The sequence below is a fragment of the Sciurus carolinensis genome, chromosome X (genome assembly GCF_902686445.1).
Source record: "Sciurus carolinensis chromosome X, mSciCar1.2, whole genome shotgun sequence".
NCBI classification, from domain to species: domain Eukaryota; kingdom Metazoa; phylum Chordata; class Mammalia; order Rodentia; family Sciuridae; genus Sciurus; species Sciurus carolinensis.
The window spans coordinates 45,229,177-45,301,265 of NC_062232.1; the positions used below are offsets into that span (position 1 = coordinate 45,229,177).

A 72,089-nucleotide genomic window follows, 5' to 3' on the forward strand; every position below is an offset into this window, starting at 1 on the left:
TCTCCCAAAGAATTCTACCTTCTCTCAGGTATCCCTTGCCACATCCAGCCACCACTTTCTGAGTGATGGTGGCAGGAGGATACAGCTCCCCTAGGAGATCAGCAGGACTTGGCTCAGGAAGGTCTAAGGCCTGTACCCTCCCACAGTGCACTTCATATCATAGTGAGAAGGACTGAAGCATCATTAGGGGTGAGGACGGCCCGGACGTGATCCAGAGAGACACAGGAAGACCATCTCCTAAAAAGTGGACAGGTGAGTGTGAGTCTCTCCACAAGACCTTGCACACCCTTGATCTTTCAAGCTAACTTGTGGGGATTCCCGTGGGAGGAACCGTATTCCCCATAGAGCCCAATTGTCAGTCTCACAGCTGCCATTTCACACCCCGGGTCTGGAACGTTTGGTCTTTACCTGGTTGGGAATACAGACAGGATCTTTGGTCTGTGTGTGGCACTCAGTAGCTAATTGGTCTTGAAACAGTGTCAGAAAACATTGTCTCCTTGGTGTCTGCCACAGGACTCACAACATCCCTTGGAAAGTATAAAATAATTGAAGGGTTTCCGTGTGGGGTAGACAGAAGGGTATGCCCCCAAGACTCCCATACCCTGGATATTCTGCCAGACACATATCCCGGTAGTGCCGGCAGGGATGCCAACAAAAGTGTGAATCAGTTTGTGACCTTAGGACAGGGAAATTATGCTGAATTATCAGAACGGGAGGTGGGAGGAGGCCACAGGGAGAGCAGAAGGAGGAATTGGGGAGCCTCTGGGAGGAAACATTGCCGTCATGGGACAGGCATCCAGGGAACAGGAACCTTACTTCTAGGGCTGCAAGGGACTAAACTCCATCCTCAGCCTGGGTGAGCCTGGGAGCACGTTCTACCTCAGAGCCTCCACTGCGGAATACAGGCCTGGGGGCATCTCCAGGTGGGTGTTGTGAGACCCCAAACCAGGATTACCACCAACCCCACCTGGCCTTCGGACAGGCAGATGCCAGGAGATGGTAAATTTCTGTCATCTGACGCCAGGGCTTTTGTGGTCGATCTATATGACAGCCGGGGAAAGTAATTCAGTGTGGAAAGGCACATTTCCCCTCTGGAAGACATCCAAGAATCTCATTGTGGAAATGCAAGGTGTTATTAGGCAGGTTTAACAGCGATGTTCTGGGCTCCTGCATTCAATCATACTTATTTAAACAAGTTTGTCAAGAATCTCTAGTGAGGGCATCACTATAAGAAGAACAAGTCTCCTGGCATGGTTTGGATAGCAGGCATTAGAATTGCCCCGTGATCAAAAATTGGACATAGAAGAGATAGGTCAGAAAGATCAAGCATTCATGGCCTGGCTTGGCTTCACCACTCAGTTATTAGTGATGGAGACAGAGAAACTAAGAAAGGCCACTGTGGTCACAGGCTGTATTTCTAACAAGGCCTAGTAACCGGCATGCATGAATATGGAAAATCTTAGAGGTATCATCTCATGCACGGGAACTCCTGGCATTTGATGAACGTCTTTCTTGTAGGATGTTCTGACTAGCTTTAGAGAGGAGGGGCGGCTTTCCAGTTGGCAACTGCATGTGGATAGAGCCTTGGGGGTGTGTTTGATGCTCATTGTGGCCATATTGTGGTGTAGGGCAAGGTACCCATCCACTCTAGAAAGGCCCCAATGGACTCAAAAGTGGTCTCAGATAGAGAGCAGTTCCAAAGAATGAAAGAGCTGAAGCAGAAGAAGGGAAGGTATGGATGGGTGGCGAATGTGAATAAAGACAGATGGCAGAATCGAGCTGGGGAGACTGGAACATTCACAGAGGGAAGATTTGCATTTCAACAGTCGTAGTTTGAAAATGGGTTCCACCATTCCGTTCCTGTCAATTGCTTCACCTCTCTGACCTTCGGTTTTCTCATCTGAAAGTGGGGGAAAGAGAAGGTCAGGGGTCAGATGCTTTTTCTCACGTGCAGAAGCTAGAGAGGAAAAAGTAATAAAACGGGGTCCTCAGGGAAATAGAAGCAGAAGAGTAGAGGAAGAGGATGGAGGGGGAGACAGGAGGTGAGGGAAAGGGGCGGTCCTAGGGAGTGAAATCAACCAAAATGTGCTATGTACATGTAGGAACCTATCACGGTGAATCTCATGCTCATGTATAGTTATGATACACCAACTGAGACAAAAGAGAAGGGAGAACAACGGAGTAAAGCAAAGGGTTCCGGCGCAAGAAGGAGGTGATGCAAAGTGTAAGTCCTGGGGAATGAAATTGATCAAATCATGTTTTGTGATTGATCAAAGATGTCACAATGGACCCCACTGTCGTGTATGATTATACCGCACCAACAAAAACATTTTAAAATTATCTATCAGACCAGGCCCTGGAGAATCTTCCCTGACCACCGGGGCCCCGGGGCCCTCTCCCGTGTTCCCAGCCACCCTTGCCGAGGGCCTGCCATGGCTCTCACGGCTGCTTTCAGTTGCATACTGGGTACAGCTCGTGGCTGTACTGAGCAGTTCCAGTAAGCCTTCCCATCTGCAAGGGATTGATGTAGCAGAGTGGGCCTCAGGGAATACTTATTGGAAGAACATAGCCTTACCCGGCAGGTTGGTTTATGGGATACGTGGGGGACATAGATGCCATTTGGCTCTATCTCTTCAAGGAGGTGAGCCTGGGACATCCAGATTTACCTCTCTCAATTCCACAACAAGGTCTCTCTCCTTGTTCCACTCCCGTTCCTTAAGTGACTCTTTGTTTCACCAGCTTCTCTTCCTGTCCTTAGGTTCCCGTGACATGGACTGTGGCAGTAATCCCTAGAGGTCTTCCTGCCCAGTGTGGCAATGGAGTAGTGCCATCATCAGGGATAGCAAAAATTCCCAAGGCCGACTTGCTCACTGAAGCCAAGATTTTCAGAAAGCCCCTGTCCCCATCTTACCTGGATATGTTACCCATATGGTGGCCATTTCGCTCCAGCCAACATTCTCAGAATCATATCACAGAATAGCAAAGCGTCTTTGGCTCATACCTATACTGGAAAATAAGAAAGAAGGGCCCCATGCCTGAGAACACGTGGGGAATCCACAAAAGAATCAAATTGTTGTGACATTGGTCAAATGATGTTATGTGCATGTACAAATATGGAGAGATGAATCCCCAATATTTCCATAATCATAACATGCCAATGAAACATTGTAAAAATGAAATGAAATAAAGGGGTAAGGGGAGCAGATTTTTGAGAAAATCCCAAGCAATCGCTGAAGGGGCATAGCAGAGGAGAGCTGGGGAAAAGTACCCGAAGGCACAAGTGGGAGCTCTAAGCGTGAACAGGGTTCGCAGCCAGTTCAGAAGTGGGGGGAATGAAGTAGGAACAGCATGGGGGCAACCAGGCCATAAGACCCCACTCCCCACCTTGGTAAGCAGTTGGACGCAGAGGCTCCTGCCTGCAGGTATGAGCATCTTCCATCTTCGGGTGGGTGCTGTTGCCTCTTGTGTAGGGGTCCCTTGCTCGATCTGTTCTCCTCCAGTGCCTTCTCTACAAGGAACATGAATGGCACTGTCATGCCTCCAGCAGGGTACCCAGAGCATCGCTCTGTGATTTCCAAATGGTATCGAGGTTAAGATGTGGGTCCTTTCTTTCATGACCTGTAAAACATTAAATCTGCTTTCCCCACACAGCCCTCTGAAAACGACTCAACAGTCCCCACAATAGTCACCCAGTGAGAAAATACCACTCTGAGAACAACTGCTTGCTGTGACAAAACCAGAGCTCCATTGCAGCAAAAGACACTGACTTCTGCCTAGAGGGAAGGGACTTCTGACCAGGTAAGTCCATGTGAACTCGCTTCCTCCCCCTTGGATCTCAGCGGAGCTCTTGGGAATTAAAATGATCCATCCTGGATTGGCCCTCCCCTCATCTCCTGGAGGGAGCGGGGGATGCTGCAATTTTACTCCTGACTTGTGGCCCTAAGTTTGCATGCAGGACTCAGGTTGTGTGTATGTTGTTGTGGGGAGATATTATTGAACACGGTGATTGAGCTGAGGTGCAGTGGCTTTGTCCCATGTACCAGGCACTTTGCAGAGCGGTTGTGTCTCTTTTGATCATATCCAGTATCTCTATAAGACAGGAACAATCGTTGTGAGATTACAAGGTCTGCAGAGGTCACACAACTTGCCTAAGGGCACAAGGTGTAAATGGGTGAGCCGAGACACTGACCCAGGCTTGATGGCCCCAGAGTTGGCAGCGTGTCCTGGTGTCTTCCATCCACTCACTCTCAAAGGAATGGACATCAGTCCCCAAGTTGTGGTTACACCAGAGAACACTTGCATTGACATTCCTCCTCTCGTATAATCCTCAACTGGGCACTAGAGGTGTGAGTGTATAATTGCGGTCTCTTTTCCGAGAGGTCCAGGATAGAAAGTTGGGGGAGCTGAGGCGGAAGCTCTGGGTCCTGGGCGTGTTTTCCCCATTATCAGACAGCTCTGCAGGTTACCAGGGGTTGTCCTGGAAGCCACAAGTTGTCAGCCAGTCCACCTTCTTTTAGTCCTCCTCCTCCTCTGTGCACTCAAACATTCCTCAGCTTTTCTGCCACATATCTGTTGGGGCAATGCCAGACCCAGACCCAGAAGACAACACGTTCAATGGTCCCACAGATATTCAATTCCGAGGCAGAAGATGAGCACACGCAAGAATTAGGAAACACTTATTGGTCTCTTATGGGTTGCATACAGTGAATCCGAGAAGGCACGGGAGGTGCTCACAATAGCGCACACCGTCAGCTGTGCTATCCCTTCTGCAGTGGTGCTTTTTGACAGCTGTTGCTTAGCAACAACTTTCCCTTGGTACCATTCCGACCACATCACTGCTATCACCTCTGCCCTAAGAATAACTGAACGACTTATTTAAATACATATCTCCAGTACTGGTATCATCAGAATATCTTCCTTTTGTTATTTTCTGGAGTGTGTGAATATCTCTCTCTCTCTCTCTCTCTCTCTCGTCCTGCTCTCTCTCTCTCTCTTGTGTGGTGCATAAAAGAGAATATTCAATGTGAGGCTCATAATTCCATCCAATTTAGTACACCTCTTTTCTGCACTATTATGCATTCATCTACACAGATTTGCTAAAATATGCCAACAGCAGCAGTGGGTAGGTTATCTACAGAACTTATACATCCTTGGGGGACAATTTTATGTAACAGAGCCCAGACCAGTAGTGCAACCATACACTGACTAGAAATTAGGTCATGTTATCAATGGCTGATTTGTAGCCAGTAGCAGGATGGCTGGATTACCTGGTAGTTCTGGTTTCATTTTTTTTTGAGGGACCTCATCTCTTTTCCCTGATGGCTGTTCTAACTTCCTTTTCCACCAAGAGCATACCAGGGTTCTATTTTCTCCACATCCTTCCCACACCTGTTATCCAGGGTCCTTTAGATAATAGCCATGCCGACGGGTGTGAGCCGACTCTTTGGGGGTTTAATTGCGTTCTCTGATGATTGCTGAGGTAGAGCATTTTGTAGGAGACTTGTTGGCCATTTGTCCATCCTTTACCTTTGTGAGCCATCTACTCAGATCCTTTGCCCAATTTGTAGTCATGTTATTTGTTTCCTTACAATTGAGTCGAGTCCATTATGTACTTGGAAATGAACCCCTCATCACAGGTCAGCATTGCAAGTATTTTGTCGCATTCCGTCGGCTGTCCCTTCCAATCGCTGCTTGCTTCCACCTCCGTGCACAAGCTTTTAGCTTTGATGCATCCACCACATACATCTACTTTCTATGTTGTTACCAGCTTTCAGAGACACATCCGAGCAATCATTGCCCATACTGATGTCATGGAGCTTTACCCTTATGTTTTCTTTTAGTAGTTTTATATTTGGGTCCCATGTTTATGTCTTTTATCTGTTTTGAGTTGATTTTTTGCATAGGGTGTGAGATGAGGGTCTATCAGTGTAGTTGTTCGGACATTACATATTGGTGAGACTGTGCGGAAGTTTTATGTCATTAGTTTTGTTTATTATTACTACCAACAACTCATAAATCCTGCATTTGAAAACCATTCAATCATACACGTATATTAAACCTAAAGATTTAGACACTAGGAGGCTGTACCAGGAACTCATAGGCCGTGGAATGAGACTCCATCAGCACAGACTGGAATATCGTGTGGGCCAGAGTCATTACACACCTATAGATTTTCTCTCTTCTTTTTCAATGGGGGTATGGACATTGAACCCAGAGGCCCTTACCACTGAGCTCTATGCCCAGCTCTTTTTGGTTTTTATTTGAGACAGGGTTTCACTAACTTGATTTGGGCCTGGCTAAGTTGCTAAGGCTGGCCTTCAACTTGCAATCCTCCTGTCTCAGCCCCACCCCAGCAGCTGGGATTACAGGCACGTGCCAACACACCTGGCCACATACCTATACCTTTAATGTACAACATTCCTTCTCTCATTTGCTACCACTCTCCTCAGAGAAGATGGATTATAAATTCCAAATTAACGAGACGTTACTGTCCTTATGGACCGCCAAAGCTTAAAATCCTAATCCCTTCAGCCACTTGTTTCCTAGTCATACAGGGATGCGTAGGCAAGTCAGCTGTGTGGCTTTATCAATGAGGTTTAAATCGACAACGTTCTGTGACTGCCACACAACGTTGCTGTGCAGACATGTCCCGTGGCTCTGTTCTAAACACAGAGAGAGACCAGTTGATTTTCTGGCCCTCAACAGCACGGACAGGCGTCATCATGAATGGGAGAGAAACACGGGGAACTGAAGTCAAGGTGGTTACCTTTCTTATTTTGCTGAGGATGCCATTTAATTATAAACTGAGGAATTAATTGACCCGGTTTGAAAGATGACTTTAGAATCCCGTGTTCTGACCTTGTCACTCTTGGAGGGTGTCGAAGCATGGTTTGGAGATAACTTAGAGAGGAGCAACGACCCTCCCAGAGAGCCTGAAAATGAACTGATTGTCTGCCACCCCTCTGAATTGATCTTTCTGAATTCAGCGGTATCTAAACTGGCCTTCAGCGGAGGTGTGAAAGCTATCCAACCACCAGGAAACGGTAACCAAGCCCAAGAAGGTACTTCAGAGGGACTTGGAGTTTATTTTCAGCAATAGGAAAGCAATAGAGAGTCCCACTGAGCCCTGAAATCTGATAGAGTCCACTGAGTCCTGAAATCCGGCGTGGAAATGGGCTTGGTACACCAGCTGATCCTAGGACAGTGGTGCTAGAATGATTCTGCATTGTACTAGGGAGCATTAGCAAAAACGTTTGTCCAGTGGGGAAAATGATGGCTGTTCTCAGCTGATGACATCATTGCACACCCATCCTTTACTACAAGTACCAAAGAGGCATGAGGGCAGGAAGTACATTTTTACTCACCCAGCACCCACGGGTTACTTTTAAACGTCCTGCTTCTTCGACATTTCTTAAAAAAGAAAATCAGACACTCTCATTGAAGAGAAAGTGGAAATTATTGAAAATATGAGGGCTGGGTCCACGATGACTATATAGCCAAGGCAAGTTACATTGAAATCCAAATGTAAAATATAGTGAGAAGGGAAATTTCCCCAAAAGGAAGTCAGTGTTCATCGCTCCCCCCTTCCTAAAGGAGGAAATTTACCCTAAAGATTAGAATTCTACATGAACTGAGACACGTTTTCACTCAGATGTATGTAAATAAATATAGGACCCTTGTTGTCTAAATCTTGAGGTTAGAAATATACAGTTCTGCTTTCATGGACAGGTCAAGCACTTGAGAAAAGCTGGCAGGATCCTATGAACTGCTTGCCTGCACCCTCGGTGGGACCTTTTTCCTTCTCTTCACCTTCTTTGCACACGGGAAACACGTCGTTGGACGTCCTCATTGCCACGGACAACGCAATCAGGTTTAGGTGGATGGTGGAAAATCACAGAGTTCAATGGCATTACGAGGGAGACTGGGTTCCACACTCTCCTCTGTCTTGAGTGTCCTTCCCTCTCCAGCTCTTTGACAGCTTCTGGCTGCTGAAAGTGCATGGCTGAGAACAGTCCTCTCTCTCTAGGGCTCGGGAGGCTTCTCTGCTTCATCACCATTTCCCGCAAGACACGAGTCTTTCAGTAGTTCACTGTAGTCCATTTGCCATCGGCACAGCCAAGTCCTCTCGTGCTCGTGCTGTTTTCCTGTTTGGAGTTCTCAGGGCTTTGCCCTTTATCCTTCCCTTCACCCTCAGGAAGCAAGTTCTAATAGACGGCCCCGCATGTGTTGAAATGTGGTAGAAGGGGAGGAAATTCATTCCCATGGTCAGCTCAGGGGTTTTCAGGATCTTCTTCTAATGAATCTGCATTGCTCTCCCCTCCCTGAAACACAGTACCCTGAGGAACTCATCGTCCTTCATCTGCATTTCCCATCCTGGTTGGAATCCAGAGACTCCATTTTAGGTTCTGCATAAATTGATCTGAAGCTGAATCCTGATCTAACAAATTGCCCGCCCATTGGCCTAGGCCATCATCAAGATCCTGGATCTGGTGGAGTCTCTGTCCATTCGTGTCTCTCACAGCACACTGCTCTCTCTTATTACACCAGAGCCAGGCATTCCCCAAGGGAAATGGGTGAATATCACATTCGTGGTGCTTCTTTCTTGGTCAATGGCCAGAAAATGCTTGTGCATTTTCTTCTCTCTCACTAGTTGCTCTCCTTCTAGATGAACTGCAGGGACTAGGAAAGACATCTGAAGATGAAGCTTTCCCTTTCTGTTTTCTCGTACAGGGTCCTTTGTGTCACTTCCACCTTCAAGGCAAATCCTGTTCTCCCTCACACCTGTTCCTGAGTCTGATGGTTCCTGTAGATTTACCTCCCACCAAGTTTCTGTACGTCCTTCCGTATTATTTCCTGTGCTCTTTCAGAGAGGACCCTGGCACACCAAACAAATCCTCTAGAAGCTCAGTGGCATGAGGGAAATAAAATCATACACTGGTTTAGTCATGATAATTCTCTAAAGATGCAATGTGACCTCTTTCCCAAAATGTGAGTAAGGTTTGTTCCACTCATGAATCTCTAGTGCAGAAATTCTTACCCTGGATCTAGGAATGCCTGCAAAGATCCCTTTCCTAGTGTGTCTTCTTGGGTCATGACAGAATTGAACACCCTCAAAAGCAATGGTTTGGTCTAACCATGGTCTCTGTTGGGAATGTGTGAGGTGCTTCCAGCACCATCAGTAGACAGAGAGCAGTTGGTACTGTGCTTTTGCCACTGGCTCCCAGGCCAACATCTTCTCCTCAACGCGAGGGGATTTTCACTCTGGGAGCGGAAGAGACAGTCTCCGGAATCACTCCAGTTGCCATCACAGGGCACGTGGAAGCCCAACACCCTGGGGCTCAGCGACCCTTTCGTGCCCGTGGCCCAGGACACAGGGTGTCCGAAATGCAGACTGGAGAGGAAGGAGTCTCCTGGCCGCAAAAGAAGCAGGACCTAGGTCAGAGTGCCTAGGGCCACACCTTGGTCTGAGCTCTTGCTCCATCTTCCCTCCAGTCGCACCAGGCTACACAAGGCCCCAGAGGAGCTGAGCTCACTGAGGTTCCGTGATGTGCACCCAGCATTTTATTCAGGCATTATCAGTGCCCTTGCTTAGCTGTACTTCTCAGGGTAGTAGCAGTTAGAAAAAGTTGAAATGAAACTTCACGGCACCCACAAAACTTCACAATAAAATATCCCTCCCTAGATGGTGCCCAGTTGCATGTTGCTGGGTACTTGAGAGAGGCAGAATTCCATACAGTCCCTGGATTGAGGAAACCAAACCTGCTTTCAGAAAGAATATTATCACTGTTCAGTGAGTGTGAGAGTTCTGAGGAGTGCCATTTTGAGACAGAGATTGCAGGACCAGAGAAGAGAAAACAGCAGGTGATCAGGGACGGATGGACGTGATGAGGAGGAGACGGGACTTACTGTGCGCGGAGTTGATGGAGTATCGGTTACGAATTGGTCAGGCATAGTAGAAGGGACGTGCATGTTGGGAAATGACTCTCCTAATTGTCTGTTGCCCAGTGGATCTCAGCCTTATTTCTCCCTTCCAGCACTCTCTGCCTCCCCCATGCCTCTGATCCCAGTGCATGCTCTAAGGCCATGCATGTTAGGTCATGCCCCCCTTTCAGGTCTTCTCCGAGTCACAGAGCTGTGAAAGGTAGCACTTGGCTGTCACCTTCCTGTCCCCTCAACTCCCTGCACAGTCGCATGGTAGCTCTCAAGAGTTTGCTGACAAGAATGAACGCAACATTTAACCTGCTTCTCTGAGGTATCTTGACAAATTGAGGGCAAAAACGAACCAGCTTGCCAGGACTGAGGAAGTTGTGCAACACCTTCATGTCTTTCCTTTCTCTTTGACCTGGGAAACCGGGGTAGTGTTTGACCTCTCTGAACACTACTTCTACTGTGACACCAACTTCATTCCTTCTCTCCCCTTCTTTTTGACACTAGGAGAACAGTGGGGGAATGTTCAAATGATCCTTCAACACAAGTCATTGTCTCTGTTGATGCCCACCTTACGGCCCATGCAGATCGCAGAAACCCATGCCCTTGCAAGTTGTTCAATCTATTTTCTAATGGGAAACAACAGCAACAATAACAACAGAAAACCACCTGAGACGGTTAGCTATTCTTCCATCAGGACTTTTGAACATGAACATTGCAATCATTTTTTTCAAGTTCTGAAAAGGAAGTCGTTTGACATTTTGATTACAATTGTGTTGAATGTGGAAGTTAGAATGTCCTGGTTTGGATACAAGGCTACGTCTACCACTGCACTGGTGACTGGCCTGCAAAATATTCCCCCTTGCGTACGCTAATGCCATTTACCTTCCAGCACATACCACCTCCACCCCCACCACCACATTCAGTCTCCCTTTGCTGAGGCCCTGAGGTTAGAGGGCCATGGGACCTGTTGCTAGAAAAGCACTACATGGAACAGCACCCCTAATGGGGCCAAGGGGTCACTGCATTGTAATCATGAGGTCGACCTGTGGTGTGCCTTGGGCCTCCTGAGGCGGTTTCGGTAAAAGTCACCCTCCCCACGGCAGCCTCCTCACCACCATCCTCCAAGTAGACTTGAGTCTCTCCAGTCACAGAAATCTACTCCTGAGCTTTCTTTTGCCAAGGCTTCAGAGTTTCCATTAAGGTCCCTCCATGTGGTACTCAAAGAGTTCTTCCCACTGATTCTCTCCCAGGTAAGCCATCATACCAAGTATAATTCCCGACAGTATTTGTCTAGCCAATAACACGGCAGTCATTTCTAGTAGTTTTCGTGGTGTGCTTTTATATTCACTCAGGGTTTGTCCTCTTACTAACACGTTCTTGAAAACAACTCTCATTTAGGTCGTTTGTTTTTGTCATTGATTCATGTTATATTAAGTTTAGGGGCAGAAAAGGAACAGTAAATAATCGCACATGTTTGCAACATCGTATGTATACATGAATAGACACAATATACAAATTGTACATGGTGTGCGCTACATACAACAGCATAGAGGGCATGACCTCCGCAACTTAAATTACACGTATATCTGCGCCCTCCCACACAGATGGAAAAGAGTTGGCAAGATATGTGGTTACTTGTGGGTTATTCCTTCTCCTCTCTTTACAGTTTTATCAGTCTAAATGTTTGGATTTTGTAAGCACATACCGTCTTTTAGTTTTCACGTGACTCTCTCAATATCCTACTTTCAAAACAAATCCTAAAACTCTTTCAATCCAAAGAAAATATTGTACAACCAAGCACTATCACCCCTCAGAGATATCAAGCATGATAAGCAGCTTCTCCCTTCAAGCACCCTTTCCTGAGCCGGAATTAGATCTTGGTCCTTCCAGAAACGTTAAAACCAGACTCCTGCCCTCTCCCTCTTGTAAAACTTAGGCATTTTGCTGTGATTTTTCAAGCATCTCAAGAACCAGGAAACTGGTCCAGCATTCAAATCCACCTGTTAACCCCACTCCAGCCCCCCAACCTTTCACGGTGATGCAGTTTTCCCCAGCATTGGCAATATTTTTGTTTGAATCATGTGATGGGAAGTTCACAGGGGCTAGAACCAGAAGTACCATGGCACCAGTCAATGTTCTCCTGCTTACTGGCTCTATTGACCTTAGTCCTGTCACTATTTCTTCAGCACTTCCTTTTCCTCCTCTATGCAAAGGGCATTAGCAGTTTTTATTACAGTGTTGACATGTTTGACACTCAGTGATTGGAAATCATCACTGCCATAATCCTCCATTGCAATTTAGTAGAAGGAGAAGATGTGATTGCAGTGAAAGAAACCACATTTCATGGAGTAACATATGTGTTGTTAATGTTTACCACTGAACACAGGGAGACTGGGAGTTGGAAACACTTAGAAAGTGAACCTGAGACTTGGTGAGGGGTCAGGGAGGGAGCTCCAAAGGAATCCAGATCCTGCTTTCTGCCTCAGGGCTCCTATCCACGCTGGGTGTGGTGTGGACCTTCTGCCTAACAAGTGGCACCTCTCTGCAGAGTGAGAGGCACGGCTCAGCCGAGAAGAATTGGCAGGGGCCTGGTCTGAGCCAGCTAGGTGGGTGGCGCATGGACCAACAACATCCAGGGATGTTCTCCCTGTGGGCTTAAGCAGTGTGCACCATTCCCTCATTGATTGTCTCTTGCTGGTGTCGCTCACCTAGGAAAGCAGCGATAACTGTCTGAGCCCCTACTCTGTGCCAGACACTTCATTCGCTCCCAGTACAAACATCCATGGAGGGTCATCTATGAGGCGGGCAGTGTCCTAGGGGCTAGGGACACTCCAGGCCACTAAGTGATCTGAAACGCCTGCCCTTGTTGGTTTATATGCTAGCAGGGGAGACTGAATAAGTGCTGCACATAATCGAACAGCAAATTCTGAAGTGCAGTAGAAGGCATGTGTGCCGTTAGAAAAGGAGAGTAGGAAGAAGAGGGTTTGGCGGGGCCAATGGAGAAGAAAAGCACCTGACTCTCATGCAGTTCTAACTGGGGTGTTCCACTGAGAGGTGACAGGTGAGAGCAGATACTGGAAGATGGTAGAGGATCGAGGCACAGAGGGTAACCACGAGAGGTGGGAGCATGCCTGGGGTCTGTGCAGGACAGGGAAACAACATGGTGGCAAGGTACATATCTCTACATCACCTGGCACTGGGGTAGGGGGGGTGGCCATGAGACAGGCACTCAGCAAATATGTTTCGCATTGGATTAACGGGGAAAGATTGCCCAAAGTGTGGAACAGCGAGGCATGGGAAATCACTTGCCCAGTGCAATCTGTGGACATTTCTCTCTCTTTAGGTTCATTGGCCTTTTCTACACTCTTTTACTAGCATCACCAAGAGGTGCAAGTGTTCAAAGCACACCCTTCATAAGGGGCAATGTGAGCACATATTTGTTCCAAGGCAGCTTGGTCATCCATCCTGTAGGGCGAGGGGCTATGGCTGAGGGAAAGAGGAGTCATGAGGGGCTGAAGTAGGGGAGGGAGGGCACCCTTTTATTATTTATGTTCTCCTGCCCACCCAAGTGGTGATGCAAACATGTCACCTGTCCTTGATGCCCACCTCCTTGTGTCAGGAGTATATTTATTCACCCAGCCAGAGAATCTCAATGTGCCCCATTGAGATAGAAACTGCCTCATATTACATGAAACTGATGGAGAGAACACTGCTTCAAAAAAGAGTCTAGGAAGGGCTCTGTGTGGAGGGGTGCTCCAAAGACATTGGTATTTGTTCAGTGTGACATGGTGATCTGTGCTCTCCACTTGAAGGAGTGGGATCCTGAGTGTTCCACTGTGGCGTGTATAATCCAGTAGGGGGCAGATATGGCTTCGAGTCAATGTTTTCAAATGTGCAGACCACACTATTTCCTTATGTTGGTGCCCACGACAGGAAATGGCTGAACAAGGTACCTCGAATATAAATTTCAGTGGCTGAAATCATCAGGGGCTCTTTTCGGAAGGTGTGCGGGTGTGTTAGTAGGTGTTTTCCGGAAAGCTGAGCACATGAGAGTTTCTCAGTAGATTCTTTGTGTTTGTAATATATGCCTTTTTCTTTGAGAGGATGGACGAAGAGCAGCAATGGGGAAGTTCCAGATTACCTCAGAAGAAAAAGAAGTTAGTGGAACGTGGGAGACAGCAATACACCAAGGCCGGGGCACCTTATCAGGTGGAGAGGAAAGCAAAATCCACTTCCTCACATGATACAGATCAGAAGAGATTCAAATGTGAATGCCCTTACTGCCAGACGTGTATGGGGAACACTTCCGGGATCTCCACAGGGAAGAAAGCAACCTCTTTTTCTTCCCCCTGGGATAAGCTAATGCAAGACCTCAATAACCTGACCCTCAACCCCGGTACCACCCAACCCTTTCTTGTCCAAGGAAGGATACAGGGAAGAGAGGAGAAGAGCCAAAAGCAGGTGCGGTGGAAAAGCAAAAGGAAGTTTCAGACACCCCTTCAAGAATAGACAGAATAACTCTGACACTGTCACCCTCCGGGGAAGGCAGATCAGAAACAGATGGGACCAGGAGTGTCAACATCGCCAACTCCTTGGAATCCTTTTGGACACATGGTCAGGAAGAGTAATGACATGCACGCCGGATCACAAGAATCCCACCAGCCAGCAATTCAATCCAACTCAGAAGTGTAGCAGCAGCCTTTCCCCTAGCAGTTTTAACATGCCCCCTGAGGCGTGCTGGGAGGAGCTGCTCCTTGGCAAGGGCAACCACAACAGCAATGGTTCTACACTGCCCTTAGCACTGCTCCCATGGTGTCAACTGCCGTTTGCCCTCCTTGGGTTTCGGCGGTTTCTCCCCACTTTTTCTGGTTGCTAATATGGTACACAGCATCTATGTGGTGTCTCTGACTTGCTTTTTTCAAAGCGCGTTTTTTTTTTTCCCCATTTTAGGGATGAGAACCCAGAGGGAGCGCCAGATTGGATAGAATGTGACTGTGTGTGTGTGTGTGTGTGTGTGCGCGCGCGTGTCTGTACTTTTTAGTTTGAAATCATCCTAGATGCAGAGGAAGTTGCAAACATAGTGCACTCTTCATCTAGTTTCCCCCACGATAGTTGCATCTTATACCGCTATGGAACGACGTTTGAACCAGGGACATTGATACTGGTGCCATGGGAGTGTCCTCTTCTGTGCCACTTCATCATATGTGCACATTTGTGTAGCCACCACTGCCCTCAAGTTTCAAAACGGTTTTATCACCACAGAGATCTTTCTCGTGCTACCCCTTTATAATCACACTCACCGCCCGGCCCAGCACCACCCCTAAGCATGGACAAGCAATTAATTGCTCCCCCTTTCTACAATTGTTTCCTTTTGAGAGTGTTACCCAAACATAGTCATTCACAATGGTGACCTGTTGGGGTTGGTCTTTTCTACCCGCCTCATGCCTTCCATCCTGTTCAATTTGTTCTGTGTATCCAAAGTCTGTTCCTTTGGGATGTAGCTCAGTGGTAGAGCGCTTGCCCAGCATGCACGAGGCCCTGAGTTGGATCCCCAGCACTACCGAAAGTGGTAGAAGCCAAGGAAAGGCAAGAAGAGACAAATCACAAAGAAGATATACCTATGCCAAGGAAGCACAAGAAAGGTGTTTAAAAAGCCTAGTCATCAGGGAGATGAATATTATAGTCTAAGATGTCAGTGTATGATACCAAAAAGCTAACTTATTAATAAATGACAATAAAAGATGCAGGAAAGGATTCAGATCCACTGCATTCCACATGCATTGATGTTGGCTGTGTAAATTGGAACTGCTGCTCTGGAAATTAGTTCGAACCTCTTAAAAAACTAATTATTCATCTATTTTTGAGTCCAAACTTACTTCGATTTTTAAAAAGTCTGATAGAATTAACTGAATCCCAGTTTATTCAGTAATATTAGGTGAATTTTTTTCCAAAAGTCTGTATTTGAAATTCATTTATAAAAACAACAAAAGATTCACCGCTCAGTCTATGGTGAATAAGAAAGAGACCCTTGTGGAAAATAACAACTTTGCACAAAAGGCCAGGTGACATAAGACTATCATTATTAATTGGTGTGTTTTCTTGGCATTTACAAGAACTGCATTTGCTAGTACTGTGATGGAAAAAATGAATCTGTCCACATTATGTAGTAGAGACAGGCTCTCACAATGAATACATACAAGGATTTTTCACACGGTTAAAGCGCTTTTCAACATTAAAAAAATAGTGATTCAATAAAAGGGGTCCTAGGGTGAAGCTAAAACTTAGAGTACCAAAGATTGGCTGTGTCCTGGAATCAAGAAACCAAGGGTATTACCACTGACCAAGCAGCAAGAAGTGGATATGTTTGCCCAAAACTCTTTAAATAGAGGAGTTACCACACGCATGTGAGTTTAATTTTACTTGGTGAGTTAGGAAAGTGAAAACCCTAAAGTGGGAAACTGCTTTGATCAAAAACAGCCCCAAACAGAAGAGCCATCGATCCAAAGAAAACAAGGCATTCTTGTAGGTGTGTCTTGCATAAAAAGGATGATCGTTGGGGGCTGGGGAGATAGCTCAGTTGGTAGAGTGCTTGCTTTGTCAAGCACATAGGCCCTGGGTTCGGTCCCCACCACCCAAAAAAAAAAAAGGATGATTGCATAATGCATTCCTGATTGACCAGACTGATAAATATGTGAGGTAAGTTTTACAGTCATTGGAACAAATACACTGCATTTAACCTCTAGTGCTTTACCACCATTGTTTGTTTCACAATATAAAATCATTATTCTGTGTCTAAGAAATATAGGCTTTCAGTGTTTGCTTTTTTGAGCCCCTTTTGAGATATTGAAGATGCACTATAACAAAATGTTATCTGAATATAACTTATCGACATCAATATGATGCAGTCCTCATGTCATTCTCACTTTATAATGAGGGTGGAGATAGTGTAGAAGTTAGAAAAAAGAATGAAAACAGGCTGGCCAAAGTTTGAATGGCCAGACTAATTCAAGGAAAAATCTAGAAGAGAAATAAAATTGGCAACATAGATAACTTGTTACCCTTTCCATATTCAGTGGTACACAAGATTGCAACCTTCGAATAACTTGTTACCTCAAAGGTAAAAAGAAGAAAACGTCAATCTATCTCTTTAAGCTTTAGTTATCCAGTTCATGTTCTGAAAGAAGGCTAATATTAGCAATAACTGCACCACTCTCTATTTTAGTTATTAGTTGGACATGAGAGAAGAATATTAAATTGGATGAATCAGTTGTCCCAACATTTCCTATCATGCTACTATTAGTTATCTATAGCTAATCATGACACAGTAATTGATGTCTATGATAACTGTTGAGGGCAAGTCCTTCTCAGCATATACCAGGTTCTGTTTCTGCTTTCTTTATCCCCCTTGCCACTTCTCTGCATTATTTTATGGAAATTGTTTGACAAATTCCTTGTTTTCATTACTGAGGAGGTGATTTAAATCAGAAATAAAAGCACCCGCTAATTCTGAGATGATGATGATGATGATGATGATGATGATGATAAGAAAACTAAAGCCCAGATAAACTTTTACTCAAATTTCTGCATTAGTGTTTTCTTGGAAGATGGTTGGCAGAGTAGAAAGAACAACGCAAATCATCAGAATAAATACTGAGTTCCAGAAAAGAACTTACCCTGCTGTTGTAAGTTGGCATAGTGTTCCTGCTTTAAAGGCAACAACAGAGGAGGATCCAAGATGGCGGACTAGGGGGAGGCTGCATTCATTATCGCTCCATAACTCTGGTTTCAAGCAGAGGATATCTGTTTCTTGGTGACGTAGTTTTTGCTGCTTATCCATCCCTTGCTGTTTACCCCATTTGTCTACTGCGATCACCTGCAGTCTGCCAGCATATGACGCCTTTTTTGAGTGCAGATTGCTCACTGTCAGGTGCCTATCATCCGCCATTTCCCTGCCTCTCACCTGTCCATCGCCTGCCTTTCACCTACCCATCACCCACCACCCACCACCTGAGGTTCACCTCCCGATCGTCCAACAGCTGCCAGCAGACTGACCGTAGACTGCCAGTGGAGCGCCAGCTGCCTGCTGTTACCTGGAAATTCTCTGCCACGGTACCTGCAGGTTTGGTTACACGTGCCTGCCGCCATTTTGGGACAACAGCCAGGCGTGGTAGGACCCCTGGTCGGACTGACTGAGCCCCGTCTCCAGGATCCCTCAGCCCGAGGGATCACGCTCTGCCTCCGGGGCCCTCACGTCAGACTGACTGCTCCCTGCTGCCAGGACCCCCAGGCCAACTGACTGCGTCCTATCAACAGGACCCCCAGACCGACTGATTGCACCCAGCCTCCAGGATCCCACAACCACACCAAACACACCCAACCTCCAGGACCGTCTGCTGACCACGACCACACCCCAAGCTGCAGCTACCGAATTACCAACACATTTGGAAGCCAGAGCAGCCACCTTGGATAATCCTGGAAGTCGTAGCTCCGATCTTTAGGTGGGGCAAATCTCATCCTGAGACGCCTGCTGGAGACTTGAAGCTCATTGTCAGGTACCTCTCATGCATCAGGCTACTGAACTCTGGGAGGTTTCATTACTATATGACTGTTATAGTGTAGATTTGCTTTCTTCTCTTTATTGAAGAATTTTAAGTTTTTATTTATTTACATTTTTTGGCTCTCTTTTCCTTTATTACATGTTCCCTCAGAGTCTCTCCCTTTTTTGCATGCTATCATCCAATTTCTTTTGATTACATTCTCACCCTATCTACTATCTAGAACTTCTGTATATTCTTTTCTTATCCCATTAACGGCTACATTTTACATCCCTCTGCATCCTCTTTGTCCTCCATTAGAAACTGCAGACCTTAGTGCAAATCTGTTTGTTATAATGAAGATAATAGTTGAACTCATTCTGTTTATTATGACAATTTTGTTATAGTCCTCATAGGGGCTATTTGGTCTAGGATTGCATAGTGTCTGAATTGGGCACTGCTAATATTGATCTCCCCTTAAAGAAAAGGTTTTGGAAACCTATAGGGCCACTATAAGCATATAGGGGGAAATATGCAATACCCCAGATCTGCACTGCTAGAGGGGAAGATACATGAACAACATGAAAAAACAAGGGAAGAAAATGATCCAAACAAATCTAGATTCTATAGTAATAGAATCCAATGACAGTATGGTAGAAGAAATGTCAGAAAAGGACTTCAGATTATACATGATTAAGATGATTTGCGAAGCAAAGGATAAGTTAAGAGAGCAAATGCAGGCAATGAATGATAATACCAATAAGCAGTTGAAAGAACAACTGCAGGAAGCAAAAGATCATTTCAACAAAGAGATAGAGATTCTCAAAAACAAACCAAACGGAAATCCTTCAACGAAGGAAACAATAAACCAAATAAAAAACGCAATGGAAAGCATCACCAAAAGACTAGACCACTTGGAAGACAGAACCTCAGGACAATGAAGACAAAAAATTTAATCTTTTTTTTATTGTAATCAAATACGATACATGTTGTTTCTCTGTTTGTACATGGAGTAAAGGCCTACCATTTGTGTAATCATAAATTTACATAGGGTAATGTTGTTTGATTCATTCTGTTATTTTTTCCCTCCCCGCCACCACTTCCACCTCTCTTTTCCCTCTACACAGTCCTTCCTTCCTCCATTCTTTGCCACTCCATAACCCTAACCCTAACCTAACCCTAACACTAACCCATCCCACCCCCCTTTAAGTGTCATCATCCGCTTATCACCGAGATCATTTGTCCGTTGGTTTTTGAGATTGGATTATCTCACTTAGCATGAGATTCTCCATTTCATCCATTTGCCTGCAAATGCCATAATTTATCATTCTTTATGGCTGAGTAATATTCCATTGTGTGTGTGTATATATGGATAAAGAAACTGTGATATATATATATATATATATCACAGTTTCTTTATCCATTCATCAACTGAAGGAAATCTAGGATGGTTCCACAATCTGGCTATTGTGAATTGAGCAGCTATGAACATTGATGTGACTGTATCTCTGTAGTATGCTGCTTTTAAGTCCTTTGGGTATAGGCCAAGGAGTGGGATAGCTGGGTCAAATGGTGGTTCCATTCAAAGTTTTCTGAGGAATCTCCATACTGCTTTCCAGAGTGGCTGCACTAATTTGCAACTAATTTGCAGAATAGATAAAGCAATCCTTAGCTATGTATGAGTGTACCTTTTTCCCTGCATCCTCGCCAACACCTATTGTTGCTTGTGTTCTTGATAATCGCCATTCTAATTGGGGTGAGATGGAATCGTAGGGTAGTTTTGATTTGCATTTCTCTTATTACTAGAGATGTTGAACATTTTTTCATATATCTGTTGATTGCTTGTAGATCTTCTTCAGTGAAGTGTCTGTTCATTTCCTTAGCACATTTGTTGATTGGATTATTTGCATTCTTGGTGTAGAGTTTTTTGAGTTCTTTATAGATTCTGGAAATTAGTGCTCTATCTGAAGTATGATTGGCAAAGATTTTCTCCCACTCTGTAGGCTCTCCCTTCACATTACTGATAGTTTCCTTTGCTGAGAGAAAGCTATTTAGTTTCAATCTATCCCAGTTGTTGATTCTTGCTTTTATTTCTTGTGCTATGGGAAGTCCTGTTAAGGAAGTCTGATCCTAAGCCAACAATTGATGATTTGGACCTACTTTTTCTTCTATAAGATTAAGGGTCTCTGGTCTGATTCCAAGGTCCTTGATCCATTGTGAGTTGGTTTTTGTGCAGGGTGAGAGATATGGGTTTAATTTCATTTTGTTGCAAATGGATTTCAAGTTTTCCCAGCACCATTTGTTGAAGAGGCTACCATTTCTCCATTGCATATTTTTGGACCCTTTGTCTAGTATGAGAAAATTGTATTTATTTGGGTTTGTGTCTGTGTCCTCTATTCTGTACCATTGATCTACCTTTCTATTTTGGTACCAATACTATGCCATTTTTGTTACTATTGCTTTGTAGTAGAGTTGAAGATCTGGTATTGCGATACCCCCTGCTTCACTCTTTCTGCCAAGGATTGCTTTAGCTATTCTGGGTTTTTTATTCTTCCAGATGAATTTCATAAGTTCTTGCTCTATTTCTGTAAGGTACATCATTGGGATTTTAATGGGAATTGCATTGAATCTGTATAGCACTTTTGGTAGTATGGCCATTTTGACAATATTAATTCTGCCTATCCAAGAACATGGAAGATCTTTCTACATTCTAAGATTTTCTTTAATTTCTTTCTTTAGTGTTCTGTAGTTCTCATTGTAGAGGTCTTTCACCTCTTTTGTTAGATTGATTCCCAAGCATTTTATTTTTTTTGAAGCTATTGTGAATGGGGTAATTTTCCTAAATTCTCTTTCTGAAGATTCATCACTTATGTATAAAAATGCATTGGATTTATGAGCATTGATCTTGTAACCTCATACTTTACTGAACTCACTTATGAGTTCTAAAAGTTTTCTGGTGGAATTTCCGGGATCCTCTAAATGTATAATCATGTCATCAGCGAACAGGGTTAGTTTGAGTTCTTCTTTTCCAATTCGTATCCCTTTAATTTCTTTGGTTTGTCTAATTGCTCTGGCTAGAGTCTCAAGGACGATGTTGAATAGAAGTGGTGAAAGAGGGCATCCCTGCCTTGTTCCTGTTTTCAGGGGGAATGCTTTAGTTTTTCCCCATTTAGAATGATATTGGCCATGGGCTAAGCATAGATGGCCTTTATAATGTTAAGGAATGTTCCCACTATCCCTATTTTTTCTAGTGTTTTAAGCATGAAGGGATGCTGTATTTTATTGAATGCTTTTTCTGCATCTGTCAAAATAATCATGTGATTCTTAACTTTCAGTCTGTTGATATGGTGAATGACATTTATTGATTTCCGGATGTTGAACCAACCTTGCATCCCTGGGATAAAACCCACTTGATTGTGGTGCACTATCTTTTTAATATATTTTTGTACACGATTTGCTAAAATTTTGTTGAGAATTTTTGCATCGATGTTCATTAAGGATATTGGTCTGAAATTTTCTTTCCTAGGTGTGTCTCTGTCTTGTTTAGGTATCAGGGTGATATTGGCTTCATAGAATGAGTTTGGGAGGGCTCCCTCCTCTTCTATTTCATGGAATACTTGAGAAGTATTGGAATGAGCTCTTCTTTAAAAGTTTTGTAGAACTCGGTTGAGAACCCATCTGGTCCCAGAGTTTTCTTTGTTGGTAGGCTTTTGATGACCTCTTCTATTTCATTGCTTGAAATTGATTTATTTAAGTTGTGTCTGTCCTCCTGTTTCAGTTTAGGTAATTCATATGTCTCAAGAAACTTCTTGATGTCTTCAAGGTTTTCTGTTTTTTTGGAGTATAGATTTTCAAAATAGCTTCTAATTATGTTTTGTATTTCACTCGTGTCTGTAGTGATATTTCCTTGTTCATTCCAAATTTTAGTAATTGAGTTTTCTCTCTCTTTCTCTTTGTTAATGTGGCTAAGGGTTTATCAATTTTGTTTATTTTTTCAAAGAACCAACTCTTTATTTCGTTATTTTTTTCAATTGTTTCTTTTGTTTCAATTTCGTTGATTTCAGCTCTGATTTTAACTATTTCCTGTCTTCTACTACTGTTGGTGTTGGTCTCCTCTTCTTTTTCTAGGGCATTGAGCTGTAGTGTTAAGTCGTTTATTTGTTGATTTTTTCTTCTTTTGTTGAAGGTACTCCATGAAATCTTAGGGTAGTTTTGATTTGCATTTCCCTTATTACTAGGGATGTTGAACATTTTTTCATATATCTGTCGATTGCTTGTACATCTTCTTCTGTGAAGTGTCTGTTCATTCCTTAGCACATTTGTTGATTGGATTATTTGCATTCTTGGTGTAGAGTTTTTGAGTTCTTTATAGATTCTGGAAATTAGCACTCTATCTGAAGTATGAGTGGCAAAGATATTCTCCCACTCTGTAGGCTCTCTCTTCACATTACTGATAGTTTCCTTTGCTGAGAGAAAGCTTTTTAGTTTGAATCTATCCCAGATGTTGATTCTTCCTTTTATTTCTTGTGCTATGGGAGTCCTGTTAAGGAAGTCTGATCCTAAGCCAACAAGTTGAAGATTTGGACCTACGTGTCTTCTATAAGATGAAGGGTCTCTGGTCTGATTCCACGATCCTTGATCCATTTTGAGATGAGTTTTGTGTAGGGTGAGAGATAGGGGTTTAATTTCATTCTGTTGCATATGGTTTTCCAGTTTTCCCAGCACCATTTGTTGAAGAGGCTATCTTTTCTCCATTGCATATTTTTGGACCCTTTGTCTAGTATGAGAAAATTGTATTTATTTGGGTTTGTGTCCATGTCCTCTATTCTGTACCATTGATCTACCTGTCTATTTTGGTACCAATACCATGCCGTTTTTGTTATTATTGCTTTGTAGTAGAGTTGAAGATCTGGTATTGCAATACCCCCTGTTTCGCTCTTGCTACTGAGGATTGCTTTAGCTATTCTAGGTTTTTTATTCTTCCAGATGAATTTCATATATGCTTGCTCTATTTCTGCAAGGTACATCATTGGGGTTTTAATTGGAATTGCATTGAATCTGTATAGCACTTTAGGTAGTATAGCCATTTTGACGATATTAATTCTGCCTATCCAGGAACATGGGAGATCTTTCCATCTTCTAAGGTTTTCTTTAATTTCTTTCTTTAGTGTTCTGTAATTCTCATTGTAGAGGTCTTTCACCTCTTTTGTGAGATTGATTCCCAAGTATTTTATTTTTTTCAATGCTATTGTGAATGGGGTAGTTTTCCTAATTTCTCTTTCTGAAGATTCATCACTTATGTATAAAAATGCATTGGATTTATGAGCATTGATCTTCTAACCTCATACTTTACTGAATTCACTTATGAGTTCTAAAAGTTTTCTGGTGGAATTTCCAGGTTCCTCTAAATGTATAATCATGTCATCAGCGAACAGGGATAGTTTGAGTTCTTCTTTTCCTATTCGTATCCCTTTAATTTCTTTGGTTTGTCTGATTGCTCTGGCTAGAGTCTCAAGGACGATGTTGAATAGAAGCGGTGAAAGAGGGCATCCCTGCCTTGTTCCAGTTTTTAGGGGGAACGCTTTCAGTTTTTCACCATTGAGAATGATATTAGCCATGGGCTTAGCGTAAATGGCCTTTATAATGTTAAGGAATGTTCCCACTACCCCAATTTTTTCTAGTGTTTTGAGCATGAAGGGATGCTGTATTTTATCGAATGCTTTTTCTGCATCTATTGAAATAATCATGTGATTCTTAACATTAAGCCTGTTGATATGGTGAATGACATTTATTGATTTCCGGATGTTGAACCAACCTTGCATCCCTGGGATAAAACCCACTTGATCGTGGTGCACTATCTTTTTAATATATATTTGTATGCGATTTGCTAAAATTTTGTTGAGAATTTTTGCATCGATGTTCATTAAGGATATTGGTCTGAAATTTTCTTTCCTCGATGTGTCTCTGTCTGGTTTAGGTATCAGGGTGATATTGGCTTCATAGAACGAGTTTGGGAGGATTCCCTCCTCTTCTATTTCATGGAATAGTTTGAAGAGTATTGGAATGAGCTCTTCTTTAAAGGTTTTGTAGAACTCGGTTGAGAACCCATGTGGTCCTGGACTTTTCCTTGTTGGTAGGCTTTTGATGACCTCTTCTATTTCATTGCTTGAAATTGGTTTATTTAAGTTGTGTATGTCCTCCTCGTTCAGTTTAGGTAATTCATATGTCTCTAGAAATTTGTTGATGTCTTCAAGGTTTTCTGTTTTGTTGGAGTATAGATTTTCGAAATAGCTTCTAATTATGTTTTGTATTTCACTTGTGTCTGTTGTGATGCTTCCTTGTTCATTCCGAATTTTAGTAATTTGAGTTTTCTCCCTCTTTCTCTTTGTTAGTGTGGCTAAGGGTTTATCAATTTTATTTATTTTTTCAAAGAACCAAGTATTTATTTTGTTAATTTTTCCGTTGTTTCTTTTGTTTCGATTTCGTTGATTTCGGCTATGATTTTAACTATTTCCTGTCTTCTACTACTTTTGGTATTGGTCTGTTCTTCTTTTTCTAGCACTTTGAGCTGTAGTGTTAAGTCGTTTATTTGTTGATTTCTACTTCTTTTTTTGAATGCGCCCTATGAAATAAATCTTCCTCTGAGTACTGCTTACATAGTGTCCCAGAGATTTTGATATGATGTGTCTTTGTTCTTGTTTGCTTCTAAGAATTTTTTTATTTCCCTCCTGATGTCTTCTGTTATCCATTCATCATATAATAGTGTATTATTTAGTCTCCAGGTATTGGAGAAGTTTCTGTTTTTTATTCTGTCATTTATTTCTAATTTCAATCCGTTATGATCTGATAGAGTACAAGGTAGTATCTCTATCTTCTTGTATTTGTTAACAGTAGCTTTGTGGCATAAATATGGTATATTTTAGAGAAGGATCCATGTGCTGCTGAGAAGAAAGTGTATTCGTTCTTTGTTGGATAGTATATTCAATATATTTCCGTTAAGTCTAAATTGTTGATTGTGTTGTTGAGATCTATAGTTTCTTTATTCAATTTTTGTTTGGACGATCTATCCAGTGGTGAGAGAGGTGTGTTAAAATCGCCTAGTATTATTGTGTTGTGGTCTATTTGATTTCTGGAATTGAGAAGGATTTGTTTGACGTACGTGGATGAGCCAATGTTCGGGGCATAGATATTTATGATTGTTATGTCTTGCTGATTTATGCTTCCCTTAAGCAGCATGTAATGTCCTTCTTTATCCCTTCTGACTAGTTTTGGCTTGACGTCCACATTATCTGAAATGAGGATGGATACTCCAGCTTTTTTGCTGTGTCCGTGTGCATGGTATGTTCTTCCCCATCCTTTCACCTTCAGTCTATGGGTGTCTCTTTCTATGAGATGAGTCTCTTGCAGGCAGCATATTGTTGGATTTTTCTTTTTAATCCAATTTGCCAGTCTGTGTCTTTTGATTGATGAATTCAAGCCATTAACATTCAGGGTTATTATTGTGATATGATTTGTATTCCAGTCAATTGACTCATATTTGTTTTTGACATGATTTGGTTTCTCCTTTATTTGGCTATTCCTTTAGGCTAGTGCCTCCTGTTGCTGATTTGCATCGTTGTTTTTCATCTCTTCCTCATGGAATATTTTGCTGAGAATGTTCTGTAATACTGGCTTTCTTTTTGTAAATTCCTTAGCTTTTGTTTATCATGGCAGGATCTTATTTCATCGTCAAATTTGAAGGTAAGTTTTTCTGGGTATAAGATTCTTGGTTGGGATCTGTTTTCTTTCAGGGTTTGGTATATGTTGTTCCAGGCCCTTCTAGCTTTTAGTGTCTGGATTGAAAAATCTGCTGATATTCTTATTGGTTTCCCTCTGAATGTAATTTGATTCTTTTCTCTCGCGGCCTTTAAAATTCTGTCTTTATTTTGTATGTTAGGTATTTTCATAATAATGTGCCTTGGTGTGGGTCTGTTGTAATTTTGTATGTTTGGAGTTCTGTAGGCCTCTTGTACTTGGTTTTCCATTTCATTCTTCAGATTTGGGAAATTTTCTGTTATTATTTCATTGAATAGATTGTTCATTCCTTTGGTTTGTTTCTCTAAGCCTTCCTCAATCCCAATAATTCTTAAATTTGGCCTTTTCATGATATCCCATAATTCTTGTAGATTCTGTTCATGATTTCTTACCATCTTTTTGGTTTGGCCAACTTTGTTTTCAAGATTAAATAATTTGTCTTCAATGTCTGAGGTTCTGTCTTCCAGGTGTTCTATCCTATTGGTTATGCTTTCTATGGAGTTTTTAACTTGGTTTATTGTTTCCTTCATTTCAAGTATTTCAGTTTGTTTATTTTTCAGTATCTCTAACTCTTTATTGAAATGATCTCTTGCTTCCCGTATTTGGTATTTTAACTGTTGATTGGTGCGATCATTTAATGCCTGCATTTGCTCTTTCATCTCCTCCTTCAATGCCTGCATTTGCTCTTTCATCTCCTCGTTAGCTTCCCTGATCGTTTTAATTGCGTACATTCTGAACTCCCTTTCTGACATTTCTTCTGCTGTGCTGTCATTGGGTTTTATTGATGTAGTATGTAGGTTTGTTTGGGACCTTTTCTTCCCTTGTTTTCTCATATTGGTCAGCTGTCAGTGGGACCCTGAGATATTGCAGTTTTCCGCTATTGGCTTATAGTGTCCTGGTAGATTTCCAGTGTATCACCTCCCAGCCTTCAGTAGCCTGATGTCTTGGAGGAATCTGATAAAGCAGCGCATCTGAAGAAAACTGCCCCTAGCCCCCTAGTGGTTCCACGGTTTGGAACTGGCTCTGTGCGGAAAGGCTCTCACTGTGGGCCTGCACCGTGCAGTTGGCTGTGTGGGAGGAGCCCACTGCCGGAGTGTGGAAGGCTACCTTGGGAAGACTCTAGCTGCCCTGCCCGGCTCCGATAAGCCACCTCTATCTGGGCCTGCCACCCGGGTCGAGCTTTACCCAGTGGGCATACTCACCTGTGGCTCTATTTCAGTCCAAGTCTCTCAATGCCTCCCCTTCTTAACTCCTGGGTTCTGTAGCGACTGGGGGTGCAGTCACCCTCTAGGCCGCCATCTTGGACCGCCCCGTGAAGAGAGCCTGCGGCCGGAGTGGGCAGAGCCGCCTGAAGAGGTCTCTGGCTGCCCTACCCTGATCCCAGAGGCTGCTTGCGGATTGAAGCTCTCCGTTGGTTTGGGGGCTTGTGGCTGGTTCTATGTAGAAAGCCTCTCACTGGGCGGTCTGCTCTGAGAAGCTAGCCTTGAAAGGCACCTCCCACCGCAGGGGTCCAGGCTACTTGGGGAGGTCTCTGGCTGCCCTATCCTGGTCCCTGAAGCTGCTTGTGTGCCAGAGTATGCTGTGCTGCGCTGGCTCCAGGACTTGGAGCTTGTTCTGGTCAGAAAGGCTCTCACTAGCGGGCCAGTTCCGTTCCGAGAACCTGGAGAAGCTGGCTGTGTGGGCGGGGCCCACCTCCGGAGTGCGCAGGATTGCCTGTGGAAGACTCTAGCTGCCCTGCCCGGCTCCGATAAGCCACCTCTATCTGGGCCTGCCACCCGGACCGAGCTTTACCCAGTGGGCAGACTCACCCGTGGCTCTATTTCAGTCCGAGTCTCTCAATGCCTCCCCTTCTTAACTCCTGGGTTCTGGAGCGACTGGGGGTGCAGTCTCCCTCTAGGCCGCCATCTTGGATCGCCGCTTGAATTCTTGATAATCGCCATTCTGATTGGGGTGAGATGGAATCTTAGGGTGGTTTTGATTTGCATTTCTCTTATTAGTAGAGATGGTGAACATTTTTCCATATGTTTGTTGATTGCTTGTAGATCTTCTTCTGTGAATTGTCTATTCATTTCCTTAGCCCAATTGTCGATTGGATTATTAGCATTCTTGGTGTAGAGTTTTTTGAGTTCTTTATAGAGTCTGGAGATTAGTGCTCTATCTGAAGTATGAAAGGCAAAGATTTTCTCCCACTCTGTAGGCTCTTCTTCACATTGCTGATAGTGTCCTTAGCTGAGAAAAAGCTTTTTAGTTTGAAATGTCCTTCTTTATCCCTTCTGACTAACTTTGGCTTGAAGTCCACATTATCTGAAATGAGGATGGATACTCCAGCTGTTTTGCTGGGTCCATGTGCATGGTATGTTTTTCCCCATCCTTTCACCTTTAGTCTTTGGGTATCTCTTTCTATGAGGTGAGTCTCTTGCAGGCAACATATTGTTGGATCTTTCTTTTTAATCCAATCTGCCAGTCTATGTCTTTTGATTGATTAATTCAGCTGTTAACATTCAGGGTCATTATTGAGATATTATTTGTATTCCCGGTCATTTGGTTCATTTTTTAAATTTTATTTATTTATTTATTTATTTTTGACACACCTTGGTTCCTCCTTTTTTTGAGAGTTCCTTTAGGATATCTCCTCCCTTTGCTGATTTGCTTCTTTGTTTTTTATCTCTTCCTCATGGAATATTTTGCTGAGAATTTTCTGTAATGCTGGCTTTCTTTTTGTGAATTCTTTTAGCTTTTGTTTATCATGGAAGGATTTTATTTCATCGTCAAATTTGAAGATAAATTTTGCTGAGTAAAAGATTCTTGGTTGGCATCCATTTTGTTTCAGGGCTTGAAAAATGTTTTTCCAGGCCCTTCTAGCTTTTAGGGTCTGGATTGAAAAATCTGCTGATATCCCTATTGATTTCCCCCTGAATGTAATTTGGTTCTTTTCTCTCACAGCCTTTAAAATTCTGTGTTGATTTTGTATGTTAGGTATTTTCATTATAATGTGCCTTGGTGTGGGTCTGTTGTAATTTTGTGTATTTGGAGTCCTATAAGCCTCTTGGACTTGATTTTCAATTTCATTCTTCAGATTTGGGAAATTTTCTGATATTATTTCATTGAATAGATTGTTCATTCTTTTAGTTTGTTTCTCTAAGCCTTCCTCAATCCCAATAATTCTCAAATTTGACCTTTTCATGATATCCCATAGTTCTTGGAGATTCTGTTCATGATTTCTTACCATCTTCTCTGTTTCTTCAACTTTGTTTTCAAGGTTAAATATTTTGTCTTCAATGTCTGAGGTTCTGTCTTCCAGGTGTTCTATCCTATTGGTTATGCTTTCTATGGAGTTTTTAACTTGGTTTATAGTTTCCATCATTTCAAGGATTTTTGTTTGTTTGTTTTTCAATATCTCTAACACTTTATTGAAATGATGTTTTGCTTCCCATATTTGGTTATTTAACTGTTGATTGGTGTGATCATTTAATGCCTGCATTTGCTGTTTCATCTCTTCCTTCAATGCTTGCATTTGCTCCTTCATCTCTTCTTTTGCTTCTCCAATTGTTTTAATTATGTACATTCTGATAAGTAATAAGGAAAATGCAAATCAAAACTACCCTAAGATTCCATCTCATCCCAATTAGAATGGCGATAAGAAAGAGATGAAGGAGCAAATGCAAGCATTGAAGGAAGAGATGAAACAGCAAATGCAGGCATTAAATGATCACACCAATCAACAGTTAAATAACCAAATATGGGAAGCAAAACATCATTTCAATAAAGTGTTAGAGATATTGAAAAACAAACAAACAGAAATCCTTGAAATGATGGAAACTATAAACCAAGTTAAAAACTCCATAGAAAGCATAACCAATAGGATAGAACACCTGGAAGACAGAACCTCAGACATTGAAGACAAAATATTTAACCTTGAAAACAAAGTTGAAGAAACAGAGAAGATGGTAAGAAATCATGAACAGAATCTCCAAGAACTATGGGATATCATGAAAAGGTCAAATTTGAGAATTATTGGGATTGAGGAAGGCTTAGAGAAACAAACTAAAAGAATGAACAATCTATTCAATGAAATAATATCAGAAAATTTCCCAAATCTGAAGAATGAAATTGAAAATCAAGTCCAAGAGGCTTATAGGACTCCAAATACACAAAATTACAACAGACCCACACCAAGGCACATTATAATGAAAATACCTAACATACAAAATCAACACAGAATTTTAAAGGCTGTGAGAGAAAAGAACCAAATTACATTCAGGGGGAAATCAATAGGGATATCAGCAGATTTTTCAATCCAGACCCTAAAAGCTAGAAGGGCCTGGAAAAACATTTTTCAAGCTCTGAAAGAAAATGGATGCCAACCAAGAATCTTATACCCAGCAAAATTTATCTTCAAATTTGACGATGAAATAAAATCCTTCCATGATAAACAAAAGCTAAAAGAATTCACAAAAAGAAAGCCAGCATTACAGAAAATTCTCAGCAAAATATTCCATGAGGAAGAGATAAAAAACAAAGAAGCAAATCAGCAAAGGGAGGAGATATCCTAAAGGAACTCTCAAAAAAAGGAGGAACCAAGGTGTGTCAAAAATAAATAAATAAATAAATAAAATTTAAAAAATGAACCAAATGACCGGGAATACAAATAATATCTCAATAATGACCCTGAATGTTAACAGCTGAATTAATCAATCAAAAGACATAGACTGGCAGATTGGATTAAAAAGAAAGATCCAACAATATGTTGCCTGCAAGAGGACTCACCTCATAGAAAGAGATACCCAAAGACTAAAGGTGAAAGGATGGGGAAAAACATACCATGCACATGGACCCAGCAAAACAGCTGGAGTATCCATCCTCATTTCAGATAATGTGGACTTCAAGCCAAAGTTAGTCAGAAGGGATAAAGAAGGACATTTCAAACTAAAAAGCTTTTTCTCAGCTAAGGACACTATCAGCAATGTGAAGAAAGAGCCTACAGAGTGGGAGAAAATCTTTGCCTTTCATACTTCAGATAGAGCACTAATCTCCAGACTCTATAAAGAACTCAAAAAAACTCTACACCAAGAATGCTAATAATCCAATCAACAATTGGGCTAAGGAAATGAATAGACAATTCACAGAAGAAGATCTACAAGCAATCAACAAACATATGGAAAAATGTTCACCATCTCTACTAATAAGAGAAATGCAAATCAAAACCACCCTAAGATTCCATCTCACCCCAATCAGAATGGCGATTATCAAGAATTCAAGCGGCGATCCAAGATGGCGGCCTAGAGGGAGACTGCACCCCCAGTCGCTCCAGAACCCAGGAGTTAAGAAGGGGAGGCATTGAGAGACTCGGACTGAAATAGAGCCACGGGTGAGTCTGCCCACTGGGTAAAGCTCGGTCCGGGTGGCAGGCCCAGATAGAGGTGGCTTATCGGAGCCGGGCAGGGCAGCTAGAGTCTTCCACAGGCAATCCTGCGCACTCCGGAGGTGGGCCCCGCCCACACAGCCAGCTTCTCCAGGTTCTCGGAACGGAACTGGCCCGCTAGTGAGAGCCTTTCTGACCAGAACAAGCTCCAAGTCCTGGAGCCAGCGCAGCACAGCATACTCTGGCACACAAGCAGCTTCAGGGACTAGGATAGGGCAGCCAGAGACCTCCCCAAGTAGCCTGGACCCCTGCGGTGGGAGGTGCCTTTCAAGGCTAGCTTCTCAGAGCAGACCGCCCAGTGAGAGGCTTTCTACATAGAACCAGCCACAAGCCCCCAAACCAACGGAGAGCTTCAATCCGCAAGCAGCCTCTGGGATCATGGCAGGGCAGCCAGAGACCTCTTCAGGCGGCTCTGCCCACTCCGGCCGCAGGCTCTCTTCACGGGGCGGTCCAAGATGGCGGCCTAGAGGGTGACTGCACCCCCAGTCGCTACAGAACCCAGGAGTTAAGAAGGGGAGGCATTGAGAGACTTGGACTGAAATAGAGCCACAGGTGAGTATGCCCACTGGGTAAAGCTCGACCCGGGTGGCAGGCCCAGATAGAGGTGGCTTATCGGAGCCGGGCAGGGCAGCTAGAGTCTTCCCAAGGTAGCCTTCCACACTCCGGCAGTGGGCTCCTCCCACACAGCCAACTGCACGGTGCAGGCCCACAGTGAGAGCCTTTCCGCACAGAGCCAGTTCCAAACCGTGGAACCACTAGGGGGCTAGGGGCAGTTTTCTTCAGATGCGCTGCTTTATCAGATTCCTCCAAGACATCAGGCTACTGAAGGCTGGGAGGTGATACACTGGAAATCTACCAGGACACTATAAGCCAATAGCGGAAAACTGCAATATCTCAGGGTCCCACTGACAGCTGACCAATATGAGAAAACAAGGGAAGAAAAGGTCCCAAACAAACCTACATACTACATCAATAAAACCCAATGACAGCACAGCAGAAGAAATGTCAGAAAGGGAGTTCAGAATGTACGCAATTAAAACGATCAGGGAAGCTAACGAGGAGATGAAAGAGCAAATGCAGGCATTGAAGGAGGAGATGAAAGAGCAAATGCAGGCATTAAATGATCGCACCAATCAACAGTTAAAATACCAAATACGGGAAGCAAGAGATCATTTCAATAAAGAGTTATAGATACTGAAAAATAAACAAACTGAAATACTTGAAATGAAGGAAACAATAAACCAAGTTAAAAACTCCATAGAAAGCATAACCAATAGGATAGAACACCTGGAAGACAGAACCTCAGACATTGAAGACAAATTATTTAATCTTGAAAACAAAGTTGGCCAAACCGAAAAGATGGTAAGAAATCATGAACAGAATCTACAAGAATTATGGGATATCATGAAAAGGCCAAATTTAAGAATTATTGGGATTGAGGAAGGCTTAGAGAAACAAACCAAAGGAATGAACAATCTATTCAATGAAATAATAACAGAAAATTTCCCAAATCTGAAGAATGAAATGGAAAACCAAGTACAAGAGGCCTACAGAACTCCAAACATACAAAATTACAACAGACCCACACCAAGGCACATTATTATGAAAATACCTAACATACAAAATAAAGACAGAATTTTAAAGGCCGCGAGAGAAAAGAATCAAATTACATTCAGAGGGAAACCAATAAGAATATCAGCAGATTTTTCAATCCAGACACTAAAAGCTAGAAGGGCCTGGAACAACATATACCAAACCCTGAAAGAAAACAGATCCCAACCAAGAATCTTATACCCAGAAAAACTTACCTTCAAATTTGACGATGAAATAAGATCCTTCCATGATAAACAAAAGCTAAAGGAATTTACAAAAAGAAAGCCAGCATTACAGAACATTCTCAGCAAAATATTCCATGAGGAAGAGATGAAAAACAACGATGCAAATCAGCAACAGGAGGCACTAGCCTAAAGGAATAGCCAAATAAAGGAGAAACCAAATCATGTCAAAAACAAATATGAGTCAATTGACTGGAATACAAATCATATCACAATAATAACCCTGAATGTTAATGGCTTGAATTCATCAATCAAAAGACACAGACTGGCAGATTGGATTAAAAAGAAAAATCCAACAATATGCTGCCTGCAAGAGACTCATCTCATAGAAAGAGACACCCATAGACTGAAGGTGAAAGGATGGAGAAGAACATACCATGCACACGGACACAGCAAAAAAGCTGGAGTATCCATCCTCATTTCAGATAATGTGGACGTCAAGCCAAAACTAGTCAGAAGGGATAAAGAAGGACATTACATGCTGCTTAAGGGAAGCATAAATCAGCAAGACATAACAATCATAAATATCTATGCCCCGAACATTGGCTCATCCACGTACGTCAAACAAATCCTTCTCAATTCCAGAAATCAAATAGACCACAACACAATAATACTAGGCGATTTTAACACACCTCTCTCACCACTGGATAGATCGTCCAAACAAAAATTGAATAAAGAAACTATAGATCTCAACAACACAATCAACAATTTAGACTTAACGGAAATATATTGAATATACTATCCAACAAAGAACGAATACACTTTCTTCTCAGCAGCACATGGATCCTTCTCTAAAATATACCATATTTTATGCCACAAAGCTACTGTTAACAAATACAAGAAGATAGAGATACTACCTTGTACTCTATCAGATCATAACGGATTGAAATTAGAAATAAATGACAGAATAAAAAACAGAAACTTCTCCAATACCTGGAGACTAAATAATACACTATTATATGATGAATGGATAACAGAAGACATCAGGAGGGAAATAAAAAAATTCTTAGAAGCAAACAAGAACAAAGACACATCATATCAAAATCTCTGGGACACTATGTAAGCAGTACTCAGAGGAAGATTTATTTCATAGGGCGCATTCAAAAAAAGAAGTAGAAATCAACAAATAAACGACTTAACACTACAGCTCAAAGTGCTAGAAAAAGAAGAACAGACCAATACCAAAAGTAGTAGAAGACAGGAAATAGTTAAAATCATAGCCGAAATCAACGAAATCGAAACAAAAGAAACAACGGAAAAATTAACAAAATAAATACTTGGTTCTTTGAAAAAATAAATAAAATTGATAAACCCTTAGCCACACTAACAAAGAGAAAGAGGGAGAAAACTCAAATTACTAAAATTCGGAATGAACAAGGAAGCATCACAACAGACACAAGTGAAATACAAAACATAATTAGAAGCTATTTCGAAAATCTATACTCCAACAAAACAGAAAACCTTGAAGACATCAACAAATTTCTAGAGACATATGAATTACCTAAACTGAACGAGGAGGACATACACAACTTAAATAAACCAATTTCAAGCAATGAAATAGAAGAGGTCATCAAAAGCCTACCAACAAGGAAAAGTCCAGGACCACATGGGTTCTCAACCGAGTTCTACAAAACCTTTAAAGAAGAGCTCATTCCAATACTCTTCAAACTATTCCATGAAATAGAAGAGGAGGGAATCCTCCCAAACTCGTTCTATGAAGCCAATATCACCCTGATACCTAAACCAGACAGAGACACATCGAGGAAAGAAAATTTCAGACCAATATCCTTAATGAACATCGATGCAAAAATTCTCAACAAAATTTTAGCAAATCGCATACAAATATATATTAAAAAGATAGTGCACCACGATCAAGTGGGTTTTATCCCAGGGATGCAAGGTTGGTTCAACATCCGGAAATCAATAAATGTCATTCACCATATCAACAGGCTTAATGTTAAGAATCACATGATTATTTCAATAGATGCAGAAAAAGCATTCGATAAAATACAGCATCCCTTCATGCTCAAAACACTAGAAAAAATTGGGGTAGTGGGAACATTCCTTAACATTATAAAGGCCATTTACGCTAAGCCCATGGCTAATATCATTCTCAATGGTGAAAAACTGAAAGCGTTCCCCCTAAAAACTGGAACAAGGCAGGGATGCCCTCTTTCACCGCTTCTATTCAACATCGTCCTTGAGACTCTAGCCAGAGCAATCAGACAAACCAAAGAAATTAAAGGGATACGAATAGGAAAAGAAGAACTCAAACTATCCCTGTTCGCTGATGACATGATTATACATTTAGAGGAACCTGGAAATTCCACCAGAAAACTTTTAGAACTCATAAGTGAATTCAGTAAAGTATGAGGTTAGAAGATCAATGCTCATAAATCCAATGCATTTTTATACATAAGTGATGAATCTTCAGAAAGAGAAATTAGGAAAACTACCCCATTCACAATAGCATTGAAAAAAATAAAATACTTGGGAATCAATCTCACAAAAGAGGTGAAAGACCTCTACAATGAGAATTACAGAACACTAAAGAAAGAAATTAAAGAAAACCTTAGAAGATGGAAAGATCTCCCATGTTCCTGGATAGGCAGAATTAATATCGTCAAAATGGCTATACTACCTAAAGTGCTATACAGATTCAATGCAATTCCAATTAAAACCCCAATGATGTACCTTGCAGAAATAGAGCAAGCATATATGAAATTCATCTGGAAGAATAAAAAACCTAGAATAGCTAAAGCAATCCTCAGTAGCAAGAGCGAAACAGGGGGTATTGCAATACCAGATCTTCAACTCTACTACAAAGCAATAATAACAAAAACGGCATGGTATTGGTACCAAAATAGACAGGTAGATCAATGGTACAGAATAGAGGACATGGACACAAACCCAAATAAATACAATTTTCTCATACTAGACAAAGGGTCCAAAAATATGCAATGGAGAAAAGATAGCCTCTTCAACAAATGGTGCTGGGAAAACTGGAAAACCATATGCAACAGAATGAAATTAAACCCCTATCTCTCACCCTACACAAAACTCAACTCAAAATGGATCAAGGATCTCGGAATCAGACCAGAGACCCTGCATCTTATAGAAGAAAAAGTAGGTCCAAATCTTCAACTTGTTGGCTTAGGATCAGACTTCCTTAACAGGACTCCCATAGCACAAGAAATAAAAGGAAGAATCAACATCTGGGATAGATTCAAACTAAAAAGCTTTCTCTCAGCAAAGGAAACTATCAGTAATGTGAAGAGAGAGCCTACAGAGTGGGAGAATATCTTTGCCACTCATACTTCAGATAGAGTGCTAATTTCCAGAATCTATAAAGAACTCAAAAAACTCTACACCAAGAATGCAAATAATCCAATCAACAAATGTGCTAAGGAAATGAACAGACACTTCACAGAAGAAGATGTACAAGCAATCGACAGATATATGAAAAAATGTTCAACATCCCTAGTAATAAGGGAAATGCAAATCAAAACTACCCTAAGATTTCATGGAGTACCTTCAACAAAAGAAGAAAAAATCAACAAATAAACGACTTAACACTACAGCTCAATGCCCTAGAAAAAGAAGAGGAGACCAACACCAACAGTAGTAGAAGACAGGAAATAGTTAAAATCAGAGCTGAAATCAACGAAATTGAAACAAAAGAAACAATTGAAAAAAATAACGAAATAAAGAGTTGGTTCTTTGAAAAAATAAACAAAATTGATAAACCCTTAGCCACATTAACAAAGAGAAAGAGAGAGAAAACTCAATTACTAAAATTTGGAATGAACAAGGAAATATCACTACAGACACGAGTGAAATACAAAACATAATTAGAAGCTATTTTGAAAATCTATACTCCAAAAAAACAGAAAACCTTGAAGACATCAAGAAGTTTCTTGAGACATATGAATTACCTAAACTGAAACAGGAGGACAGACACAACTTAAATAAATCAATTTCAAGCAATGAAATAGAAGAGGTCATCAAAAGCCTACCAACAAAGAAAACTCTGGGACCAGATGGGTTCTCAACCGAGTTCTACAAAACTTTTAAAGAAGAGCTCATTCCAATACTTCTCAAAGTATTCCATGAAATAGAAGAGGAGGGAGCCCTCCCAAACTCATTCTATGAAGCCAATATCACCCTGATACCTAAACAAGACAGAGACACACCTAGGAAAGAAAATTTCAGACCAATATCCTTAATGAACATCGATGCAAAAATTCTCAACAAAATTTTAGCAAATCGTGTACAAAAATATATTAAAAAGAGTGCACCACAATCAAGTGGGTTTTATCCCAGGGATGCAAGGTTGGTTCAACATCCGGAAATCAATAAATGTCATTCACCATATCAACAGACTGAAAGTTAAGAATCACATGATTATTTTGACAGATGCAGAAAAAGCATTCAATAAAATACAGCATCCCTTCATGCTTAAAACACTAGAAAAAATAGGGATAGTGGGAACATTCCTTAACATTATAAAGGCCATCTATGCTTAGCCCATGGCCAATATCATTCTAAATGGGGAAAAACTGAAAGCATTCCCCCTGAAAACTGGAACAAGGCAGGGATGCCCTCTTTCACCACTTCTATTCAACATCGTCCTTGAGACTCTAGCCAGAGCAATTAGACAAACCAAAGAAATTAAAGGGATACGAATTGGAAAAGAAGAACTCAAACTAACCCTGTTCGCTGATGACATGATTATACATTTAGAGGATCCCGGAAATTCCACCAGAAAACTTTTAGAACTCATAAGTGAGTTCAGTAAAGTATGAGGTTACAAGATCAATGCTCATAAATCCAATGCATTTTTATACATAAGTGATGAATCTTCAGAAAGAGAATTTAGGAAAATTACCCCATTCACAATAGCTTCAAAAAAAATAAAATGCTTGGGAATCAATCTAACAAAAGAGGTGAAAGACCTCTACAATGAGAACTACAGAACACTAAAGAAAGAAATTAAAGAAAATCTTAGAATGTAGAAAGATCTTCCATGTTCTTGGATAGGCAGAATTAATATTGTCAAAATGGCCATACTACCAAAAGTGCTATACAGATTCAATGCAATTCCCATTAAAATCCCAATGATGTACCTTACAGAAATAGAGCAAGAACTTATGAAATTCATCTGGAAGAATAAAAAACCCAGAATAGCTAAAGCAATCCTTGGCAGAAAGAGTGAAGCAGGGGGTATCGCAATACCAGATCTTCAACTCTACTACAAAGCAATAGTAACAAAAATGGCATAGTATTGGTACCAAAATAGAAAGGTAGATCAATGGTACAGAATAGAGGACACAGACACAAACCCAAATAAATACAATTTTCTCATACTAGACAAAGGGTCCAAAAATATGCAATGGAGAAATGGTAGCCTCTTCAACAAATGGTGCTGGGAAAACTTGAAATCCATTTGCAACAAAATGAAATTAAACCCATATCTCTCACCCTGCACAAAAACCAACTCACAATGGATCAAGGACCTTGGAATCAGACCAGAGACCCTTAATCTTATAGAAGAAAAAGTAGGTCCAAATCATCAATTGTTGGCTTAGGATCAGACTTCCTTAACAGGACTCCCATAGCACAAGAAATAAAAGCAAGAATCAACAACTGGGATAGATTGAAACTAAATAGCTTTCTCTCAGCAAAGGAAACTATCAGTAATGTGAAGGGAGAGCCTACAGAGTGGGAGAAAATCTTTGCCAATCATACTTCAGATAGAGCACTAATTTCCAGAATCTATAAAGAACTCAAAAAACTCTACACCAAGAATGCAAATAATCCAATCAACAAATGTGCTAAGGAAATGAACAGACACTTCACTGAAGAAGATCTACAAGCAATCAACAGATATATGAAAAAATGTTCAACATCTCTAGTAATAAGAGAAATGCAAATCAAAACTACCCTACGATTCCATCTCACCCCAATTAGAATGGCGATTATCAAGAACACAAGCAACAATAGGTGTTGGCGAGGATGCAGGGAAAAAGGTACACTCATACATAGCTAAGGATTGCTTTATCTATTCTGCAAATTAGTTGCAAATTAGTGCAGCCACTCTGGAAAGCAGTATGGAGATTCCTCAGAAAACTTTGAATGGAACCACCATTTGACCCAGCTATCCCACTCCTTGGCCTATACCCAAAGGACTTAAAAGCAGCATACTACAGAGATACAGCCACATCAATGTTCATAGCTGCTCAATTCACAATAGCCAGATTGTGGAACCATCCTAGATTTCCTTCAGTTGATGAATGGATAAAGAAACTGTGATATATATATATATATATCACAGTTTCTTTATCCATATATACACACACACAATGGAATATTACTCAGCCATAAAGAATGATAAAATTATGGCATTTGCAGGCAAATGGATGAAATGGAGAATCTCATGCTAAGTGAGATAATCCAATCTCAAAAAACCAACGGACAAATGATCTCGGTGATAAGCGGATGATGACACTTAAAGGGGGGTGGGATGGGTTAGTGTTAGGGTTAGGGTTAGGGTTAGGGTTATGGAGTGGCAAAGAATGGAGGAAGGAAGGACTGTGTAGAGGGAAAAGAGAGGTGGAAGTGGTGGCGGGGAGGGAAAAAATAACAGAATGAATCAAACAACATTACCCTATGTAAATTTATGATTACACAAATGGTAGGCCTTTACTCCATGTACAAACAGAGAAACAACATGTATCGTATTTGATTACAATAAAAAAAAGATTAAATTTTTTGTCTTCATTGTCTGAGGTTCTGTCTTCCAAGTGGTCTAGTCTTTTGGTGATGCTTTCCATTGCGTTTTTTATTTGGTTTATTGTTTCCTTCGTTTGAAGGATTTCCGTTTGGTTTGTTTTTGAGAATCTCTATCTCTTTGTTGAAATGATCTTTTGCTTCCTGCAGTTGTTCTTTCAACTGCTTATTGGTATTATCATTCATTGCCTGCATTTGCTCTCTTAACTTATCCTTTGCTTCGCAAATCATCTTAATCATGTATAATCTGAAGTCCTTTTCTGACATTTCTTCTACCATACTGTCATTGGATTCTATTACTATAGAATCTAGATTTGTTTGGATCATTTTCTTCCCTTGTTTTTTCATGTTGTTCATGTATCTTCCCCTCTAGCAGTGCAGATCTGGGGTATTGCATATTTCCCCCTATATGCTTATAGTGGCCCTATAGGTTTCCAAAACCTTTTCTTTAAGGGGAGATCAATATTAGCAGTGCCCAATTCAGACACTATGCAATCCTAGACCAAATAGCCCCTATGAGGACTATAACAAAATTGTCATAATAAACAGAATGAGTTCAACTATTATCTTCATTATAACAAACAGATTTGCACTAAGGTCTGCAGTTTCTAATGGAGGACAAAGAGGATGCAGAGGGATGTAAAATGTAGCCGTTAATGGGATAAGAAAAGAATATACAGAAGTTCTAGATAGTAGATAGGGTGAGAATGTAATCAAAAGAAATTGGATGATAGCATGCAAAAAAGGGAGAGACTCTGAGGGAACATGTAAATAAAAGGAAAAGAGAGCCAAAAAATGTAAATAAATAAAAACTTAAAATTCTTCAATAAAGAGAAGAAAGCAAATCTACACTATAACAGTCATATAGTAATGAAACCTCCCAGAGTTCAGTAGCCTGATGCATGAGAGGTACCTGACAATGAGCTTCAAGTCTCCAGCAGGCGTCTCAGGATGAGATTTGCCCCACCTAAAGATCGGAGCTACGACTTCCAGGATTATCCAAGGTGGCTGCTCTGGCTTCCAAATGTGTTGGTAATTCGGTAGCTGCAGCTTGGGGTGTGGTCGTGGTCAGCAGACGGTCCTGGAGGTTGGGTGTGTTTGGTGTGGTTGTGGGATCCTGGAGGCTGGGTGCAATCAGTCGGTCTGGGGTCCTGTTGATAGGACGCAGTCAGTTGGCCTGGGGGTCCTGGCAGCAGGGAGCAGTCAGTCTGACGTGAGGGCCCCGGAGGCAGAGCGTGATCCCTCGGGCTGAGGGATCCTGGAGACGGGGCTCAGTCAGTCCGACCAGGGGTCCTACCACGCCTGGCTGTTGTCCCAAAATGGCGGCAGGCACGTGTAACCAAACCTGCAGGTACCGTGGCAGAGAATTTCCAGGTAACAGCAGGCAGCTGGCGCTCCACTGGCAGTCTACGGTCAGTCTGCTGGCAGCTGTTGGACGATCGGGAGGTGAACCTCAGGTGGTGGGTGGTGGGTGATGGGTAGGTGAAAGGCAGGCGATGGACAGGTGAGAGGCAGGGAAATGGCGGATGATAGGCACCTGACAGTGAGCAATCTGCACTCAAAAAAGGCGTCATATGCTGGCAGACTGCAGGTGATCGCAGTAGACAAATGGGGTAAACAGCAAGGGATGGATAAGCAGCAAAAACTACGTCACCAAGAAACAGATATCCTCTGCTTGAAACCAGAGTTATGGAGCGATAAGGAATGCAGCCTCCCCCTAGTCCGCCATCTTGGATCCTCCTCTGTTGTTGCCTTTAAAGCAGGAACACTATGCCAACTTACAACAGCAGGGTAAGTTCTTTTCTGGAACTCAGTATTTATTCTGATGATTTGCGTTGTTCTTTCTACTCTGCCAACCATCTTCCAAGAAAACACTAATGCAGAAATTTGAGTAAAAGTTTATCTGGGCTTTAGTTTTCTTATCATCATCATCATCATCATCATCATCATCTCAGAATTAGCGGGTGCTTTTATTTCTGATTTTAAATCACCTCCTCAGTAATGAAAACAAGGAATTTGTCAAACAATTTCCATAAAATAATGCAGAGAAGTGGCAAGGGGGATAAAGAAAGCAGAAACAGAACCTGGTATATGCTGAGAAGGACTTGCCCTCAACAGTTATCATAGACATCAATTACTGTGTCATGATTAGCTATAGATAACTAATAGTAGCATGATAGGAAATGTTGGGACAACTGATTCATCCAATTTAATATTCTTCTCTCATGTCCAACTAATAACTAAAATAGAGAGTGGTGCAGTTATTGCTAATATTAGCCTTCTTTCAGAACATGAACTGGATAACTAAAGCTTAAAAGAGATAGATTGACGTTTTCTTCTTTTTACCTTTGAGGTAACAAGTTTATTCGAAGGTTGCATCTTTGTGTACCACTGAATATGGAAAGGGTAACAAGTTATCTATGTTGCCAATTTTATTTCTCTTCTAGATTTTTCCTTGAATTAGTCTGGCCATTCAAACTTTGGCCAGCCTGTTTTCATTCTTTTTTCTAACTTCTACACTATCTCCACCCTCATTTATAAAGTGAGAATGACATGAGGACTGCATCATATTGATGTCGATAAGTTATATTCAGATAACATTTTGTTATAGTGCATCTTCAATATCTCAAAAGGGGCTCAAAAAAGCAAACACTGAAAGCCTATATTTCTTAGACACAGAATAATGATTTTATATTGTGAAACAAACAATGGTGGTAAAGCACTAGAGGTTAAATGCAGTGTATTTGTTCCAATGACTGTAAAACTTACCTCACATATTTATCAGTCTGGTCAATCAGGAATGCATTATGCAATCATCCTTTTTTTTTTTTTGGGTGGTGGGGACCGAACCCAGGGCCTATGTGCTTGACAAAGCAAGCACTCTACCAACTGAGCTATCTCCCCAGCCCCCAACGATCATCCTTTTTATGCAAGACACACCTACAAGAATGCCTTGTTTTCTTTGGATCGATGGCTCTTCTGTTTGGGGCTGTTTTTGATCAAAGCAGTTTCCCACTTTAGGGTTTTCACTTTCCTAACTCACCAAGTAAAATTAAACTCACATGCGTGTGGTAACTCCTCTATTTAAAGAGTTTTGGGCAAACATATCCACTTCTTGCTGCTTGGTCAGTGGTAATACCCTTGGTTTCTTGATTCCAGGACACAGCCAATCTTTGGTACTCTAAGTTTTAGCTTCACCCTAGGACCCCTTTTATTGAATCACTATTTTTTTAATGTTGAAAAGCGCTTTAACCGTGTGAAAAATCCTTGTATGTATTCATTGTGAGAGCCTGTCTCTACTACATAATGTGGACAGATTCATTTTTTTCCATCACAGTACTAGCAAATGCAGTTCTTGTAAATGCCAAGAAAACACACCAATTAATAATGATAGTCTTATGTCACCTGGCCTTTTGTGCAAAGTTGTTATTTCCACAAGGGTCTCTTTCTTATTCACCATAGACTGAGCGGTGAATCTTTTGTTGTTTTTATAAATGAATTTCAAATACAGACTTTTGGAAAAAAATTCACCTAATATTACTGAATAAACTGGGATTCAGTTAATTCTATCAGACTTTTTAAAAATCGAAGTAAGTTTGGACTCAAAAATAGATGAATAATTAGTTTTTTAAGAGGTTCGAACTAATTTCCAGAGCAGCAGTTCCAATTTACACAGCCAACATCAATGCATGTGGAATGCAGTGGATCTGAATCCTTTCCTGCATCTTTTATTGTCATTTATTAATAAGTTAGCTTTTTTGGTAATCATACACTGACATCTTTAGACTATAATATTCATCTCCCTGATGACTAGGCTTTTTAAACACCCTTTCTTGTGCTTCCTTGGCATAGGTATATCTTCTTTTGTGATTTGTCTCTTCTTGCCTTTTCTTGGCTTCTACCACTTTCGGTAGTGCTGGGGATCCAACTCAGGGCCTCGTGCATGCTGGGCAAGCGCTCTACCACTGAGCTACATCCCAAAGGAACAGACTTTGGATACACAGAACAAATTGAACAGGATGGAAGGCATGAGGCGGGTAGAAAAGACCAACCCCAACAGGTCACCATTGTGAATGACTATGTTTTGGGTAACACTCTCAAAAGGAAACAATTGTAGAAAGGGGGAGCAATTAATTGCTTGTCCATGCTTAGGGGTGGTGCTGGGCCGGGCGGTGAGTGTGATTATAAAGGGGTAGCACGAGAAAGATCTCTGTGGTGATAAAACCGTTTTGAAACTTGAGGGCAGTGGTGGCTACACAAATGTGCACATATGATGAAGTGGCACAGAAGAGGACACTCCCATGGCACCAGTATCAATGTCCTGGTTCAAACGTCGTTCCATAGCGGTATAAGATGCAACTATCGTGGGGGAAACTAGATGAAGAGTGCACTATGTTTGCAACTTCCTCTGCATCTAGGATGATTTCAAACTAAAAAGTACAGACACGCGCGCGCACACACACACACACACACACACAGTCACATTCTATCCAATCTGGCGCTCCCTCTGGGTTCTCATCCCTAAAATGGGGAAAAAAAAAAACGCGCTTTGAAAAAAGCAAGTCAGAGACACCACATAGATGCTGTGTACCATATTAGCAACCAGAAAAAGTGGGGAGAAACCGCCGAAACCCAAGGAGGGCAAACGGCAGTTGACACCATGGGAGCAGTGCTAAGGGCAGTGTAGAACCATTGCTGTGTGGTTGCCCTTGCCAAGGAGCAGCTCCTCCCAGCACGCCTCAGGGGGCATGTTAAAACTGCTAGGGGAAAGGCTGCTGCTACACTTCTGGAGTTGGATTGAATTGCTGGCTGGTGGGATTCTTTGTGATCCGGCTGCATGTCATTACTCTTCCTGACCATGTGTCCAAAAGGATTCCAAGGAGTTGGCGATGTTGACACTCCTGGTCCCATCTGTTCTGATCTGCCTTCCCCGGAGGGTGACAGTGTCAGAGTTATTCTGTCTATTCTTGAAGGGGTGTCTGAAACTTCCTTTTGCTTTTCCACCGCACCTGCTTTTGGCTCTTCTCCTCTCTTCCCTGTATCCTTCCTTGGACAAGAAAGGGTTGGGTGGTACCGGGGTTGAGGGTCAGGTTATTGAGGTCTTGCATTAGCTTATCCCAGGGGGAAGAAAAAGAGGTTGCTTTCTTCCCTGTGGAGATCCCGGAAGTGTTCCCCATACACTTCTGGCAGTAAGGGCATTCACATTTGAATCTCTTCTGATCTGTATCATGTGAGGAAGTGGATTTTGCTTTCCTCTCCACCTGATAAGGTGCCCCGGCCTTGGTGTATTGCTGTCTCCCACGTTCCACTAACTTCTTTTTCTTCTGAGGTAATCTGGAACTTCCCCATTGCTGCTCTTCTTCCATCCTCTCAAAGAAAAAGGCATATATTACAAACACAAAGAATCTACTGAGAAACTCTCATGTGCTCAGCTTTCCGGAAACACCTACTAACACACCCGCACACCTTCCAGAAAGAGCCCCTGATGATTTCAGCCACTGAAATTTATATTTCGAGGTACCTTGTTCAGCCATTTCCTGTCGTGGGCACCAACATAAGGAAATAGTGTGGTCTGCACATTTGAAACATTGACTCGAAGCCAATCTGCCCCCTACTGGATTATACACGCCACAGTGGAACACTCAGGATCCCACTCCTTCAAGTGGAGAGCACAGATCACCATGTCACACTGAACAAATACCAATGTCTTTGGAGCACCCCTCCACACAGAGCCCCTTCCTAGACTCTTTTTTTGAAGCAGTGTTCTCTCCATCAGTTTCATGTAATATGAGGCAGTTCTATCTCAATGGGGCACATTGAGATTCTCTGGCTGGGTGAATAAATATACTCCTGACACAAGGAGGTGGGGCATCAAGGACAGTGACATGTTTGCATCACCACTTGGGTGGGCAGGAGAACATAAATAATAAAAGGTGCCCTCCCTCCCCTACTTCAGCCCCTCATGACTCCTCTTTCCCTCAGCCATAGCCCCTCGCCCTACAGGGATGGATGACCAAGCTGCCTTGGAACAAATATGTGCTCACATTGCCCCTTATGAAGGGTGTGCTTTGAACACTTGCACCTCTTGGTGATGCTAGTAAAAGAGTGTAGAAAAGGCCAATGAACCTAAAGAGAGAGAAATGTCCACAGATTGCACTGGGCAAGTGATTTCCCATGCCTCGCTGTTCCACACTTTGGGCAATCTTTCCCTTTAATCCAATGCTAAACATATTTGCTGAGTGCCTGTCTCATGGCCACCCCCCCTACCCCAGTGCCAGGTGATGTAGAGATATGTACCTTGCACCATGTTGTTTCCCTGTCCTGGCACAGACCCCAGGCATGCTCCCACCTCTCGTGGTTACCCTCTGTGCCTCGATCCTCTACCATCTTCCAGTATCTGCTCACCTGTCACCTTCTCAGTGGAACACCCCAGTTAGAACTGCATGAGAGTCAGGTGCTTTTCTTCTCCATTGGCCCCGCCAAACCCTCTTTCCTACTCTCCTTTTCTAACGGCACACATTGCCTTCTACTGCACTTCAGAATTTGCTGTTCGATTATGTGCAGCACTTAATTCAGTCTCCCCTGCTAGCATATAAACTCAACAAGGGCAGGCGTTTCAGATCACTTAGTGGCCTGGAGTGTCCCTAGCCCCTAGGACACTGCCCGCCTCATAGATGACCCTCCATGGATGTTTGTACTGGGAGCGAATGAAGTGTCTGGCACAGAGTAGGGGCTCAGACAGTTATCGCTGCTTTCCTAGGTGAGCGACACCAGCAAGGAGACAATCAATGAGGGAATGGTGCACACTGCTTAAGCCCACAGGGAGAACATCACCTGGATGTGGTTGGTCCATGCGCCACCCACCTAGCTGCTCAGACCAGGCCCCTGCCAATTCTTCTCGGCTGAGCCGGTGCCTCTCACTCTGCAGAGAGGTGCCACTTTGTTAGGCAGAAGGTCCACACCACACCCAGCGTGGATAGGAGCCCTGAGGCAGAAAGCAGGATCTGGATTCCTTTGGAGCTCCCTCCCTGACCCCTCACCAAGTCTCAGGTTCACTTTCTAAGTGTTTCCAACTCCCAGTCTCCCTGTGTTCAGTGGTAAACATTAACAACACATATGTTACTCCATGAAATGTGGTTTCTTTCACTGCAATCACATCTTCTCCTTCTACTAAATTGCAATGGAGGATTATGGCAGTGATGATTTCCAATCACTGAGTGTCAAACATGTCAACACTGTAATAAAAACTGCTAATGCCCTTTGCATAGAGGAGGAAAAGGAAGTGCTGAAGAAATAGTGACAGGACTAAGGTCAATAGAGCCAGTAAGCAGGAGAACATTGACTGGTGCCATGGTACTTCTGGTTCTAGCCCCTGTGAACTTCCCATCACATGATTCAAACAAAAATATTGCCAATGCTGGGGAAAACTGCATCACCGTGAAAGGTTGGGGGCTGGAGTGGGGTTAACAGGTGGATTTGAATGCTGGACCAGTTTCCTGGTTCTTGAGATGCTTGAAAAATCACAGCAAAATGCCTAAGTTTTACAAGAGGGAGAGGGCAGGAGTCTGGTTTTAACGTTTCTGGAAGGACCAAGATCTAATTCCGGCTCAGGAAAGGGTGCTTGAAGGGAGAAGCTGCTTATCATGCTTGATATCTCTGAGGGTGAGAGTGCTTGGTTGTACAATATTTTCTTTGGATTGAAAGAGTTTTAGGATTTGTTTTGAAAGTAGGATATTGAGAGAGTCACGTGAAAACTAAAAGACGGTATGTGCTTACAAAATCCAAACATTTAGACTGATAAACTGTAAAGAGAGGAGAAGGAATAACCCACAAGTAACCACATATCTTGCCAACTCTTTTCCATCTGTGTGGGAGGGCGCAGATATACGTGTAATTTAAGTTGCGGAGGTCATGCCCTCTATGCTGTTGTATGTAGCGCACACCATGTACAATTTTGTATATTGTGTCTATTCATGTATACATACGATGTTGCAAACATGTGCGATTATTTACTGTTCCTTTTCTGCCCCTAAACTTAATATAACATGAATCAATGACAAAAACAAACGACCTAAATGAGAGTTGTTTTCAAGAACGTGTTAGTAAGAGGACAAACCCTGAGTGAATATAAAAGCACACCACGAAAACTACTAGAAATGACTGCCGTGTTATTGGCTAGACAAATACTGTCGGGAATTATACTTGGTATGATGGCTTACCTGGGAGAGAATCAGTGGGAAGAACTCTTTGAGTACCACATGGAGGGACCTTAATGGAAACTCTGAAAGCCTTGGCAAAAGAAAGCTCAGGAGTAGATTTCTGTGACTGGAGAGACTCAAGTCTACTTGGAGGATGGTGGGTGAGGAGGCTGCCGTGGGGAGGGTGACTTTTACCGAAACCGCCTCAGGAGGCCCAAGGCACACCACAGGTCGACCTCATGATTACAATGCAGTGACCCCTTGGCCCCATTAGGGGTGCTGTTCCATGTAGTGCTTTTCTAGCAACAGGTCCCATGGCCCTCTAACCTCAGGGCCTCAGCAAAGGGAGACTGAATGTGGTGGTGGGGGTGGAGGTGGTATGTGCTGGAAGGTAAATGGCATTAGCGTACGCAAGGGGGAATATTTTGCAGGCCAGTCACCAGTGCAGTGGTAGACGTAGCCTTGTATCCAAACCAGGACATTTCTAACTTCCACATTCAACACAATTGTAATCAAAATGTCAAACGACTTCCTTTTCAGAACTTGAAAAAATGATTGCAATGTTCATGTTCAAAGTCCTGATGGAAGAATAGCTAACCGTCTCAGGTGGTTTTCTGTTGTTATTGTTGCTGTTGTTTCCCATTAGAAAATAGATTGAACAACTTGCAAGGGCATGGGTTTCTGCGATCTGCATGGGCCGTAAGGTGGGCATCAACAGAGACAATGACTTGTGTTGAAGGATCATTTGAACATTCCCCCACTGTTCTCCTAGTGTCAAAAAGAAGGGGAGAGAAGGAATGAAGTTGGTGTCACAGTAGAAGTAGTGTTCAGAGAGGTCAAACACTACCCCGGTTTCCCAGGTCAAGAGAAAGGAAAGACATGAAGGTGTTGCACAACTTCCTCAGTCCTGGCAAGCTGGTTCGTTTTTGCCCTCAATTTGTCAAGATACCTCAGAGAAGCAGGTTAAATGTTGCGTTCATTCTTGTCAGCAAACTCTTGAGAGCTACCATGCGACTGTGCAGGGAGTTGAGGGGACAGGAAGGTGACAGCCAAGTGCTACCTTTCACAGCTCTGTGACTCGGAGAAGACCTGAAAGGGGGCATGACCTAACATGCATGGCCTTAGAGCATGCACTGGGATCAGAGGCATGGGGGAGGCAGAGAGTGCTGGAAGGGAGAAATAAGGCTGAGATCCACTGGGCAACAGACAATAGGAGAGTCATTTCCCAACATGCACGTCCCTTCTACTATGCCTGACCAATTCGTAACCGATACTCCATCAACTCCGCGCACAGTAAGTCCCGGTCTCCTCCTCATCACGTCCATCCGTCCCTGATCACCTGCTGTTTTCTCTTCTCTGGTCCTGCAATCTCTGTCTCAAAATGGCACTCCTCAGAACTCTCACACTCACTGAACAGTGATAATATTCTTTCTGAAAGCAGGTTTGGTTTCCTCAATCCAGGGACTGTATGGAATTCTGCCTCTCTCAAGTACCCAGCAACATGCAACTGGGCACCATCTAGGGAGGGATATTTTATTGTGAAGTTTTGTGGGTGCCGTGAAGTTTCATTTCAACTTTTTCTAACTGCTACTACCCTGAGAAGTACAGCTAAGCAAGGGCACTGATAATGCCTGAAATAAAATGCTGGGTGCACATCACGGAACCTCAGTGAGCTCAGCTCCTCTGGGGCCTTGTGTAGCCTGGTGCGACTGGAGGGAAGATGGAGCAAGAGCTCAGACCAAGGTGTGGCCCTAGGCACTCTGACCTAGGTCCTGCTTCTTTTGCGGCCAGGAGACTCCTTCCTCTCCAGTCTGCATTTCGGACACCCTGTGTCCTGGGCCACGGGCACGAAAGGGTCGCTGAGCCCCAGGGTGTTGGGCTTCCACGTGCCCTGTGATGGCAACTGGAGTGATTCCGGAGACTGTCTCTTCCGCTCCCAGAGTGAAAATCCCCTCGCGTTGAGGAGAAGATGTTGGCCTGGGAGCCAGTGGCAAAAGCACAGTACCAACTGCTCTCTGTCTACTGATGGTGCTGGAAGCACCTCACACATTCCCAACAAGAGACCATGGTTAGACCAAACCATTGCTTTTGAGGGTGTTCAATTCTGTCATGACCCAAGAAGACACACTAGGAAAGGGATCTTTGCAGGCATTCCTAGATCCAGGGGTAAGAATTTCTGCACTAGAGATTCATGAGTGGAACAAACCTTACTCACATTTTGGGGAAAGAGGTCACATTGCATCTTTAGAGAATTATCATGACTAAACCAGTGTATGATTTTATTTCCCCTCATGCCACTGAGCTTCTAGAGGATTTGTTTGGTGTGCCAGGGTCCTCTCTGAAAGAGCACAGGAAATAATACGGAAGGACGTACAGAAACTTGGTGGGAGGTAAATCTACAGGAACCATCAGACTCAGGAACAGGTGTGAGGGAGAACAGGATTTGCCTTGAAGGTGGAAGTGACACAAAGGACCCTGTACGAGAAAACAGAAAGGGAAAGCTTCATCTTCAGATGTCTTTCCTAGTCCCTGCAGTTCATCTAGAAGGAGAGCAACTAGTGAGAGAGAAGAAAATGCACAAGCATTTTCTGGCCATTGACCAAGAAAGAAAGCACCACGAATGTGATATTCACCCATTTCCCTTGGGGAATGCCTGGCTCTGTGTGTAATAAGAGAGAGCAGTGTGCTGTGAGAGACACGAATGGACAGAGACTCCACCAGATCCAGGATCTTGATGATGGCCTAGGCCAATGGGCGGGCAATTTGTTAGATCAGGATTCAGCTTCAGATCAATTTATGCAGAACCTAAAATGGAGTCTCTGGATTCCAACCAGGATGGGAAATGTCAGATGAAGGACGATGAGTTTCCTCAGGGTACTGTGTTTCAGGGAGGGGAGAGCAATGCAGATTCATTAGAAGAAGATCCTGAAAACCCCTGAGCTGACCATGGGAATGAATTTCCTCCCCTTCTACCACATTTCAACACATGCGGGGCCGTCTATTAGAACTTGCTTCCTGAGGGTGAAGGGAAGGATAAAGGGCAAAGCCCTGAGAACTCCAAACAGGAAAACAGCACGAGCACGAGAGGACTTGGCTGTGCCGATGGCAAATGGACTACAGTGAACTACTGAAAGACTCGTGTCTTGCGGGAAATGGTGATGAAAGCAGAGAAGCCTCCCGAGCCCTAGAGAGAGAGGACTGTTCTCAGCCATGCACTTTCAGCAGCCAGAAGCTGTCAAAGAGCTGGAGAGGGAAGACACTCAAGACAGAGGAGAGTGTGGAACCCAGTCTCCCTCGTAATGCCATTGAACTCTGTGATTTTCCACCATCCACCTAAACCTGATTGCGTTGTCCGTGGCAATGAGGACGTCCAACGACGTGTTTCCCGTGTGCAAAGAAGGTGAAGAGAAGGAAAAAGTCCCACCGAGGGTGCAGGCAAGCAGTTCATAGGATCCTGCCAGCTTTTCTCAAGTGCTTGACCTGTCCATGAAAGCAGAACTGTATATTTCTAACCTCAAGATTTAGACAACAAGGGTCCTATATTTATTTACATACATCTGAGTGAAAACGTGTCTCAGTTCATGTAGATATCTAATCTTTAGGGTAAATTTCCTCCTTTAGGAAGGGGAGCGATGAACACTGACTTCCTTTTGGGGAAATTTCCCTTCTCACTATATTTTACATTTGGATTTCAATGTAACTTGCCTTGGCTATATAGCTCATCGTGGACCCAGCCCTCATATTTTCAATAATTTCCACTTTCTCTTCAATGAAGAGTGTCTGATTTTCTTTTTTAAGAAATGTCGAAGAAGCAGGACGTTTAAAAGTAACCCGTGGGTGCTGGGTAAGTAAAAATGTACTTCCTGCCCTCATGCCTCTTTGGTACTTGTAGTAAAGGATGGGTGTGCAATGATGTCATCAGCTGAGAACAGCCATCATTTTCCCCACTGGACAAACGTTTTTCTAATGCTCCCTAGTACAATGCAGAATCATTCTAGCACCACTGTCCTAGGATCAGCTGGTGTACCAAACCCATTTCCACGCCGGATTTCAGGACTCAGTGGACTCTATCAGATTTCAGGGCTCAGTGGACTCTCTATTGCTTTCCTATTGCTGAAAATAAACTCCAAGTCCCTCTGAAGTACCTTCTTGGGCTTGGTTACCCGTTTCCTGGTGGTTGGATAGCTTTCACACCTCCGCTGAAGGCCAGTTTTAGATACCGCTGAATTCAGAAAGATCAATTCAGAGGGGTGGCAGACAAATCAGTTCATTTTCAGGCTCTCTGGGAGGGTCGTTGCTCCTCTCTAAGTTATCTCCAAACCATGCTTCGACACCCTCCAAGAGTGACAAGGTCAGAACACGGGATTCTAAAGTCATCTTTCAAACCGGGTCAATTAATTCCTCAGTTTATAATTAAATGGGCATCCTCAGCAAAATAAGAAAGGTAACCACCTTGACTTCAGTTCCCCGTGTTTCTCTCCCATTCATGATGACGCCTGTCCGTGCTGTTGAGGGCCAGAAAATCAACTGGTCTCTCTCTGTGTTTAGAACAGAGCCACGGGACATGTCTGCACAGCAACTTTGTGTGGCAGTCACAGAACGTTGTCGATTTAAACCTCATTGATAAAAGCCACACAGCTGACTTGCCTACGCATCCCTGTATGACTAGGAAACAAGTGGCTGAAGGGATTAGGATTTTAAGCTTTGGCGGTCCATAAGGACAGTAACGTCTCGTTAATTTGGAATTTATAATCCATCTTCTCTGAGGAGAGTTGGTAGCAAATGAGAGAAGGAATGTTGTACATTAAAGGTATAGGTATGTGGCCAGGTGTGTTGGCACGTGCCTGTAATCCCAGCTGCTGGGGTGGGGCTGAGACAGGAGGATTGCAAGTTGAAGGCCAGCCTTAGCAACTTAGCCAGGCCCAAATCAAGTTAGTGAAACCCTGTCTCAAATAAAAACCAAAAAGAGCTGGGCATAGAGCTCAGTGGTAAAGGGCCTCTGGGTTCAATGTCCATACCCCCCATTGAAAAAGAAGAGAGAAAATCTATAGGTGTGTAATGACTCTGGCCCACACGATATTCCAGTCTGTGCTGATGGAGTCTCATTCCACGGGCCTATGAGTTCCTGGTACAGCCTCCTAGTGTCTAAATCTTTAGGTTTAATATACGTGTATGATTGAATGGTTTTCAAATGCAGGATTTATGAGTTGTTGGTAGTAATAATAAACAAAACTAATGACATAAAACTTCCGCACAGTCTCACCAATATGTAATGTCCGAACAACTACACTGATAGACCCTCATCTCACACCCTATGCAAAAATCAACTCAAAACAGATAAAAGACATAAACATGGGACCCAAAATATAAAACTACTAAAAGAAAACATAAGGGTAAAGCTCCATGACATCAGTATGGGCAATGATTGCTCGGATGTGTCTCTGAAAGCCGGTAACAACATAGAAAGTAGATGTATGTGGTGGATGCATCAAAGCTAAAAGCTTGTGCACGGAGGTGGAAGCAAGCAGCGATTGGAAGGGACAGCCGACGGAATGCGACAAAATACTTGCAATGCTGACCTGTGATGAGGGGGTTCATTTCCAAGTACATAATGGACTCGACTCAATTGTAAGGAAACAAATAACATGACTACAAATTGGGCAAAGGATCTGAGTAGATGGCTCACAAAGGTAAAGGATGGACAAATGGCCAACAAGTCTCCTACAAAATGCTCCACCTCAGCAATCATCAGAGAACGCAAATTAAACCCCCAAAGAGTCGGCTCACACCCGTCGGCATGGCTATTATCTAAAGGACCCTGGATAACAGGTGTTGGGAAGGATGTGGAGAAAATAGAACCCTGGTATGCTCTTGGTGGAAAAGGAAGTTAGAACAGCCATCAGGGAAAAGAGATTGAGGTCCCTCAAAAAAAATGAAACCAGAACTACCAGGTAATCCAGCCATCCTGCTACTGGCTACAAATCAGCCATTGATAACATGACCTAATTTCTAGTCAGTGTATGGTTGCACTACTGGTCTGGGCTCTGTTACATAAAATTGTCCCCCAAGGATGTATAAGTTCTGTAGATAAACATACCCACTGCTGCCTGTTGGCATATTTTAGCAAATCTGTGTAGATGAATGCATAATAGTGCAGAAAAGAGTGTACTAAATTGGATGGAATTATGAGCCTCACATTGAATATTCTCTTTTATGCACGCACACAAGAGAGAGAGAGAGAGAGAGAGAGAGAGAGAGAGAGAGAGAGAGAGAGATATTCACACACTCCAGAAAATAACAAAAGGAAGATATTCTGATGATACCAGTACTGGAGATATGTATTTAAATAAGTCGTTCAGTTATTCTTAGGGCAGAGGTGATAGCAGTGATGTGGTCGGAATGGTACCAAGGAAAGTTGTTGCTAAGCAACAGCTGTCAAAAAGCACCACTGCAGAAGGGATAGCACAGCTGACGGTGTGCGCTATTGTGAGCACCTCCCGTGCCTTCTCGGATTCACTGTATGCAACCCATAAGAGACCAATAAGTGTTTCCTAATTCTTGCGTGTGCTCATCTTCTGCCTCGGAATTGAATATCTGTGGGACCATTGAACGTGTTGTCTTCTGGGTCTGGGTCTGGCATTGCCCCAACAGATATGTGGCAGAAAAGCTGAGGAATGTTTGAGTGCACAGAGGAGGAGGAGGACTAAAAGAAGGTGGACTGGCTGACAACTTGTGGCTTCCAGGACAACCCCTGGTAACCTGCAGAGCTGTCTGATAATGGGGAAAACACGCCCAGGACCCAGAGCTTCCGCCTCAGCTCCCCCAACTTTCTATCCTGAGACCTCTCGGAAAAGAGACCGCAATTATACACTCACACCTCTAGTGCCCAGTTGAGGATTATACGAGAGGAGGAATGTCAATGCAAGTGTTCTCTGGTGTAACCACAACTTGGGGACTGATGTCCATTCCTTTGAGAGTGAGTGGATGGAAGACACCAGGACAGCTGCCAACTCTGGGGCCATCAAGCCTGGGTCAGTGTCTCGGCTCACCCATTTACACCTTGTGCCCTTAGGCAAGTTGTGTGACCTCTGCAGACCTTGTAATCTCACAACGATTGTTCCTGTCTTATAGAGATACTGGATATGATCAAAAGAGACACAACCGCTCTGCAAAGTGCCTGGTACATGGGACAAAGCCACTGCACCTCAGCTCAATCACCGTGTTCAATAATATCTCCCCACAACAACATACACACAACCTGAGTCCTGCATGCAAACTTAGGGCCACAAGTCAGGAGTAAAATTGCAGCATCCCCCGCCTCCCTCCAGGAGATGAGGGGAGGGCCAATCCAGGATGGATCATTTTAATTCCCAAGAGCTCCGCTGAGATCCAAGGGGGAGGAAGCGAGTTCACATGGACTTACCTGGTCAGAAGTCCCTTCCCTCTAGGCAGAAGTCAGTGTCTTTTGCTGCAATGGAGCTCTGGTTTTGTCACAGCAAGCAGTTGTTCTCAGAGTGGTATTTTCTCACTGGGTGACTATTGTGGGGACTGTTGAGTCGTTTTCAGAGGGCTGTGTGGGGAAAGCAGATTAATGTTTTACAGGTCATGAAAGAAAGGACCCACATCTTAACCTCGATACCATTTGGAAATCACAGAGCGATGCTCTGGGTACCCTGCTGGAGGCATGACAGTGCCATTCATGTTCCTTGTAGAGAAGGCACTGGAGGAGAACAGATCGAGCAAGGGACCCCTACACAAGAGGCAACAGCACCCACCCGAAGATGGAAGATGCTCATACCTGCAGGCAGGAGCCTCTGCGTCCAACTGCTTACCAAGGTGGGGAGTGGGGTCTTATGGCCTGGCTGCCCCCATGCTGTTCCTACTTCATTCCCCCCACTTCTGAACTGGCCGCGAACCCTGTTCACGCTTAGAGCTCCCACTTGTGCCTTCGGGTACTTTTCCCCAGCTCTCCTCTGCTATGCCCCTTCAGCGATTGCTTGGGATTTTCTCAAAAAATCTGCTCCCCTTACCCCTTTATTTCATTTCATTTTTTACAATGTTTCATTGGCATGTTATGATTATGGAAAATATTGGGGATTCATCTCTCCATATTTGTACATGCACATAACATCATTTGATCAATGTCACAACAATTTGATTCTTTTGTGGATTCCCCACGTGTTCTCAGGCATGGGGCCCTTCTTTCTTATTTTCCAGTATAGGTATGAGCCAAAGACGCTTTGCTATTCTGTGATATGATTCTGAGAATGTTGGCTGGAGCGAAATGGCCACCATATGGGTACCATATCCAGGTAAGATGGGGACAGGGGCTTTCTGAAAATCTTGGCTTCAGTGAGCAAGTCGGCCTTGGGAATTTTTGCTATCCCTGATGATGGCACTACTCCATTGCCACACTGGGCAGGAAGACCTCTAGGGATTACTGCCACAGTCCATGTCACGGGAACCTAAGGACAGGAAGAGAAGCTGGTGAAACAAAGAGTCACTTAAGGAACGGGAGTGGAACAAGGAGAGAGACCTTGTTGTGGAATTGAGAGAGGTAAATCTGGATGTCCCAGGCTCACCTCCTTGAAGAGATAGAGCCAAATGGCATCTATGTCCCCCACGTATCCCATAAACCAACCTGCCGGGTAAGGCTATGTTCTTCCAATAAGTATTCCCTGAGGGCCCACTCTGCTACATCAATCCCTTGCAGATGGGAAGGCTTACTGGAACTGCTCAGTACAGCCACGAGCTGTACCCAGTATGCAACTGAAAGCAGCCGTGAGAGCCATGGCAGGCCCTTGGCAAGGGTGGCTGGGAACACGGGAGAGGGCCCCGGGGCCCCGGTGGTCAGGGAAGATTCTCCCAGGGCCTGGTCTGATAGATAATTTTAAAATGTTTTTGTTGGTGCGGTATAATCATACACGACAGTGGGGTCCATTGTGACATCTTTGATCAATCACAAAACATGATTTGATCAATTTCATTCCCCAGGACTTACACTTTGCATCACCTCCTTCTTGCGCCGGAACCCTTTGCTTTACTCCGTTGTTCTCCCTTCTCTTTTGTCTCAGTTGGTGTATCATAACTATACATGAGCATGAGATTCACCGTGATAGGTTCCTACATGTACATAGCACATTTTGGTTGATTTCACTCCCTAGGACCGCCCCTTTCCCTCACCTCCTGTCTCCCCCTCCATCCTCTTCCTCTACTCTTCTGCCTTCTATTTCCCTGAGGACCCCGTTTTATTACTTTTTCCTCTCTAGCTTCTGCACGTGAGAAAAAGCATCTGACCCCTGACCTTCTCTTTCCCCCACTTTCAGATGAGAAAACCGAAGGTCAGAGAGGTGAAGCAATTGACAGGAACGGAATGGTGGAACCCATTTTCAAACTACAACTGTTGAAATGCAAATCTTCCCTCTGTGAATGTTCCAGTCTCCCCAGCTTGATTCTGCCATCTGTCTTTATTCACATTCGCCACCCATCCATACCTTCCCTTCTTCTGCTTCAGCTCTTTCATTCTTTGGAACTGCTCTCTATCTGAGACCACTTTTGAGTCCATTGGGGCCTTTCTAGAGTGGATGGGTACCTTGCCCTACACCACAATATGGCCACAATGAGCATCAAACACACCCCCAAGGCTCTATCCACATGCAGTTGCCAACTGGAAAGCCGCCCCTCCTCTCTAAAGCTAGTCAGAACATCCTACAAGAAAGACGTTCATCAAATGCCAGGAGTTCCCGTGCATGAGATGATACCTCTAAGATTTTCCATATTCATGCATGCCGGTTACTAGGCCTTGTTAGAAATATGGCCTGTGACCACAGTGGCCTTTCTTAGTTTCTCTGTCTCCATCACTAATAACTGAGTGGTGAAGCCAAGCCAGGCCATGAATACTTGATCTTTCTGACCTATCTCTTCTATGTCCAATTTTTGATCACGGGGCAATTCTAATGCCTGCTATCCAAACCATGCCAGGAGACTTGTTCTTCTTATAGTGATGCCCTCACTAGAGATTCTTGACAAACTTGTTTAAATAAGTATGATTGAATGCAGGAGCCCAGAACATCGCTGTTAAACCTGCCTAATAACACCTTGCATTTCCACAATGAGATTCTTGGATGTCTTCCAGAGGGGAAATGTGCCTTTCCACACTGAATTACTTTCCCCGGCTGTCATATAGATCGACCACAAAAGCCCTGGCGTCAGATGACAGAAATTTACCATCTCCTGGCATCTGCCTGTCCGAAGGCCAGGTGGGGTTGGTGGTAATCCTGGTTTGGGGTCTCACAACACCCACCTGGAGATGCCCCCAGGCCTGTATTCCGCAGTGGAGGCTCTGAGGTAGAACGTGCTCCCAGGCTCACCCAGGCTGAGGATGGAGTTTAGTCCCTTGCAGCCCTAGAAGTAAGGTTCCTGTTCCCTGGATGCCTGTCCCATGACGGCAATGTTTCCTCCCAGAGGCTCCCCAATTCCTCCTTCTGCTCTCCCTGTGGCCTCCTCCCACCTCCCGTTCTGATAATTCAGCATAATTTCCCTGTCCTAAGGTCACAAACTGATTCACACTTTTGTTGGCATCCCTGCCGGCACTACCGGGATATGTGTCTGGCAGAATATCCAGGGTATGGGAGTCTTGGGGGCATACCCTTCTGTCTACCCCACACGGAAACCCTTCAATTATTTTATACTTTCCAAGGGATGTTGTGAGTCCTGTGGCAGACACCAAGGAGACAATGTTTTCTGACACTGTTTCAAGACCAATTAGCTACTGAGTGCCACACACAGACCAAAGATCCTGTCTGTATTCCCAACCAGGTAAAGACCAAACGTTCCAGACCCGGGGTGTGAAATGGCAGCTGTGAGACTGACAATTGGGCTCTATGGGGAATACGGTTCCTCCCACGGGAATCCCCACAAGTTAGCTTGAAAGATCAAGGGTGTGCAAGGTCTTGTGGAGAGACTCACACTCACCTGTCCACTTTTTAGGAGATGGTCTTCCTGTGTCTCTCTGGATCACGTCCGGGCCGTCCTCACCCCTAATGATGCTTCAGTCCTTCTCACTATGATATGAAGTGCACTGTGGGAGGGTACAGGCCTTAGACCTTCCTGAGCCAAGTCCTGCTGATCTCCTAGGGGAGCTGTATCCTCCTGCCACCATCACTCAGAAAGTGGTGGCTGGATGTGGCAAGGGATACCTGAGAGAAGGTAGAATTCTTTGGGAGAGAGGATCTTCCCCTGCAAGGGGGTGGGACAATTAGATGATACACAGTGTCCTCAACTCCCACCCTCTAGGCCTGGAGTGATGGCGGGAAGAAGTCCAGGGCCCTAGTGGTGCTCAGGTTCTCAGTGTGACAAGCCAGCTTGATTTCTTTCTTTCTTTTCATGTGAAATCAAGCACTGCTCCCTGATCCAGACCCCTGAAACCAGCACACCCCCACCCCCCACCCCCTCTGGACGGTGTGGCAGCACTGGAGGGGACCTCCCCCAGTGGTGATGGTTAGCTGGGACTCCTGGTGACCCAAGAATAGTTTCCAGGGTACTGCAGGTGATGTAACAGTGGAGTGATGCGGAAACGGGTCATAAATTCCAGCCTCCTGGTGGGGAGGGGTTTAGTGGGGATCAGGGGTGTGTGCCCAGGCAGGAACAGGTCACAGTGTAGAGGCATCAAAAGGAGATAAATGGAGGGAATTAGAGAATATCATGCTAAGCGAGATGAGCCAATCCCAAAAAAACCAAAGGCCGAATGTTTTCCCTGATAAGTGGATGATGATATATAATGGGGGTGGGGGAGTGGGGGTGAGAGAAGAAAGGAGGAACTTTAGATCACATAGAGGGACATGAGAGGGAGGGGGATATGAAAAATGGTGGAATGAGACAGACATCATTACCCCACATACTTGTATGATTACACAAATGGTATGAATCTACATCGTGCACAACCATAGAAACAAAATGATGAATCAAAATGCAGTCTGTAAAAAATTTTTTTAAAAAGTGAATTAAAAAAATTAAAAAATAAAGGTGCTGGCCATGTCCGTGTGGCAGCCTGGCTGTGGAACTTATTTCCTTCAGAGTGCACATCAAAGTATAACATTCGCCTTCATTTGTTCGCATCTCTTTCTCACAGGAACGCAGAGACCTGTGACACTACTTGAAGTATCTTGCACACTCAAGTGATATAGACAGAGGGCTTCCCTTTTTGCCAAGGACCTAACACACATGTGGCGAGGCACTGGTAATTCACAAAGTGGAACATGATTTTTTCACAAAAGGATCACGGCAGTGTAGCCTGATTTACCCAGACTGTTTTCACCATCCTCATAGTTTAGATTATGAAAGTAAGCCACAGAGGGCTTCAGTATGCTACACCAGGTAACACTGTAAGAAGCACTGGAACCTAGGCACAAATCCACACATTCTGCATTTTAACCACAACGCTGCCCTGTGATAGAATGCTTCTCCGGCTGTTGCCATTGCCACTGTTACAGAAGTTTTTTTCTTTTTTAATTGATTTTTTATTGTTACAGACTGCATTTTGACTCATTCTACACAAATGGGGTACATCTTTTCATTTCTGTGGTTGTGCACGATGCAGATTCACACCACTCGTGTAATCATACATGTACAAAGGGTAATGATAGCCATCTCATTCTACCATTTTTCATACTCCCCGCCTCATTTCCCTCCACATAATCGAAAGACCCTCCATTCTTCTCTCACCCCGCAGCAGCCTGTGAGTTCCGCGAGCACAGGAGCCCCACACTCCACGAGAATCACAGTTTCTGGTACCCCATTCTGAATAAACTCTATCACATTTGAAAATCAGGTGCTGAGATGGGACCATGGGCAGGGATGAAAAGAGCCACCAAGTTGCTAACCTTCTGTGAAGGTCACTCCCAGATGAAAGCCAAAGGGGAACGATGCAAAACTGTTGCTTAAGGGAAAGTGATGGAAGCTCTTTGTGCATTTCCCCCACTGGACTGAGACCTGGTTCGTTCTTGGAATAAGCTCAGTCTGCTTGTTTCTAGGAAAGGTTTCTTTGGTCACAGTAGGGAAGACATGGTCGGGGACTGTTCTGCATTTTCCACGTCACATTACCATTCTTGACAATGTCCCTGGGGACTGTGCAATGAGGAAGACAGAGCAGCAGAGGGTAGAAACTCTGGGTGCTTTACGATGTCAACGCCACTTTGATTTGAATGGTCTGCACGACAATCTGCCCGTGGACGTTTTGTTACAAGAGATAACGATTGACCATCAAGATCATAACCGGCTGCTCAAGATGGTCGTTTTTGGCAAATCTAAATGGCGCATCTGAACATTCTCACTGAGCCACGGCTGGCAGGGGCAGTGGGGTGCGGGGCTTCCTGTTCACTCTGACTTACCAAGACGGCAGGAATCAGACACCTGCCAGCCGCTTGAGTCCTACTCGGAGACTGTTAGGAGACCTGACCCATCTCCAGGGTCCCCACAGAAAGTAACACAAAGCCATGGGGGGAGTGGTGCCAGTTCCTGCAGCAGGACACGTGAAGCCTGTTTGTGAGGGCCTCTCTTGCACTCTGTCATCTAATTGAATGCATCTCTACACAGCACACCTAAAAATGACAGGTCGTAGAGAGAAAGTAAAATCACAGACATGGTATAAACCCTGCACCTACAGCCATACATATCCCTCTCCCCAGGGCAGGGATGGTCTGGATCCCCAAGGGACCCTGGCCACCTTCTCCTCCACACTAATGCCTGGCTTGCCTCAGACAATGGCTGGGCTGTGTGCATTTCCATGTTTCCCTCCACAGGGAGAGTAGGAAGAATGGAATTAGTCCTCAGGCGCTCACCCGGACACGGCCCAGTGATCACTGGCTACAGTAATGCGTGGCCATTGCCAGGACTGGAGTCCCAAACGTATTCTTCAGAGACAACGTCTGAATTCCCTGGTCTAGGAAGCGTGGAGGAGGGGATGTGGATCGTCACACACATGCCATGACCCAGGCATGCTGAAGGACACTCCTTTTGCTTTCCACTCAAAATCTGTAACGTAATGATCACAATATCTAGGGTACACTGGGCTCTTCCTAAATCGTGGGACGTCTCCTTTTGATGCCTCAGCTGCTGCTCTACTACTACCACCATGAATATTAGTTTCATAACGATGGCAAATAGTTTTCGCTGACACCCTCACGTGCCCGGCACAGTTCAGAGTACGGATGACCTCCCATCTTTTAGCACGTTAAGCAGCTGCTGCCATCATCCCCAGCCTACCCATCAGGAAATGAAGGTACACATAGGTACAGTAACTTGCCTGCGTTCACACAACTTCTAATTGCTAGCTCTCCCATCCTAACTTAGATCTACCTGCTACCAAAACCAGTGGTCTCACCCCTGGAAAGGTAAACTATGGTAGAAGATTCTGGTCCCTGTGGGGTCTTAGGGATCTGGATGAAGACACCATTTCCTATTTCATTAGGCCTGTCAACTGAGACATAATCAGGAGTCCTTCCTGAGTTCATTTCTTTTAATAACTAGGCCATGAGAGATATCCTACAGACATAAGGATGGAATGCTGATCTCCTTCTCACACCTGCTCCATGGGGACAAAATATTGAGTGAAAGGCAAATAGAGCTAGCGAGCGATCCCAGCATATGTTGCCACATCCAAGAAAAAAATGGCACCACACTTGGTATTGTCACGTCTGTCACATTCTAGAAGCAAGTGGTATCAGCTGGGTGGCTCTCACTTGTGGTCTGAGTTGTGGTGATGGTCAGATGTGAGCGGGAGCAGCAACGATCTGAGGCTGTCCTGGCCTGGGCTGCCAGGCAGACTCACTCACTGGCCTGGCTTTTCTTCCGGAGTGCTGAATCTTTGAGGCATATGACCTTTTGAGCTCCAGTGGCCTCTCCCTGTCTCTTGGGGTCATTGCAGCATGGTCGTGTTGATGCTGCCAGCTTCAGCACACTAGGGTGAGAGTTTCAGGAAACATCCATGGAATGAGGAAGCCTTCTTCATTATCTTCCACCTGGAGGAAACATACATCACTTCTGCCACATTATAGTGGGAGGGAAGGTATGGACAAGGGTCGGGTTCAGAGGATTCCTAACTCCGTGGGGCTGTGGCAAACCAGCAATGGCACCTGAGTCGATAGGACTGATCAGGCTAGGAGTAAGCACCAACAGTGTAAACAGGCAGTGCTCAGATGCAGCAGCTTCCCTTTGACAGGTATACAGAGACCTGTGGACAATGTCATCACGTTAGCTCTCCTGGCAAGGGCAGAAGACGGAAAATGGCCTAAATGCCCATCAGAAGGAAAGTGAGTACTACCTTGAGCCCCATCCACATATAGGATTGTGTCACGAATTCTGGGCAGGCTTGGAGGTCTTCAGATCCTATCCAGGAATGAAAGCATCATCCCTGTAATGTTGGGGTGGAGTCCACTGAGGCCACCAGGCCCTCTGTGTTCTCTTCTGCTAACAGAACTTCTCTCATGTCCTCCTGGCTCATTTTAGTATTGCCCCCCAGGCACACTCTGCCTTTCTCTGGGCATCTCCTGGTCATTTCTGCCTGCAGAGCACTTCCTCAGGCAAGTGTTGGCTGACTCCCCGCCCCATGAGGTTCCTTTTCCCTGCCAAGCCCCCTCCAGGCTCACCTTCATTCCCCTGGAGTGTAAGGAAGGGTACATCAGCTTACACACTTCCTTGCATAACTGCGTGCCTCTCCAAGCCGCTACGCCTCTCCAAGCCGCTCACACTTGTGCTACTCTGTCCAGGGCCTAGAGCAGTGTTTGCCAATCCTGGAGCTCACATGGCCGGCAGGTGACCTCTCAAGGCACTTTCAGTGGTGGACTCTCCTACCTGTAGCTTTTCTCTTCAGATGTCTCCTTGGTAAGGCATTCCCTAATTGTCGGGAAGTGTGTGCTTTGATCTGCGAGGGAGTTCCTTCTTCTCTAAAATTTCAGCTATGTGGCCTTTTTAAAATGATGACATTATTATTGCCAGTCTCCTGCTCTCCAACTACAGCTGAGAAGCACTTAAAAAGAAGAAAATTCTAGTGAGGTTTTCAGAAAGAGATGGGAATAAAGGGGCGGAGGGAGACCAGCTTAGGGATAGGAGTAGGGTTTTGTTGCCCCCTGGGGGAAGCCTCCCCAAGAGCTCCCTCAGGTCAATTCCCCCTCACCCTTCCCCTGTGATGGGCTGACAGATCTGGCTCCATGACAATGTTATAGGCCAGACGCTGAGGGAAATGACTAAAGAGACTCCATTTTGCTCTGAGACTCCATGTTATGTAGGAGACAAGATTCTCCCATGGGAATACCCCGCCTCTGTACCCATCCTCAGTTACTTAGTGTGACATGTTTAACAATACAAAATGACAATTCTTATGTAATAAAACACTGCTCTCTTTTGATCCCTATTGCTCCTAAGCAATGTAACATATGAACGGTGATTGTGTGGACGTTAGTAACCATTCTTTAGTTTGTACCTAGGTGACCCACTTCCCCTCTGTCGATGTCTCATGATGTAAGTTTGTAATTTCAAATCAGAACAACAGACACTTATGATTGATGTGATTTTTGGTATAAGAACCCCTACAACCCTGTGGTTGGGGGTGTTCTTTCAATAGCCATTTTGGGGGGGCATTGTGTGACAGTCATCCGGCTGGCTTAATAAAGACTATCAAATTTGGACTTCTCAGTGGTGATGGGTCTGTTCTTAAGTTGCGCCCATAACACCCCATCCCAGGATGTGTGCAGAGCTCTTCTGTTCCTGGTTGCAATCGACGTGTCCTCTGACGCATATGTAATGGCAATTCAATCACGTAGAGTCCCACCCATCCGAACCACTCTGGTGTGGGCGCGTGAGAGAAGGAATAATGGAAAGATTGTATATGATGGGAAATCTGTAGCTCCTGAGACTCCTTCCAAAGTTCCTGATGGACCGAGGCAGGATCTGCCTTTGCATCAGAAGAGCCAGCATTTATTAACTTACTTCTGTACTCGCACACTGCCTACCAGGTCCCCAAAGCTGCTCGTGATAGATGTCATCTCCTTGATTTCTGAGTTGTCAGACTTTTGTGGGCACTGTTGTGAAGTCAGAAGTAACACAGGGCCTGGCACATTGTGTAGGCCATCACCAAGGAACTGCGGCCTTACTGAATGGGTCCCTCTCCCAATCTTCATGTTTCCTTAGATGATCGAGTGTGTGTATCTGTGAAAATCAGTAGAGGTTTTGGTGCTCATGTGTCCAGACCTGCTCCGTCTACAGAAATGTGTATTTCTTATGGTTTGCATCTGGGATATCCCTTGAAAACTCATGTGTTAAAGGATTGATCCCCAGTGCACAGTATTCAGGGCAGGTACTGAGGGGTATATTTGAACCACAAAGTCACTGATCTCATTGGCACAGTATTTCATAGATGGATTTGTAACAGAACGGACTCTTGGGAGGTGACAGAAACTCTAGAAGGTGGGAACTAACTGCAAGAACAGGGTCACTAGGAGCATGTCCTGGATGGGTAAGTGTTTCTACCCCATCCCAGTCTTTCTCCTTCTCTCTCTCTCTGTCCTTCCCTGTGTCTCCTTCTGTCTCTGACTCTCTTTCTGGGTTTTGGCCACCAGGAGGTGAGCCACACCCTCCCCAACATGATGTTGTGGCTCACTAAAAGCTCATAGTGATAGGGCCAAGCACCGATGGTTTCTAAAGTTTCTAAAACTTCAGAAACAGGGAACCCAAATAAAGCTTTCCTCGTTTAAGTTTTCTTTCTCTGGCATTCTTTCACAGTGAAAGAAAGCGGACTGACACAGCATTGAAGCTAGACAGAAGGACGGTGTAGAGACTCGGCTGTAGGCTCAGGTCACCTGGAAAGGCCGAGGCTGTGCGTTGTTGAATGTGGCGAAGGCCTCCACCAAAGCGACCAGGAAATTTAGTCATCTCCTGCCAATGCCCCTTAGAGGAACACGCAGGTATGCTAACCAAGGGAGGAAGATTGGAGGCAGGGCATGAAGGGCGGTGCCCTCATCTACACTGGCTACTCTTTTTCCATGGGCCCTCCAGCTGACCACATATAATTCTGCCACATCCTTCTCCAGCCTGAACCTTCTACCTCCTCAGAGCCCCTGGAAATCTTTTCCACACAAGGGACTCTTAGGTACCTTGTAACCCACCACAGATACCAGACTTCTCCCTCGACTCACTGTTCATTCCACAAGGATGCAGAGTGCCCTTGAAATTCCTACAAGTACCCACCACAGGAGCCAGCAACCTAGAGTGTGCGAGGGCACAGCGGGGGGTGCAATAAGAACTCTGTGGCGGGTAAAGCAGTGGAGAGATGGGTGGAGACTGCCCCCACACAAAGGCTTGGGAGACTCCATCTGCGGTGAAAACAGCAGCTCTGGTCTTGAGTCAGCTACACTGCATTATGGTGTGAACTTCATGGGCTTAATCCTCTCTGAGAACTGGCTTTCAACATGCACTCTTAGGATGATACTACATTCATAAGGTTCTATTGGATAAAGAAGGTGAGATAGCAGAGAGCAAATATGCTGTTTGAATGGGACAATGTGTTGCTGCCACACACAGAGACTGGACTCATTTGGGGCATCTCTACCTCATCTCTCCAGACAGACCCACACAAATGTGGACCGTGCAGACACACATCTGTGCTTATGATTGAACCCAAACCTTAGAGTTCATAAAGAAATCCTTCAGTCTCTCTTTGCGAATTGGGCAGCAGGTGTGGGTAGGCAAATCCTGCCACGTTGTTTCACATCTTCTGTTCTCTGAAGTAATCACAACGACATGTTTCAATTCACCTCCGCTCAGGTATTCTGCATTCTCTCCAGGGCTCACAACACTTTGCCTGCTTGTTGCTATAACAACCTCTGCAGATGTCACTATGCACAGGATGCCATAGAGCTGAACTGAATCTCCCATCCCAAGAATGCTATAATCTCTTGGCGATAACCAACAGAGGCTGTCGTCTGAAAGATGAATACTTTTTGCCTCATGACAGGAGTCGCAACATATCTGCTCAGGACAGATATTGAAACAATGCTGCAACGCTCTGGTTCCCACCCAGCAAACAGGGAAGGGTTCATCCTGGGAATGACTATTGGGGTGCCAGTCAACTAAGAGCGGCACTGGGAACACTGAGGCCACGGGCACCAGGACCTACACACAGCCCTCCCCCTTGCTTCCACAATGAGGAGAGGGTTCGGTCTGTCTGCACTTTCTGATAGCTAATGCCACCAGCCTCTCAGCTAGTGTGTAGAGACTCCACTCCCATCCTCCGCTCTGCTCTTTCTCCTCATAAACATGTCCGGCACATTTAGACAACTCCTAACATTGTCATGGATCTGAGACTTTGCCTGATCCTCTCCAACAGCCCTACCCCAGGCCTGGATTCCATCCCTGTGCCCTTATCAGATCTACATGAAACTCTGATAAGCACTGCATTCCCTTCAGTCTGGAAAATTCCCTTTCCTTCCAAAACATTCATTCTGGGGTCCAGTGGGGCCAGAAGGAGATTAGCAGCCTACACCTATCACTGGCTCCCTTTGCTCAGAATACCCACATGCCCTCAAGTTCATAAATGTCATTTCAAGGGGCCATGCCTCCATTGTCCTTCAAGTGATAGCCATATGGATAACACGGGAACATGTGTAGCGCCTACCTGAAAGGGAAGTGGGAGGGTCGCATGATTTAATCACAGAGGGAAATGGTGTCCCATCTCCTTTCTAAGGAATTGCAAGAATAGCTTAACTCTATAAAAACAAGCAACAGAATTGGGGACCCTCATGCACCCATAGCCTCCACCTGTTGTTTCAGCCTTAAGAGCAGTAACAGTACCACACACATAAGAGCAGGAAAATTGTTCATGAAGACTCTACTGTGGAATGAGTTGCAGAAACCTCCTGTGATGTAGGAAACAGGTGGCAGGACAAAGACCATGAGTGAGGAATTGGGAGTGTGCCGTGTGAATATCTTTCACTACACGGTAAGAGAGGAGGTATTATTCAATTAATTAAAGTTGGGTCATCAAAGCCAAGGGCTAGGACTATGAAATGAAGTTGAAAGAGATCACCTTGATGAGTCAAGAGCAGTGACCATGAGAAAGGGTCAAGAATGCTTGATGAAAGAAGCTGGGGAATAATACAAGGGGCTGCCTCTCCCATAGTGAGTGAGGAGAACCAGGTAAGGGAATGAGCTTGTCAGCTTTTCATCACTGTGACCAAAAATGCCTGGCAAGAATAACTTGGGGGTGGAAAAGTTCATTTTGGCTCAGGGATTCGGAGGTTTCACTCTATGTTCGACTGGCTTCATTGCTCCAGGCTTGAAGTGAGGCAGAACACCCTGGCGTGAGGGCATGGTGAAGGAATGCTGCTCAGCTCATGGCAGGTAAGGGCAGAGAGAGAGAGCAACATAGGACGCAGAGATGAAATATAATACCCAAGAGCATACCCCCAGGGACCTACTTCCTCCAGCCATGTTCCACCTGACTGAAATGACCGCCTAGTAATCCACTGAAACTTGTACCCCATCAAATCCATTAATCCAATGATGTAGGTACAGTTCTCATAATCTAATAATTTCACCTCTACACATTCCTGCCTCGCCTGACATGAGCTTGTTGGGGGTGGGGGACCTCCTATCGAAACCATCACATTCTACCCCTGTCCCCAAAAGGTCATGCCCATCTGAAAGGGCAAAATGTCTTTAGTCTTTATACTCTAAGCCCAAAGTCTCCTCTGAGAATCAAGGCAAACTCTTGTTTGTGAACCTGTGAAAATCAAATCAAGTTGCATACATCCAATATTATCTAGCAAGAGCAAATACTTCAATTGCAAAGGGGAGAGATTGGAGCACAGATAGAAGGGATGGGACCACAACAAGACCAAAATCCTGCTGGGCAAACAAATTGTGTAGCTCTCTGCATAGCATTTGGAGCCCATGGTGACAAGATGTGATCTCCAAAGGGCTTGAGCCGCCCTACCCCTACAGCCTTGCTGGTTGCTGCCCACATGGCCTCTTCCGTAGACTGACTTTGTCCACAGCCAGCAGCTGGCTTTGGTAGATGCCCCAAGTTACTGGCATCTCTTCACCCTGAGGTCACCATTCCTGCTTTGGCTTTATTCTCACAGCTTTGCGCAACGCCCTCTGGGTGGCAGCCTGAGAGAAACCGACCCTGTACACTTTGCCTGGCCTCTACAGCCTTCCTCTGAAATCTTGATGGAAGCCTCTGGGACCCCTGAACACCAGCATACTGCCTTCCTGCAGAATCAGTGCCACATGGACAATACCCAGTGTCTGTCACCAGCCCAAACAATAGCCAGGCACCCTGGGACCATGCCTGAGTGACCCTCTGAGTGCCTAGGCAGCTGAGCATGGAGAAATTGACCCCACGCTAGAATTCCTAGGTCCCTCTTTGCAGGCAGGTACTCAAGTTTCTCTTAAGTGAGTTTTTGCTTTTAGACACTTGAGCCTGCCATGGGTGTGGTCTTGCTGATTCCTGACATGCCTTCAAGACATCTTTCCAATTTTCTGTCTGCAAAGTACTGAGCTTCTCTGTAGTGGCAGCAAATGCTTCAGCAAACTCATGATCCTTGGGCCCAATTCTACACGCACTTCCCTGGCCATCATGCAAGATTTTAACATACTTCCACATGGTTCTCAGCTCCTCATCAGACTGGACAGGGCTTAAAGTTCCCAAATTACTCTGGACACCACCAGAATGCTATGCTTCCTTGAAATTCCCTCTGATAAATTAGTCTATCAAGTTCTCATTGAGCCTCATAAAAAACCTCAGGACAGGACAAAATGTACACACGTTCTTTGCCAGCATGTAACTCGAATGGCCTATCCTCCAGCTCCAGTACAATCCGCATGCCCTGCTGAAACCTCAGGAGCACAGCCATGCCTTTATGCAGTCCTATCTGCATTCTGGGCTTCCGAACTCCCACCTGAATCAACCATCATCCTGTGCCTACAACACTCTAATTCCCAAGATCGTTTTCTCAGTGACCTACTTCCTGAATCCATGCTCTGCCTGCCTAAAGTTACCATCCAGTAATTCAGTCAAATTAGTAATCCATCCAATGGATTAATCCTCTCCTGAGGTTTAGGTCTCATGATTGAATAATCACTTAACATCTGTACATTCGTGCATTGCCTCATGAGCTTATGGGGGGACATTCCATATCTACTGCATACTAAGGAAGCGAGAGTTGAAGGCAAACACTCAGGACATTTCATGTTCCACACCCCATCACAGTGGACTTGGCTGAAGAGTTGGTCTGGTTACCTAAAGGACGAAACTTTCCACCAGATGAATTGGTGATGGGTGGACAGAGCTGGGAGCTGAATCCCTGCCATCCAGCCATCAGGAAAGCAGGCACGGAAGGGGTTCATGTTGTTGACTGATGTGGCTTATCTGATTATCCAGGGAAACGGAGCCCCGGGCTGATGGCTCCAAGCACCTCCTCCGAGTCAGTCTGTTGTCCACCGTCGAAACTTTCCCGTTGTGCCCACAGAAGAGTGACACCCAGCAATGATGTATACCAAGAGAAAAGCAGGAAGACTGCCAACCAGGCAAAGAAATGAGGAGGGACATCAGGGAGAATGAGGAAGTAAGTATAGAAGGGAAACAGTTCTCACAGAAGTTGAGGATGATGTGAAAAGACAGGGAAGGAGGAAAAGAAGAAGCACTGCAGTCTGCGCACAGGTAGAATTACTGTAAGAGAACGTGGTTACGCGTAACTCTAAAAGCACGGATAATTCTCTCCACGGCTGCTATCATAGCTTCCGTAAAAGTGTAGCAACCTCAAATGTCAAACAGTTTGTCCTTGGCTTTGTGGGGAGGTTGTTGCGGGATTTCTTTGCCTCTGTCTCTCCAACTCTCTGAAGAGATCATGGGATAAGATTGCAGTTCATAGTGACTAGATCAGAAATCGGGTGCTCCCGGAAGAGAAACCATTTTTGCTTTTGGAAGGGGCTGTTTCACACCCCTCTCTGGTAACATCACAGAACTCCAGAGGGAAAATTGGGGAAAAGTAATCAATGAAATGCTGCAAAACATCAGCATATGCACATGATCCCTGACACGTTTCTCCAGTCACACAGGGATGTGTGTCCCCAGCACAGTGACCTCATGTGGGGTACAGGGGAATGAGGAGTGAGGACGAAACCCTACACTCAGTGAGAGGAACGGCAACTCTCGGGTGCCTGTACAGGGCTCTCCTGGGCAGGAGATTCTGCCTCCCATTGCCCACCAGCAAGAAGGACGCTTGTCCTGCCAGGCTGCTTCTAATGTCATTGCAACTAAGGCACCACCAGGGCAACCCAACCTTCCCAGCCTCCTCCTTCCTTTATCACTCAGCATCTTCACCTTTGGAAGTTCCGCTGAGATATTGGGATCAGTCGGCCCCAGCACTGACATTCACACCACTCGGCCACCAGTGGCAGGACCAAACTAAACCAAATAGGTAAATATCCGGTTCCTTTGAGGCAAATATCCACTCAGAATTCACCATGGAGTCAGCACATCATCAATTTCTTCAAGGGACCATAGGATAACCTCCTTCGTTAAGGGGAAAAC

General features: G+C 44.0%; 2 protein-coding genes across 2 annotated transcripts; one reads left to right on the plus strand and one right to left on the minus strand.

Annotated features, from left to right (window-relative positions):
* Positions 1 to 14,034: 14,034 nt before the first annotated feature.
* On the plus strand, positions 14,035 to 14,439 carry LOC124971461 (protein FAM156A/FAM156B-like). The gene has a single exon (XM_047535227.1). The coding sequence runs from the start codon at positions 14,035 to 14,037 to the stop codon at positions 14,437 to 14,439; it is 405 nt and encodes a 134-aa protein (XP_047391183.1).
* A 30,826-nt stretch (positions 14,440 to 45,265) lies between these two features.
* LOC124971462 (protein FAM156A/FAM156B-like) lies at positions 45,266 to 45,670 on the minus strand. The gene has a single exon (XM_047535228.1). The coding sequence runs from the start codon at positions 45,668 to 45,670 to the stop codon at positions 45,266 to 45,268; it is 405 nt and encodes a 134-aa protein (XP_047391184.1).
* Between the last annotated feature and the right edge of the window lie 26,419 nt (positions 45,671 to 72,089).

Bases quoted from the DNA above. Each gene is read 5' to 3' on its own strand.
- LOC124971461 (XM_047535227.1), top strand. From the start codon at position 14,035: ATGGACGAAGAGCAGCAATGGGGAAGTTCCAGATTACCTCAGAAGAAA.
- LOC124971462 (XM_047535228.1), bottom strand. From the start codon at position 45,670: ATGGAAGAAGAGCAGCAATGGGGAAGTTCCAGATTACCTCAGAAGAAA.